This window comes from Nicotiana tabacum, chromosome 6, assembly GCF_000715075.1.
Source record: "Nicotiana tabacum cultivar K326 chromosome 6, ASM71507v2, whole genome shotgun sequence".
Taxonomy (NCBI): domain Eukaryota; kingdom Viridiplantae; phylum Streptophyta; class Magnoliopsida; order Solanales; family Solanaceae; genus Nicotiana; species Nicotiana tabacum.
In genome coordinates this window covers 147,808,787-147,880,875 of record NC_134085.1, presented here as the reverse complement: position 1 = coordinate 147,880,875, position 72,089 = coordinate 147,808,787, and the positions used below count along the sequence as shown (strand labels likewise).

At 39.5% G+C, this 72,089-nt stretch overlaps 2 protein-coding genes and 1 pseudogene across 2 annotated transcripts; 1 reads left to right on the top strand and 2 right to left on the bottom strand.

Annotated features, from left to right (window-relative positions):
* Positions 1-33,701: 33,701 nt before the first annotated feature.
* On the bottom strand, positions 33,702-38,629 carry LOC107768289 (uncharacterized). Its single transcript, XM_075256030.1, has 8 exons — positions 38,545-38,629; positions 36,492-36,572; positions 36,205-36,390; positions 35,690-35,894; positions 35,025-35,553; positions 34,284-34,700; positions 34,137-34,142; positions 33,702-34,043 (listed from the first exon to the last, which is right to left on the bottom strand). The coding sequence occupies exons 1-8, from the start codon at positions 38,627-38,629 to the stop codon at positions 33,702-33,704; spliced, it is 1,851 nt and encodes a 616-aa protein (XP_075112131.1).
* Positions 38,630-39,503: 874 nt separating this feature from the next.
* LOC107768288 (uncharacterized) lies at positions 39,504-40,076 on the top strand. Its single transcript, XM_016587400.2, has one exon. It carries the CDS (start codon positions 39,504-39,506, stop codon positions 40,074-40,076), a length of 573 nt encoding a protein of 190 aa, XP_016442886.2.
* Positions 40,077-60,350: 20,274 nt separating this feature from the next.
* On the bottom strand, positions 60,351-60,552 carry LOC142182437 (small nucleolar RNA U3; annotated as a pseudogene).
* Between the last annotated feature and the right edge of the window lie 11,537 nt (positions 60,553-72,089).

Here is a 72,089-nt window from a genome sequence, read left to right as displayed (position 1 = left end):
CTACATCTTTGGTGATCATTTCACACTTACTCATCCGGCTCCACGAGATCAATAAATATTATTTTCCTCATTCATCCCTTATGTCTCTCATTATAGAGTTTATTATATTTGGCTGAGATTTACCCATTCATCTTCTTTAATTGATTTAATCAAAAAGGTTTCAATATCTTTTGGGTCAAACAATTTGGCGCCGTTTGTGGGGATTTATTTAGCTAAGATTATAGTTTCATCTAGACTCTTGAAAGGGATAATCACTTCTTCCGAGCTTGGTACAAACCGACAATGGCAGGAAAAGGAGATGCAAGGCAAAAAGTCATAGTAGACGTCACAGCCAACCTTGTAGACACCATTAACGAAGATAGCATAGAGGATCACGAAAATGAAACACCAAACATCACATCCGGGGGAGACAGTTCACCTCCCCCACACGGAAGCGTGACTGCTTCACGCGAAAGGGAAGCCTCCACATCTGCAACAGGAGAGGCACCACCGATAGTAAGAAGACTACTGGAAGAATGGCTAACAAGTGCTCTGAACACCATCCTTGATAAACCCGCCCAAAGGGATGATAGGAATGTGGCACATACAGATGTCACGATAAACGAGGGTGAGCAAGATGCCCACCGTACAGGTAACACTTATGTTGCTAATAACGCAGGCAATGATACGTTTGCAGCCGTTTTCAAGAAAATGGAGGAGATGGAAAATGAGAATAAGGCACTCCACGACCAAATGAAGGAACACCAAGAGAGAGTTGACAAAATACCACGCGCTCCAAAGTTGTTGCCAAAATGCGATGTTGGTCGATTCATCGAGCAACTATACAATGAAGAAGCGACCCCTTACACCATTCCAAAGACCTTCAAAATGCCGCCCTACTTGAAGATATATGATGGTACTACCGATCCAGAAGACCACATCATCCACTACGTTACAGTCGTAAAAGGCAACGATCTCTCAAAAGAGCAGGTACCATCGGTACTGTTGAAAAAGTTCGACGAAACCTTAACAAGGGGAGCCTTGACATGGTACTCTCAACTACCAGCACACTCAATAGCAACATTCGAGGAAATGGCAGACAAATTCGTCACCGCCCATGCAGGAGCCATAAAGGCAGAGGCTAGGGTAAATGATATATTTGCCATAAGACAGATGCACAGCGAGGGACTCAAGGACTTCCTAGCTGGGTTCAACAGGGTAAGAATGAGCTTGCCGAATGTGTCAGAAGGAATGGCAGTAGCGGCCTTCCAGAACTGATTAAACAGAAACGGGTCAAGAGCGACCAGAAAATTGCTAAGCAGGCTCATGAAATACCCTCCAACTACTTGGGAAAAAATCTATAATGCCTACTACGCTGAGGTACGAGCCGACGAGGACGATCTAAATGGACCAACCCAACGGTTGACGTCACTCCAAACCGAAGCAAGAAAAGATCGTTGCAATGACGATCGAAGAGATTAGTTGGAGTCCAGCTCCGGTCGGGAAAGGCATCAACCCTACGTCAAGACGTCTGCCCCGCCTCCACCACGGCGGACGGATGCTCCTCCTCGGTATATGACACCATGTCAACACGAGAAAGGTATGCCTCCACTCCTATACGCTCAAAATTTTTGTGTTTCTCCTTCAGAAATAGTGTACGCCCTATAGAAACTCGGTCCAAAGGTGCAATGGCCGCAAGGGATGAGGTCAAACCCTAGCACTTGGAAGCCAAGCGCTTTCTGCGAATTTCACCAAGAAAGGGTTCACAAAACCGAAGATTGCATAGGACTACGACAGGAAGTAGTACGAAGGCTAAACCAGGGTCACCTGAAGGAGCAGCTGAGTGATCAAGGACAGACTAACTTCGCCCGCGAAAGCGAACAACCCCAAGGACCTCCAAAATCGCCTTCTCCCGCCCGCACCTTACAGATGATCATCGGCGGGGGCGACGACACAACGATCAATCGTGTCAAGTTCACCACCACACATAAACTCAAATGATCAATCACTCACGAACAGTATGATGACCTCGAAGACAGTATTATCTTCGATAATTCGGATGCCGACGGTTTGTCTTTCCCTCACTTCTTGTTATCACTTTACGTATTGCAGATACTGATGTAAAAATAATAATGGTAGATGACGGGCGCAGATGCGTGTATTATCCATCCTCGAGTCCTCGTGTAGATGAGACTCGAAGATAAAATAATACCGCTGTATAATGCTAATAAGTTTTAATAATGCAGTTGAACGAACTTCTAGAGAGATAGTGCTAACTGTCCTAGACGGAGGAGTCACCCTGGAAATGACATTTCACGTCATGAACAAGGAAATACCTTACAACGCCATCATAGGGCGCTCGTAGATACACGCCATGCGAGCAGTCAATTCCAGTCTCTATCAAGTGATCAAGTTTCCTACCCCATGGGGAATATTCAGCATTTGAGGGGAGCAACGCACCGCACAAGAATGTTATCGCATCACCCAATAACAATCAGCGATGTCGGGAGCCAAACTTAACGTGCGGACAGACGTTATCAAGAACCCCGACATCGTGGAAGCATCCGAATCAACGTTAGAATATCTTGATCCCATCCTGCTAGACGGCAACGACATCACAAAAAAGGCTTATATCGGGCACAACCTCTCGGAACCAGGTAAATTTTATAAGTTCTTGACTGACCATGCCGATCGGTTTGCCTTCTCCCATGTAGATATGCCAGGCATCCCAAAAGATATCTCCACCCACAAGTTAAACATTGACCCCCTATATCTACCGGTGCGGCAAATAAGAAGGAAGTTCAACCCCGCAATCAACGACGCCGTCAGCGAAGAGGTCGATAAGCTACTCGCAAATGGCTCCGAATTTTTTTTTCCATTGCTACACATCGACCAGCTCATCGATGCAACAGCAGGACACGAGTGTAAGCACGTGATTTTTGCCCAATATGAGAATTACTCCCAAAAAATTCAAAAATAAAATGATTTTTCTTTGATGTGCAATTTTGTGATATTTTGTGATATTTTGAATAATTATTTGTATTTGTCTGTGCATGTTTATTTGCTAAATTAATAAAAAAATACAAAAATATGTCACATTTTGCATGTAGGATTTAATTCTACAATTGTTAGTGATTAAATTTGTTTTACAAAAATTAAAAATTACAAAAATAGGCATCGTTTGCATTTTTAGCATTTAATGTCCAAATATACAATTTTATGCTTAATTAATACTTAATTGTGCGTTAATTGTTATTGAGAGTTAATTTGCGCTTTTATAACTTAATTTAGTTCTTAATAATAGTTTAAGTATTTTTATAATTTAGTTTTAGAGAAATAAAAGAAGAAAAGAGAGCGAAAATATAAAGAAAGTCGGAATTGGGTCTCTTCTTCGATTTCAAGCCATAGGCCCAAAAAATGGCCCAATCTTCCCTACGACCCAGTCCATTTCGAACTGGGTCGACCCAGTCCATAACCCAACATCCTATTATCTTACAAACAACACAAAACAAAAAAAAGAGAAGAAAACCCTAAAAAGACCTAACCAATCCGCCACCCCCCCTTTCCTATCTTTCTCTCTTTTCATCATCTTCCCCAAGCTAAAAAAACACAACCATGGCTGCCCCCCCTTACACCCCAACCATGGCTTCCCCTCCATCTTCACGTCTTCATCTTTTCCGTCGACGTCGTCCATGGTTTCTCCGTTGCTTCATCTTCTTCGTCAAACCTCCGTTGTGCGCACTGCTGCCCGTTTCTGCTCCCCGCTGCTTCTGCCGGTGCGTCGTCTTCCCGTCATCCTCCTCGACGGACTGCCGCTGCCATGGTCGACCAGCTGCTGCTGCTTCTGTCTCAACCAAACAACCAAACGAACACAGCCATGGACGAGCTTCGACGTCGACCATGTCGTCGTCCATGGCTGTCCGCGCTGTGCTGCTGCCTGTCGCCGCCGCTGCTGCTGCCTGTCGCCGCCGTTGCTGCTGTCTTGACGTCGTGCTGCTGCTGCTCGTCGCAGCAGGTGTTGGACGGACTGCTGCTGCTGCTCGTCGCGGCAGTAGCTACGGGCTGCTTCATCTTCTCTTCGTCTTCGTCGTCATTTGTTCGAGCTTTGGTCGAGGCTCGGACAGATTTGTTTACAATCAAAGTTCTTCGTTGATTCATCTCCGGTTAGTTGTTTTTGAGTTTTATTTTGTCCATATTTCGTTTTTATATTTCTAAAAGTTAAAATCGTTAAATATTTGATTCTTGTTTTGTTTGTTGTTTATCGTTGAAATCATTTTTTCTAGTTTGTTCATGTTCATGTGCTTTGTTAAAATTAATTTTCAGATTTCAAAATAGAAGTTTAATTAGTTGTTTTCATATTCATTTCATGTTTGTATTATTGTTTAAGTGAATATTTGTTAGTTTGTTGTTTGTTAGATTCAAATTGAAATTTAATTAACTCTTTCTTCAATTTGTTTCATGTGTTTATGTATTGTTAGAAATTGTTAGTATTGTTAAGTTCAAGTTTAAGTTCATAATTGTTTCTTCGTCGATCTTGTTATTTGTTTAAAGAATTTAGTTGTGTTAAAGGAATATATTGATTTAATCGTTTAATCCGTCATGTTTGTTGTGTTAAAATAGATTCATTCATGTTCATGTTTGGATGATCTTGAATCCGAATTTTGTATAGTTTGATTTCTTGTTTACCATTTATGATTATTTCTTGAATTGTTCTCATAATCTTGTTTAAAGTTTAATATAAGAATTGTTTGTTGTAATGTTGTTAGAGTTGATTTTAAGTTCAATATTATTGAATTTAGGAATCTAAATATACTTGTTTGATTGTTGTTGTTGTTTAAATCCGAAAAATAGGTTTGTTGTTGCCAAAAATATTGTTCAATCAAATTTTAGTTGTTCTTGGTTGTTCAATTTGTGTTCATGTGATTTGTTGTTGAAATGTTGTTAAAATCATGTTCATGTGATATTGTTCTTATGATGTTCATCCGTGTTCATATTGTTGTTTGAACATTGTTAGAAATTGATCATATTGTCTATATTTTGGTTAAGTTTGATTAATTGATGTGTTATAGCTGATGGGTAGTTTGGTAAATTTGTAATACGTTCAGGGGTAGTTTGGTAATTTCAGTAAGGTCGGAAGGGGTAGTTTAGGAATTGTACATTTTGTAATTGTTTATTTGAAGCATGGGGGACAAAATGAAATGGGGTGGGTTGTGATATGATTATTTAATATAAAGGGGGGACAAGATTTAATTTAAAGGGGAATCTTGCATTATTTTAAATGAAGCATAGGGGACAAAATGAAATGGGGTGGTGTGATATGTTTATTTAATGTAATGGGGATGAGTGGAAAGATAATGGGTTGGGTAGAGAAAAAGTATGGATTTTAATTAATTGAAAGGTTTATGGGATGGGTTATAAAAGAGAAGTCTTGAAATCAGATAGAGGGGAGACAAACAGAAAAAAAAAAGAGATTAGAGAAAAAAAAGAGCTGAACATTTATTCCGAAAAAAAAACATTGAAACTCTCAAGAAAAGAAAAAAAAACCTACAAAGAAAATAAAAAAAAAAAGTTGAAAATTAGAAGAGAAAGTAGTACACACCTGATAAATATTCTGGTATACAGCTGTAGAAATTAAGGGTTAAAGATTAACTAGCCTTTCAAAAATCTGAAAATTTCCCTTGGTTTCTGTCCGTTATTTTCGGCATTCCTGGATTTTATTTTGAATTTTTCAAATCTGTCACTGGGATTTTCGTTGACTGGTTATTGCTGGTTATTGTCGCTGTTGCTGTGTTACGTATTACGTTGCTGACTTTCTTCTTCTTGTATTGACAATATCAGGTACACAACTGTAATTTTGGCATTTTGTAAGCTGAAATGAAGAATGGAGTGTTAAATTTTTAAGTTAGTTTAATTTTTTTTTGTATTGTATTTAGGTCATTCATGTATTATTATTCTGTAAATCACTGTCATTTGGCATAATTAGGCATATTATAGCGACATATTAAATAATGCCTTAACCAGATTATTGGGAAATATATTTAAGCCCGGTTATTAATTAAAACTGTTTAATAACAAAAAATAGAAGAAATAACGTAAAAAATGGCGTTATTGAATCAGTTTGGCAAAAATTAACTAAATCCCTTATTCATAAGGTTTTTCGTCAACGATAAATTAATCGGAATCATGTAGTAAATTTCAGTTAAAACATGAATTAGTTTGCGAACAAGTATTAGGACATGATGTGAATTAAAACAAAGTTAGTTAAGGTTAAATTGTTTAATTTTTTAGAAATATGGTTTAGTAATCAAGTTTTTTTTTTCTTTCAATTTTTTCAGTATTTGTAAATAATTAGCTTCAATAAGCTTAAGTCTTACTAACAATTTGAATTTTAATCCAACTATGGGATAATTAGTTTTTTTTTTATTTTTTTTATTTTATTTTTTGACTATTCCATGTTGTATTTATGATTATAATTTTTATTACTTTCTGTTAATATTTGTTTTTCTCTTCTATTTAATATGTTATTTTCAAGAATGTAGATATTGATTTTATATTTATAGATAAACTTAGTAATAATAAAAAGGTAGTCATTAAAGGATATTCTTAAAATAAGGAAGGATTTCGCTAAAAATAAATAGATGTAAATAATACAAATTTACAGGATTATCCAATCTCATTTATTTATTTAATTATTTTTTAAAAAAAATTACTTAGAATTTGGGATGGATTGTTTAGTGAATTTCACTTCCTTCCTCAAAGATAATGACGCGCTAGACTCTTTAGGCGCGATTTAATTAATTTTACCTTCTTAAACTCGGATGCGCATTTCATGCGACCCAAATCTAAATCCTAAAACATTGAATAAAAATGTGTTCCGGATTGCGGGTGCATTTCATGTGACGTAATCCAAAGACATGTTTTAAACGATGTTCACAATTTTTTTTAAAAATAATAATAATAATAATAAAGTGGTAAAAAGTTAAAATTGGCACATCGGTTCATAATTGTATTAAAATCAGATAAATAAGCCAAATATGACAATTGAGCGACCGTGCTAAAACCACGGAACTCGGGAATGCCTAACACCTTCTCCCGGGTTAACAGAATTCCTTATCCGGATTTCTGGTACGCAGACTGTAATATGGAGTCATTCTTTTCCTCGATCCAGGATTAAAATTGGTGACTTAGGACACCCTAAATCTCCCAAGTGGCGACTCTGAAATAAATAAATAAATCCCGTTTCGATTGTCCTTTAATTGGAAAAAAACTCCTACGCCCTTCGCGGGATCGGAAAAAGGAGGTGTGACAGCTCTGGCGACTCTGCTGGGGATAAATAGGACCCAGAATCTCTGGTTCAGGGTTCAGAATTCGAGCTTGGAATAATTGTTGTATTTGGCTTCGTTTGATTTTGTTACATGATCTGTGCTTAATGTGCTAATTAACTGCTTTTACCGCTTTGATCGTATGTGAACTGTATATAAGCTGTGCGGAAACCCATCTCCTCTCTGAGTCTTCTAAATCATGAAGAAGGGTGCACTTCGTGTGACTTCTTTTCTGTATAGTGTCTAAATTCCCAATTTAGAACGAGGTTGGATAAGTTGCAAAGCCGGTGAAACTTCTGTATTCCCGGTACGCTGCCTCCCCCTCGGCTCGAGTTGTCCGCTCGGGTAAGCCAGGTCTAGAACAAACACCCAAATTCCGAACCTAGAATAACTCAGTTTCATGCCGGATCCCTAATAGGAACGCTTATTTGCATCATGTGCATTTTGACTTAGGGGACTCAACACAGGGGTTGAGTCCGTCTAGGGCTAGCAACCTGAAATAAAGACCATCTTGATGCATCTTATTTGTTTTATGTGCATTTATTTGCTCGGTCTTGCATGTTGACCGGCTTCTGAGTCTCGGGAGTGTAAAATAATAATAATAATAATAATAATTTAAAATAAAATAAAATAAAAATAGCAAGTGGAGAGTTAGATGATTAATTTAGAAAAATCAGTGTCCAAGTACTGTCGAAATGCTGCCGAAATTTTGAAAAAAAAAACATATATATTTTTACTTTTAGAATTGTTTGTTTGCCTAGAAAGCAGAAAGTGTGTAGGAATAAGTCTTTTATTTTAATTTGCAAAAAAAAAAAAAATATTTCCTTTTAATCTCAAAATCCCAATTATTTGTTTAAAAGATATTCAAAATAAAATTCAAAAATATTTTTTCTGTAGTATTTCTTTCATAAATTCAGAATATTAGTTCAAAAATATTTCCTTTCTCCTTAAAAGTTTTTTCGAAAAAAAAAATTAAAATCCAAAAAATATTTCTTTAGAATATAGATAGTTTTTAAGTCAAATAAAAGTTTTTCCTTCTTTAATCACTATAATAAATGTGCAGGATGAGCACAAGTCAAAATGAACCATTCTCAGTGTGTAGCGAGGTCCCTTTGCAACTCCACATGTGGTGGAATGATATGGGAAAGGATAGTATAAAGATAGTGGAAAGAGTTTTGGGAGGTTTTGTCGATCTGTTGAATATCAAGCCAAGGACAGATATCATCGAGGCTCTAATACCATTCTGCGACCCAACACGCAACGTGTTTCGTTTTGCTGACTTTGAACTTTCACCTACACTAGAGGAAGTCGTCGGATATGCGGGGTTGAATGGGAAACTAAGAGGGCAGTATTTACTTTCATCAAGACCAGTATCTCCGCACGCGTTCTTGGATTTGCTAAGCATTAGTCGGAAGGTGCAGAATGATGATTTGTCGAAGGGATGTTGTACTCTCCAATTCTTGTATCAACGGTACGGAATTCCTCAGGGTTTGGAAGAACCAAACCTCGGATTAATTCACACTGGGAACAGAATCAAGTGGGAAGCAAGACGTACTTTGGCATTTGTCACAGCATTTCTGGGAGTTGTGGTCTGTCCCCGCAAAGATAAAAAAATAGAGATAGGCCTTGTAGGGATGGCCGATGTTGCAATCAAAAGAACCGACAGTACTGTGGTTCCTTTGATTTTGTCCGAAATCTACCGAGCTTTAACTATATGCCGAGAAGGAGGCAAGTTCTTTCAGGGATGCAATCTGTTACTCCAGCTGTGGATGCAAGAACACCTCCATCACCGAGTGGGATACATGAACCACGGGTTGACTGAGAGAAACTGCATTAGCGGCTTTGAGAAACGAATGACAGGCGTCATATTTCCCGAAGGCGTCGAAGCATGGCTTGCACAATTGAGGTCAACAACAGCTGACCAAGTTGAATGGGCATTTGGGTGGTTGAATGATACTGAGGTAATATACATGGCGGCCGAGGAATGTCATGTTCTTTTGATGGGACTTCATAGCATCCATCCATATGCTCCTCATCGGGTATTGCGCCAATTAGGAAGATTTCAGGTAATTCCCACGGATGAGGATCTAAGCAAGCACGCCATTGAGTTGAGTCCAAGAGTCGTGTTCCCTGAAGGAAAAATTAGAAAGCTGTGGCACGAATGTAGATTCCTTGAACCCAAGACTATGGTTCGAGAGCTGGCTAAGGGTGAGGTAGACCCAAAATACGATGTTTGGTTCGGGAAATGGTTTCAGATTCGTCAGAGGCCTGCCAAAAGAGCTCACATACAACAATTTACGGATGATTCGCAGGAACAGTGGGGCTGGTTAGTAAGAGAGGAAGGCTACCGGGTTGAAATCGGGAAGCTGAAGCGACAAATTAAAAGGCTTATGTTTGAAAACAATGTTCAAGTAGCCTCAGAGCAGGGTGAGAAGAACAAATTAGCCAAAGAAAACCAGGCACTGAAAGCCCGAATTCGCCAAGTCGGTAAGAGTAATAGCGACCGACAGAAACGTCGTTCTGATGAAAGGTTGATAGCGGAATTGAGAAATCAAGTCAGCCAAAGCCGAGAAGACTTGGAGAGATCCCAGGCTTGTATAACAAGAATGCGGGTCAGGTGGGCCACATTTACAACATCACGGAGAGAGCATCTATGGCAAGTAAAAAGGGACTACGAAATGAGTGTTGCGACATTGAGAGAGATAAACTCCATTCTCAATAATCGGGTCCTCAAACAAGCCCGGGATGCTAGAATAGATAGAGAACGCTGCTATGAGTCGATAGCCCGGATGGAAGAACAAATGGAGAGGTTCCAAGAGCAGCTCATTGACAATACTCGAATATTGGGACTAAAGAATCAACGGATAGAACAGCTGTGCATAGAGAGGGATAGAATCAGGGGTAGGATCAATGATATAGGGCGCTATATCACCACGAAGTGCCTAACATGTGAAGAGATGCCTCGTGATATCCTTTTTGCCTCAGTCATGGGTTATGTCCATCAGATCATGGAGGAACTAAAAAGCTTGCAAAGAAGCCTGGCCCCCAAGCCCGCGGAAAGGCCGAATGATGCCTCGCGGGCACCAAAATTCAAAGCTTTAATGTATCCCTAGTTCAATCTTGCACTTGTTTGTTTTTCGAGTCTGTTGTCTACCCATATGTTTTTTTTTCAAACATTCTCAAAAAAAAAAAAAAATATATATATATATATATGAAGTCTGTATTTTTTTTGTGATGGCTTTTAATAGCATTATTTTGAGTAAAAAAAAATAATAATAAAAAAACTTTGGTCTTATGGCACGAACTACGCTTGGTCTGATTCGTGCGGGGTCACAATACGTAGGCAATCTCTATAGGATTCGACCGTAAAAAAAAAAAAAGAAGAATATATGTTTGTCAGAGCAAAAATAAGCCGGGATGATGCATGCGATCAGAGCAAAAGCATGTTAGAAATGATTAACTGCCTAGGAGCATTGCATCCCCCTAACGTGCAATTACAATATCTGTTAAGACTCTAACACTGACAAGTTTGTTGTTTTTCCAATCAATATCAGTTAGTTGTTAGAGCGTACTGGCACCGTACCATTATCAAACAAGATCAAAAGGTCCTATACTAGAAAGCATGACTGGGTCAGACAACAGCGTTGAGTCAGAAAAAACGGCCAATCAGATGCTGAAGGAAGCCCTAGAGAAAATGGAAAAAATGAGGCTAGAAATGAATGAAATGCAGATAGCCTTAGCTAGAGCCCAGAAGGGGCAAGAACTACCCGTTACTCCTACCCTCCAACCAGTACACACACCGGAATACCCCTCTCCCGGTCCTTCAACAAGTTTCCCAAGCCATCACTATTATCATGGAAGAGAGGCTTATGATTCCCAAGCTCTACCACCCACTCAAAACCCTCCTTCACCAAATGTTCCCGTCTTTGTGGCACCTCCCCCAGCTCCACTACATAGATCATCCAGTGAGCCGCTATTCCAAGCTCACGACACCCAATATTACCCTCCCGAACCCACTTTCAAAGCTCCTGAGCCATATACCTCCTCTCCCCATTTTGAAATCCCGGGAGAAGTTGATAAACCGGTTAAGAATGCAGAATAAGAGGAGGTGATTCGTAAAGTCAAAAGCCTGGAGCAATCCTTCAGGAACATGCATGGTTTAGGAAACCAAGTTAGTGTCGCATACAAAGATTTGTGCCCTTTTCCTGATATACAGTTGCCTGCGGGGTTTAAAATGCCGAAGTTTGACTTATATGAGGGGCACGGTGACCCAGTAGCCCATCTGCGTGGTTTCTGTAGCAAGATGAGAGGGGCTGGGGGAAAAGATGAGTTGTTGATAGCATATTTCGGGCAAAGCCTGAGCGGGTCAGCGCTAGAATGGTACACGAGGCAAGACCCCGGCCGATGGTATACATGGGATGATTTGGCCCAGGCATTCATCGGCCATTTTCAATATAACCTCGAAATAGTCCCTGATCGTCTGTCATTGTTGAAACTAGAAAAGAAGCCTGGGGAGAGTTTTAGAGAGTTTGGTTTCCGCTGGAGGGAACAAGCTGCAAGGGTTGATCCTCCTATGCGGGAGAGTGAGATGGTAGATTACTTCTTGTAAACATTGGAACTTACCTATTTTGGTCATCTAGTGACATCTGTCGGGAAGTCGTTTAATGAAGTGGTAAAGATGGGAGCCATGATTGAAGAAGGATTGAAATCTAACAAGATCTTGAGCTACTCGGCGTTGAAAGCAACCACCCAGGCCATCCAAAGCGGTACTGGTGGTGTGCTGGGGAAGAAGAAGAAAGAAGAAGTTGCGGCAGTTGAAGCTAATGTTTGGTCCAAGCACAATAACCGTCCACTCTACTACAACCAACCCAGACCCCATCACCCAAACTATCAATATACCCCATATGGTCCACCGCAACACTATTATCCACCACCAGAACCACAATTTTCTATTCACCACGCCCAGACCTACACTCAACCCCCAGTGCACTCGCAATGGCGTACACCAAGTCCCCAAAATACACAGCCACACCCACAAAACACCTATCCACCTCCCAGGGCTAACAGACCAGGAACCAACTTCCGCCCAAACCAAGCTTTTAGAAATGAGAAGGCCCCAAACAAAAAAACATTTACTCCGCTGGGAGAATCTTACACTTCTCTTTTCCACAGATTGAAACAGTTGGGGATGCTGACCCCAGTTGAATCCAAAGCACCAAATCCTCTTCCCAGAAACCTGGACCACTCTGTTAGCTGCGAGTATTGCTCAGGGATGCCGGGGCACGATACTGAAAAATGTTGGAAGTTGAAAAACGCAATCCAAGAGCTCATTGATAATCGTCGTATTGAGGTACAGGCTCCAGAGGCCCCGAACATCAATCAAAATCCGTTACCAGCGCATTATGAGGCCAACATGATCGAACTGATACATAAGGGGGCAGAGCCTAAGAAACCTTCGCAGGTGGTTATGGTGATTCGTTCTACGGAAACCAAAGAAAAGACAGTGAGTGCAAGGCCAGTGGTTCAGTTAAAAGCAGTAGAAGACAAGCCAGTGCTAGTAATGGGAAAAGGACCGTTTGTGGCCGAGAAAAAGCAGGAGCCAGTCAAGATAGTGGTACCAAGGTCAGTATCCACGCCCGTGGTGGTTGTGAAGGGAGTCTATGTAGAGCCGGTTGTCATAAAACCGGTAGTCCAGTTACCCATGGTTGATAGCAAAGCCGTACCCTGGAAATATGACAAAGTAGTGGTGACATACAAAGGAAAGGAAATTGAGGAAGAAAGTTGTGAAGCACATGGACTGACCTGGTCAGGACGTTGTTTCGCCCCTGAAGAGTTGAGAAAAGCTAAGGGCACAAAAGACAATCCAGTGCCAGTTAAAAAAGCTGTAACGGAAGAGGAAGCAGAAGAGTTTCTGAAAAAGATAAAAGGACAAGATTATTCCATTGTTGAGCAACTGAGAAAAACACCGGCCCAAATCTCGTTGTTGTCATTATTAATTCACTCTGATGAGCATTGCCGAGCTTTAATGAAGATATTGAATGAGGCTCATGTGCCTGACAAAATCTCAGTAAACCATTTAGAGACAATTGCCAACAAGATCTTTGAAGTGAACAAGATAGCATTTTCTGATGATGAATTGCCTATGGAAGGCACAGAACACAACAAGGCTCTCTATTTGACGGTCAAATGTGAAGGTTCAATGGTTACTCGGGCACTAATCGATAACGGGTCGAGCGCTAATATTTGCACGTTATCCACATTGAACAAGTTAAAGATTGATGAGGATAGAATCCGCAAAAATAGCATTTGTGTTCGAGGGTTCGATGGAGGGGGAACAAACACAGTAGGGGATATTGTACTCGAATTGACTATTGGCCCAGTCGAGTTCACGATGGAATTTCAGGTGTTGGATGCTGTAGTATCCTATAATCTTTTGTTGGGTCGACCGTGGATTCATGCGGCAAAAGCCGTGCCCTCCACACTGCACCAAATGATCAAATTCGAGTGGGACAGACAAGAAATTGTGTTACATGGGGAAGATCCCACATGCGACGTGAATGATGCCATTATACCCTTTATAGAGACCAAAGATGATAAGGGCCATGGGTGTATCAGATCCTCGACACGGTTCCGGTGAGCAGGTTGCCTGAGGGTAAAAGCATGCCATGTCCTAGGGTGTCAGCTACGACCGTCATGGTAGTGTCAGAAATGTTGAATAACGGGTTCGTGCCCGGGAAGGGTTTGGGGGTTGAACTGCAGGGCATTACTCAACCTGTGTCTTTGCCCAAAAATCTGGACACCTTCGGGTTAGGGTTCAAACCAACAGCAGCAGATGTCAGAAAGGCCCGTAAATTGAAGAAGAAAGCTTGGGTGCTCCCTAAACCAATTCCTCGATTGTCCAGGTCCTTCGTCAAACCGAGTATTAAGAAACAATCATTGGCAAAGATGTCAGGTTCGTTAATTGAGGCGGATGGGAATTTGGATAAGGTGTTTGAGGAAGTATTTGCTGAAGTAAACATGGTTGAGGCCGGGGAAGGGTCAAGCAGAGCAGACATACAGTACATCGGACCACATGCTAACATCAACAATTGGGAAGCTACTCCTCTTCCAGTTCGGAGGGAGTCGTGGTAGTGGGTTTTGTTTTCCTTTTGTCACCTGGATTATTCCAGGGTTTGTAATCCAGTTGTTATGTTCCGTCCGTTTGGATGAGTTAAAACCTTGTTGTCTTTACGTTTAATGAAATGCAATTTTCTTCGTCCCTAATTCTCTTTCCATTTTCTTTTCTTTTCTTTGTACAGTTCTTTTTATGCTGATATCAATGACATGACATGCATGAGGAATCTTCGGCCCAATTTTAAAAGCCAATCTAGTTCAGAAGTAATAATACAAGAGATCGAGTGTGATGATGGGATGGGTTGTAATAATGATGAAGCTTATGAGGAAATTAGTAAAGAATTAAGTCACTTTGAAGAAAAACCCAAACCTAACCTAAATGACACAGAAGCAGTTAATCTAGGGGACCAAGACAATGTACGGGAAACTAAAATAAGTGTTCATTTGGAGCCACAACTCAAGGAGGAGATAATTAAAGTATTGCATGAGTACAAAGACGTTTTTGCATGGTCATATGATGATATGCCGGGTCTAAGCACCGATTTGGTGGTTCATAAATTGCCCACTGATCCAGCACTCCTCCCTGTCAAGCAGAAGTTGAGAAAGTTCAAAACAGACATAAGTGTGAAGATCAAAGAAGAGATCACCAAGCAATTTGAGGCAAGGGTCATTCAGGTTACACGGTACCCCACTTGGTTAGCCAATGTCGTGCTTGTGCCAAAGAAAGATGGCAAGACCAGGGTGTGCGTCGATTATCGAGACCTTAACAAAGCAAGCCCAAAAGATAATTTCCCACTGCCCAACATCCATATACTGATCGACAATTGTGCCAAACATGATATTGACTCTTTTGTGGATTGTTATGCGGGTTATCATCAGATTCTAATGGATAAGGAAGATGCAGAAAAGACGGCATTCATCATGCCGTGGGGAACGTATTGTTATCGGGTCATGCCGTTTGGTTTGAAAAATGTTGGGGCAACTTATATGAGGGCCATGACAACTATCTTCCATGATATGATACATAAAGAAATTGAGGTATACGTGGATGATGTGATCGTTAAGTCTAGACAGCAATCTGACCATGTCAGAGATTTGAGAAAATTCTTTCAAAGGCTTCTCAGGTACAATCTTAAGCTCAATCCTGCGAAATGTGCTTTCGGGGTGCCATCTAGGAAGTTGTTGGGATTCATAGTTAGCCGGAGAGGTATTGAATTAGACCCGTCAAAGATCAAAGCTATTCAGGAATTGCCACCTCCAAGAAACAAAACCGAGGTGATGAGTTTGTTGGGAAGACTGAACTATATCAGCAGGTTCATTGCTCAGCTCACGGCAACATGTGAACCAATTTTCAAATTGTTAAAGAAAGATGCCGCGGTCAAATGGACTGATGAATGCCAGGAGGCTTTTGATAAGATAAAGGGGTATTTGTCAAACCCACCCGTGTTGGTCCCACCAGAACCAGAGAGGCCTTTGATTCTGTATCTGACAGTTATGGACAGTTCATTCGGCTGTGTACTGGGGCAGCATGATGTTACGGGCAGAAAGGAGCAGGCTATCTACTATCTCAGTAAGAAGTTCACATCTTACGAGGTCAAGTATACTCATCTGGAAAGAACATGTTGTGCCCTAACTTGGGTGGCACAGAAATTGAAACATTACTTGTCATCTTACACCACTTACCTTATATCTCGCTTGGACCCGTTGAAGTATATTTTCCAGAAACCCATGCCCACAGGAAGGCTTGCAAAGTGGCAGATCTTACTTACAGAGTTCGACATTGTCTATGTGACACGGACTGCCATGAAAGCACAGGCATTAGCCGATCACTTGGCTGAGAACCCCATTGATGAAGATTATGAGCCTTTGAAAACTTATTTCCCTGATGAAGAGGTAATGCACATTGAAGAATTAGAACAATCTGAGAAGTCGGGATGGAAACTTTTCTTTGATGGGGCTGCAAATATGAAGGGTGTGGGAATAGGAGCAGTACTTATTTCGGAAACAGGTCAGCATTACCCCGTTACAGCTCGGCTTCGTTTCTACTGTACAAACAACATGGCAGAATATGAGGCGTGTATATTGGGATTGAGATTAGCTGTGGATATGGGTGTACGGGAAGTCTTGGTCATGGGTGACTCGGACGTACTGGTACACCAGATTCAAGGGGAATGGGAAACACGGGACTTGAAGCTTATACCGTATCGACAATGTCTGCATGAGCTTTGCCAGCGTTTTAAGGCCATAGAATTCAGACACATTCCAAGGATTCATAATGAGGTTGCTGATGTTTTGGCTACTTTGGCGTCAATGTTGCACCATCCAGATAAGGCCTATGTTGATCCATTGCAGATTCAAGTCCGTGATCAGCATGCTTACTGCAATGTGATAGAAGAGGAAATCGATGGAGAGCCATGGTTCCATGATATCAAAGAGTACATCAAAGCGGGAGTGTATCCAACGCAGGCCACCGGTGATCAGAAAAGAACAATTCGACGGTTGGCAAGTGGGTTTTTCCTTAGTGGAGGAGTACTGTACAAAAGAACGCCAGAGCTCGGTTTGTTGAGATGTATAGATGCACGGCAGGCCACAACTATCATGACTGAGGTGCATTCCGGAGTTTGCGGACCGCATATGAGTGGGTATGTTCTAGCAAAGAAGATTCTCCGAGCAGGTTATTATTGGCTCACGATGGAGCGAGATTGTATCAGTTTTGTGCGTAAGTGTCATCAATGCCAAATACATGGAGATTTGATTCATGCTCCACCATCAGAATTACATGCGATGTCTGCGCCATGGCCTTTTGTCGCATGGGGCATGGATGTTATTGGGCCAATTGATCCAGCAGCATCAAATGGGCACAGATTTATCTTGGTAGCTATAGATTATTTTACCAAATGGGTGGAAGCGAAGACATTCAAGTCTGTGACCAAGAAGGCTGTAGTTGACTTCGTGCATGCAAATATCATATGTCGGTTTGGGATCCCAAAGGTAATCATCACAGATAATGGGGCTAATCTTAATAGTCATTTGATGAAGGAGACATGTGAGAAGTTTAAGATTGCTCACAGGCACTCTACTCCGTACCGTCCCAAGGCAAATGGTGTGGTTGAAGCGGCCAATAAGAACATAAAGAAAATACTCCGGAAGATGGTTGAAGGATCTAGACAATGGCACGAGAAATTGCCTTTTGCATTGTTAGGATATCGCACCACCATGCGTACCTCGGTAGGGGCGACTCCTTACTCATTGGTATATGGTACCGAGGCAGTAATACCCGCAGAAGTGGAAATCCCATCTCTGCGAATCATTGCAGAGGCTGAGATCGATGATGATGAATGGGTGAAAAGCCGTCTTGAGCAGTTGAGTTTGATCGATGAGAAAAGATTGGCATCAGTGTGTCATGGCCAACTGTACCAACGAAGAATGGCAAGAGCATACAACAAAAAGGTACGTCCAAGGAAATTTGAAGTCGGGCAATTAGTACTGAGGCGAATCTTGCCTCATTGGGCTGAGGCAAAAGAAAAATTTGCCCCAAACTGGCAGGGACCATTTGTGGTAACCAGAGTGTTGTCTAATGGAGCATTGTATTTGACAGATGTGGAAGGAAAATGTGTAGAAATGACCATCAATTCCGATGCGGTCAAGAGATATTATGTATGATTTCTTTATGTTCTAAATGTATCTGTTCATATTTGGCATATCTTAAAGATTGAAATGATGAAGGCATTTTGTTCTGCTATCCAAACACTCATATCCCTTATTATCCCCTTCGAGCCTTACTTATTTTTCATACACATCTTTCGGAATCAGCAGCATTATCAGAGAACACAAGTGCCGAACAAAAAAAAAAGAAGAAAAAGAAAAGAAAGAAAAGTGAAAAAAAAGGAAAGAAGAGAAACATAACAACGTAGTCTCGCCAAGTGAACTACGTTTGACTTGATCCCGAAAGGGTACGTAGGCAGCCTTAATCCGAGGTTTAGTCATACCAAATAGAAATCCAAAAATCCCCAAGCAAGAAACTGGGGCAGAAGTGGTGATTGTTATGAAAGTTGGATTCCGAAAGTTGTAATTTGAACCCATTTGAATTGTTTTGAGCCTTTTATACTTTTCTTTCTAACTCAATCCAAAAGCCTACATTACGGTCCAAAGAAAGACCTTATGATCAGTTTTGAGAAATGCCAAGATGAACAGGTAGGAATAACCCACGACAGGGGCAACACTCTGGTTCTAGCAAGAAGAACAAAAATAAATGAGAGAGTCTTATGGGTGAAAACCCTCACGGGCACCGTAAGGCGACGGGAGCTGAGAGAAAAATAAATGAGAGAATCGTGTTGGTGAAAACCTTTACGGGCACCTCAAGGCGAAGGTGAGATGAGAAATGGAAAACTGAGAAAAGGTCTGTTGATAGAAACCGTTTCGCGGTACCGCAGGGAAACAAGGTTAAGGTCTGGATAAATCAAACAAGTGATGGAAGTTCTGGGCAATGAGGTACGACAATTGAGAGTTGTTTGGTTGGATAGATTGGGCTGATTAATCCAAAATGCATGTCTTGACCATTGGTACTAGTTGTCTCATTCAGATAAGTTTCTTTTCCTTCTCTTTTCAAACAGTCATCTGGTTTTTGGATTCTTCTTATCCTTAACTCAAAAATCATGGCATTTCATTTTCTTTTGAGGGTTTTATCTAGCTGAGATGTTTCAGTGCCAGTTTTGTTCAATGCAAGCAGAAGGACTTCAAAGTTCACTACCAGCTTCTAGAATTGTAAAGCACAACGTGGTCAGAGCATGTCAAAAACAACTTGATGTCAAGTGGAATACAGGGAATTAACAGAAGTTTCATCGGTGAAATGATTGGGAAATGTCGTGGGAAAGGCGAAGGCTCAAACAAAAAGGTCAGAAAAGTGAAATAACAGTAGAGGTGTAAAACATTTAGGTTGCCAGAGGTTGGGAAATTTAAAAGTTGGTCAGAAAGTCAAGCGGTTTAGGGTCAGTGCGTGGAAATTAGTCAACACAAAGCAAGGCAGTGGAAGGATTTTTCGGCAAGAATGCCATCAACTAACCACCGTTTTAAACTGACAAAATTTTCTTTGATTGAGCAGGGGAAGAAAAGTTAGTTGTTGAAGAGGAATTCTCTAGGAGGGAAAAACAAGCACTAATCAGGATAAATGCAAGTTGTCAGGAGTCCACCTGGAGAACAGAGACGTATTTTTCAAGTTTGACATCAGGAGTCCGCCTGAAGAACGGAGACATACAGCTTAAATTTTAAAAGTCAGGAGTCCGCCTGGAGAACAGAGACATACTTTTCAAGCATTGAAGTTGGGAGCCCGCCCAGATAACAGAGGCATACATTCAGTCTTTACATTTCAAGCATTGAAGTTGGGAGCCCGCCCAGATAACAGAGGCATACATTTTAGTCTTTTCATTTCAAGCATTGAAGTTGGGAGCCTGCCCAGATAACATAGGCATACATTTCAGTCTTTTCATTTCAAGCATTGAAGTTGGGAGCCTGCCCAGATAACAGAGGCATACATTCAGTCTTTACATTTCAAGAGTTGAAGTTGGGAGCCCGCCCAGATAACAGAGGCATACATTTCAGTCTTTATATTTCAAGCATTGAAGTTGGGAGCCCACCCAGATAACAGAGGAATACATTTCAGTCTTTTCATTTCAAGCATTGAAGTTGGGAGCCCGCCCAGATAACAGAGGCATACATTTCAGTCTTTTCATTTCAAGCATTGAAGTTGGGAGCCTGCCTAGATAACAGAGGCATACATTTCAGTCTTTTCATTTCAAGCATTGAAGTTGGGAGCCTGCCCAGATAACAGAGGCATACATTTCAGTCTTTATATTTCAAGCATTGAAGTTGGGAGCCCGCCCAGATAACAGAGGCATACATTTCAGTTTTTAATTTTCAAGTGTTGAAGTTGGGAGCCCGCCCATATAACAGAGGAATACATTTCAGTTTTTAATTTTCAAGTGTTGAAGTTGGGAGCCCGCCCATAGAACAGAGGCATACATTTCAAGATCAAGTCAGAGGACAATAAAACAGAAAGTTACAACAAGAATCCCCAGCAGGAAACAATAAAATCTCAGCACCGAGAAACAGAAGGTCACAAGAGGCCCCAGCACAAATTCAGGCGCATAACTCAAAAGGAAGAAAAGACGCGTTTTGAAAGAAGCAGCTGGTGAACATTAAATCATGCCCAGCATAACAAGTCTGATGAAGAGAGTCGTACCCACCAGAGGAACCGCCAAAAAACTTAATGAAGAAAGCCATGTCCCCAGCGGACCGAACAAAATGATGAAAACTGGTATTCAAAAAAAAAAGCCAAGGGCCAGAAGTCTTGGTAAAAAGGCACTAGAGGAAACACAAACCGACAAAAAGCAAGGCAACCGGAGCAAGGGGGAAAACAGATAAGATTCTGTAATTTCTAGCTTAGTCTAGCTTCTTATTTTTTTAAGCATGGTGTAATAAGGAGGTCAGCAAACAGTAAAAGTAGCATGCAACAGCAGTAACATTGCAGTCCCATGGTAGTCCCAGCTACCAAGACTTCCTCGAACTACATTGACCTGATTCCTGTTTAGCCCAGGATATGTAGGAAACCTTTGAAGCAAAGGTTCGGTCAAATCTTTTTCAAAAAATGCTTCACACGGAGTACTTGGATGGGCAAAAATCGCTCGCTTTATCTTTGCACGAAAACCCTTCGTGTCTTCGGGCAAAGAGGGGCAGCTGTAAGCACGTGATTTTTGCCCAATATGAGAATTACTCCCAAAAAATTCAAAAATAAAATGATTTTTCTTTGATGTGCAATTTTGTGATATTTTGAATAATTATTTGTATTTGTCTGTGCATGTTTATTTGCTAAATTAATAAAAAATACAAAAATATGTCGCATTTTGCATGTAGGATTTAATTCTACAATTGTTAGTGATTAAATTTGTTTTACAAAAATTAAAAATTACAAAAATAGGCATCGTTTGCATTTTTAGCATTTAATGTCCAAATATATAATTTTATGCTTAATTAATACTTAATTGTGCGTTAATTGTTATTGAGAGTTAATTTGCGCTTTTATAACTTAATTTAGTTCTTAATAATAGTTTAAGTATTTTTATAATTTAGTTTTAGAGAAATAAAAGAAGAAAAGAGAGCGAAAATATAAAGAAAGTCGGAATTGGGCCTCTTCTTCGATTTCAAGCCATAGGCCCAAAAAATGGCCCAATCTTCCCTACGACCCAGTCCATTTCGAACTAGGTCGACCCAGTCCATAACCCAACATCCTATTATCTTACAAACAACACAAAACAAAAAAAAAGAGAAAAAAACCCTAAAAAGACCTAACCAATCCGCCCCCCCCCCCCCTTTCTTCTCTTTCTCTCTTTTCATCATCTTCCCCAAGCTAAAAAAAACACAACCATGGCTGCCCCCCTTACACCCCAACCATGGCTTCCCCTCCATCTTCACGTCTTCATTTTTTCCGTCGACGTCGTCCATGGTTTCTCCGTTGCTTCATCTTCTTCGTCAAACCTCCGTTGTGCGCACTGCTGCCCGTTTCTGCTCCCCGCTGCTTCTGCCGGTGCGTCGTCTTCCCGTCATCCTCCTCGACGGACTGCCGCTTCCATGGTCGACCAGCTGCTGCTGCTTCTGTCTCAACCAAACAACCAAACGAACACAGCCATGGACGAGCTTCGACGTCGACCATGTCGTCGTCCATGGCTGTCCGCGCTGTGCTGCTGCTTGTCGCTGCCGCTGCTGCTGCCTGTCGCCGCCGTTGCTGCTGTCTTGACGTCGTGCTGCTGCTGCTCGTCGCAGCAGGTGTTGGACGGACTGCTGTTGCTGCTCGTCGCGGCAGTAGCTACGGGCTGCTTCATCTTCTCTTCGTCTTCGTCGTCATTTGTTCGAGCTTTGGTCGAGGCTCGAACAGATTTGTTTACAATCAAAGTTCTTCGTTGATTCATCTCCGGTTAGTTGTTTTTGAGTTTTATTTTGTCCATATTTCGTTTTTATATTTCTAAAAGTTAAAATTGTTAAATATTTGATTCTTGTTTTGTTTGTTGTTTATCGTTGAAATCATTTTTTCTAGTTTGTTCATGTTCATGTGCTTTGTTAAAATTAATTTTCAGATTTCAAAATAGAAGTTTAATTAGTTGTTTTCATATTCATTTCATGTTTGTATTATTGTTTAAGTGAATATTTGTTAGTTTGTTGTTTGTTAGATTCAAATTGAAATTTAATTAACTATTTCTTCAATTTGTTTCATGTGTTTATGTATTGTTAGAAATTGTTAGTATTGTTAAGTTCAAGTTTAAGTTCATAATTGTTTCTTCGTCGATCTTGTTATTTGTTTAAAGAATTTAGTTGTGTTAAAGGAATATATTGATTTAATCGTTTAATCCGTCATGTTTGTTGTGTTAAAATAGATTCATTCATGTTCATGTTTGGATGATCTTGAATCCGAATTTTGTATAGTTTGATTTCTTGTTTACCATTTATGATTATTTCTTGAATTGTTCTCATAATCTTGTTTAAAGTTTAATATAAGAATTGTTTGTTGTAATGTTGTTAGAGTTGATTTTAAGTTCAATATTATTGAATTTAGGAATCTAAATATACTTGTTTGATTGTTGTTGTTGTTTAAATCCGAAAAATAGGTTTGTTGTTGCCAAAAATATTGTTCAATCAAATTTTAGTTGTTCTTGGTTGTTCAATTTGTGTTCATGTGATTTGTTGTTGAAATGTTGTTAAAATCATGTTCATGTGATATTGTTCTTATGATGTTCATCCGTGTTCATATTGTTGTTTGAACATTGTTAGAAATTGATCATATTGTCTATATTTTGGTTAAGTTTGATTAATTGATGTGTTATAGCTGATGGGTAGTTTGGTAAATTTGTAATACGTTCAGGGGTAGTTTGGTAATTTCAGTAAGGTCGGAAGGGGTAGTTTTGTATTGTATATTTTGTAATTGTTTATTTGCTGTAAATCACTGTCATTTGGCATAATTAGGCATTTTATAGCGACATATTAAATAATGCCTTAACCAGATTATTGGGAAATATATTTAAGCCCGGTTATTAATTAAAACTGTTTAATAACAAAAAATAGAAGAAATAACGTAAAAAATGGCGTTATTGAATCAGTTTGGCAAAAATTAACTAAATTCCTTATTCATAAGGTTTTTCATCAACGATAAGTTAATCGGAATCATGTAGTCAATTTCAGTTAAAACATGAATTAGTTTGCGAACAAGTATTAGGACATGATGTGAATTAAAACAAAGTTAGTTAAGGTTAAATTGTTTAATTTTTTAGAAATATGGTTTAGTAATCAAGTTTTTTTTTCTTTCAATTTTCAGTATTTGTAAATAATTAGCTTCAATAAGCTTAAGTCTTACTAACAATTTGAATTTTAATCCAACTATGGGATAATTAGTTTTTTTTTTGTTTTTTTTATTTTATTTTTTGACTATTCCATGTTGTATTTATGATTATAATTTTTATTACTTTCTGTTAATATTTGTTTTTCTCTTCTATTTAATATGTTATTTTCAAGAATGTAGATATTGATTTTATATTTATAGATAAACTTAGTAATAATAAAAAGGTAGTCATTAAAGGATATTCTTAAAATATGGAAGGATTTCGCTAAAAATAAATAGATGTAAATAATACAAATTTACAGGATTATCCAATCTCATTTATTTATTTAATTATTTTTAAAAAAAAATTACTTAGAATTTGGGATGGATTGTTTAGTGAATTTCACTTCCTTCCTCAAAGATAATGACGCGCTAGACTCTTTAGGCGCGATTTAATTAATTTTATCTTCTTAAACTCGGATGCGCATTTCATGCTACCCAAATCTAAATCCTAAAACATTGAATAAAAATGTGTTCCAGATTGCGGGTGCATTTCATGTGACGTAATCCAAAGACATGTTTTAAACGATGTTCACAATTTTTTTTTTTTTAAAATAATAATAATAATAATAAAGTGGTAAAAAGTTAAAATTGGCACATCGGTTCATAATTGTATTAAAATCAGATAAATAAGCCAAATATGACAATTGAGCGACCATACTAAAACCACGGAACTCGGGAATGCCTAACACCTTCTCCCGGGTTAACAGAATTCCTTATCCGGATTTCTGGTACGCAGACTGTAATATGGAGTCATTCTTTTCCTCGATCCGGGATTAAAATTGGTGACTTGGGACACCATAAATCTCCCAAGTGGCGACTCTGAAATAAATAAATAAATCCCGTTTCGATTGTCCTTTAATTGGAAAAAAACTCCTACGCCCTTCGCGGGATCGGAAAAAGGAGGTGTGACAACGAGTTGCTAAGCTTATTGGATTCCTATTCGGGTTACAATCATATCCTCATGGAAGAAGAAGACTAGAAGAAAACCACTTTTATCACTCACCAGGGAACATACTGCTATAAAGTGTTGTTGTTCGGACTAAAGAATACGGGGGCGACATATCAGAGATTGGTCACCAAAATGTTCAAAAACCAACTTGGTGAAACAATGGAAGTCTATATCGATGATATGCTGGTTAATCGAAGAGGAAAGAAGATCATATCGGTCATCTGAAGTAAGCCTTCAACATATTGAGACAGCACGGTATGAAACTAAACCCCGAAAAATGCGCCTTCGGTGTAAGCTCGAGAAAGTTCCTCGATTTCCTAGTGTCACAAAGAGGCATCGAGGTCAACCCAAAATAGAAATCGAAGAAATACCCGAAACACTGACCAGCAAAAAGTAGGTACAAAAATTGACGGGACGGATAGCAGCCCTATCGAGGTTCATCTCACGGTCATCGGATAGGTGCCATAAATTATTTAATGTATTAAGGAAGGACAACGGGCTCCAGTGGAATGCAGAATGCGTCGACGCCATGAGGAAACTATAAGCGTACTTGTCTTCGCCACCCTTACTCGCCAAAGCAGACCCAAGCGAGTGCCTCCTAGTCTATCTAGCCATATCCGAAGTCGCGGTAAGTGCAGATCTAGTCCGGGAACGCCAAGGTACGTAATCTCCAATTTACTATATCAGTAAAACCTTAATTGATGCTAAAACAAGGTACCCCCACCTTGAAAAACTGGCTCTGGCACTATTCGTAGCTTCGCGAAAGCTTAGACCATATTTTCAGTGCCACCCCATAAAGGTGGTGACACCCTTTCCTCTCAGGAGTATCCTCCACAAACCCGAATTATCTGGTAGGCTGGCTAAATGGGCCATAGAATTGAGCGAGCACGATATAACATACCAACCACGAACCGCAATAAAGTCGCAAGCGCTTGCCGACTTCGTCGTCGACTTCAGTGCAGAGATACTGCCCGAAGTCGAGTAAGAAGCGCTTCGCACTTCATCTGAGCGATCTGGCCTCTACATCGATGGCGTGTCCAATGCATCGGGATTGGGACTGGGACTCGTACTCGAAGTCCCAACAGGAGAAGTAATTCGTCAATTTGTACGATGTCCTAAAATGACTAACAATGAGGCCAAGTATGAGGTCGTAATTGCAGGATTAAAATTGGCCCTCAAGTATGGTGCTCGGCGGGTCATCTTCCGCTGCAACTCTCAACTCGTTGTGAACCAAGTTACTGGACTTTCCAAATTAAGGAAGAAAGGTTGCAAAAATACCAAACTGAAATCCATAAACTACTGCCAGAATTCGACGAATGTCGATTCGACCAAATACCCCGAGCACAAAACATCGAAGCAGATGGTCTTGCCAAGGTGGCAGTAGCAATTAAAAACATCACCAAGGAGAATGTGGTCACCCTTCTCCACTCATCAATAGACCAAGTCAAGGTACATTCTATAAATTTAGCTTGGGACTGGCGTAATCGCATCATATCATATGTACAGGAAGGAACACTCCCACAAGATAAAAAAGAAGCCAAAAAGCCCTGAATACAAGCGGCTAGATACAGTCTCATAAACCACGACCTTTACAAAAGGACGTTCGGCGGACCGTTAGCCAAATTCCTTTGACCCAATCAAACAAGGCGTGTGCTCGAAGAGGTACACAAAGGCCACTGCAACGCTCATACCGGCAACCGATCCCTCGTTAGGTGTCTTATTCGTAAAGGATACTACTGGCCCACTATGAAAAAAGAGGCGGCGGAGTACGTCAAGAAATACGAGCAATGCCATAAATACGCCCCTATGATACACCAGGCATAGGAACTCCTGCACTCTGTCACCTCTCCATGGCCATATATAAAATGGGGCATGGATATAGTTGGGCCCCTCCCAGCAAGGCGAGGTCAGATACGCTTCCTTTTGGATTTAACTGACTATTTTTTCAAATGGGTGGAAGCAGGTGCATTCGCTCAAATACGTGAAAAAGAAGTTATCACGTTCATCTGGAAAAACATCATATGCTGCTTCGGCATCCCCAAAGAAATTAGTTGCGACAACAGACCCCAGTTTGTCGGGAAAAAGACGACTAAGTTCTTCGAAAAATGGCATATCAAGCGGATACTCTCCACGCCATATCATCCTGCCGCCAACGTTCAAGCGGAATCCTCCAATAAAACAATATTAAACATATTAAAGAAAAACCTTGAAGATGCTAAAGGGTTATGGCCGGAAAAACTACCAGAGGTGCTATGGGCCTACCGCGCAACACCGAAGACCAGCATAGGTGAGACACCGTATTCACTGGTCTACGGCACCGATGCAGTCATAGCCGTTGAGGTCGGGGAACCTAGCCTGAGATACTCCAATGAGAGTGGATCAAGCAAAGACGAAAGCATGTTACAAGACCTGGATGAGGTCGAAGAACGAAGGGATATGGCGCACATAAGAATGGTGGCCCAAAAACAACAAGCGGAAAGGTACTATAATAAGAAGGCCAAAGTACAACCACTCAGAGTCGGGGACTATGTACTAAGGGCCAAAACGCAAGCAGCGAAGGACCCAAATGAAGGGAAACTAGGAACAAATTTGGACGGGCCGTACAAAATCATAGCAGCAGCAAGTAAAGGAGCATTCCAACAAGAAACAATAGAAGGAAAGCTATTACAAAATTACTGGAATGTCGCCCACCTCAAGTACTTCCACTTCTGGAAAAAAATGCCTCCCAAGTCATACTCTTTTTCCCTCTCCCGGGTTTTGTCCCAATCAGGTTTTCTCGAGGAGGTTTTTAATGAGGTGACGAGGGGGACGTCTCGAGGTTCGAAGTATTATTCATTGCCTCACCTATCGATTACATCTCCAGGACGAGTAATGAAGGGACTAGGTATAATCTCCAGTCGACATGTATATCCGACATATGAATAAAATCACTCCATTATGTATACAAAATCAATACGCATCTCCAATGTATGAATGAAACTGGCATCCGCGATACTCCAACAAATAAAATAGAACGCCACCCTCACGACGGGATATTATTTCGGTGCTGAATCAAAAGTAACATCCCAATGGCTAAGGCCATCGAAAAAAAATGAGTGCGACATCACTCGAACCATGACGGGATATTACTTCGGCGCGAGCTCAAAAGTAACATCCCAATGGCTAAGGCCATCGATAAAAAATGAGTGCAACATCACTCAAACCACAACGAGATATTACTTCGGTGCCAGCTTGAAAGTAACATCCCAATGGTTAAGGCCATCGACCAAAAACGAGTTCGATATCTCTCAAATCATGACAGGATATTACTTCGGCGCCAGCTCGAAAGTAACATCCCAATGGCTAAGGCCATCGACAAAAAACGAGTTTGATATCACTCGAACCACGATGGGATATTATTTCGGCGCCAGTTTGAAAGTAACATCCCAATGGCTAAGTCCATCAACAAAAAATGAGGTTGATATCACTCGAACCACGACGGGATATTACTTTGGTGCAAGCTCGAAAGTAACATCCCAATGGCTAAGGCCATCGATAAATTTCGACATCACTCGAATTACGACGAGATATTACTTTGGCGCCAACTCGAAAGTAATATCACTATGGCTAAGGCCGTTGCTAATGAAAGTAGTTCAACTAAACTCAATACAATAAGTTTAACGTTTCAACAAAGCGTCGGAGCGACGTAACTACGGCAGAAGTCATCGTCAAAAAAATAACCAAAGAAAGAAAATGACTCAGAGATGTACGACCAAAACGACCTTCATTTACAGCAAATATGTTACAAATATTTGACTTTACAAAGGGCTCAAAGATGCCCTTACAAAAATCACGAAGCAAAAAGTAAGTATAGAACAAATACTACACATCATTTCCAGTGGCATACACGCCTTCATACCAAGAGTCGGAGGCGAGTCTGTTCGCATCATCAGAATTGATATCATCTCCGTCAGGCATAAGAGGATCATACCTGCATGCCTCACGAGCTGCACGAACCTTGGTGCGTACATCCCGAAGCTCCGTTTCAGATGCCCTCCCATCAACATAAAGAGCATTGTACACATCGAGCTGAGCCTCGGCGTGAACCCACAACTCATATAGACATCGAGGCACGACGGGATCAACTGGAGCATAAGATGTAGAAGGCTGCGACTATCGTCGTACGTCTTCCTCTTTCAAAGAATCCACTTGCTTGTTCAATGCGTACATTTCTGCCTCCAACCCATAAATACGCCCCTCAAGTTCCGGTGCCTTAAGCACAAACGTCTCCATCTCCTTAGCCCCATCTAACCTACAAACACGGAGGGCATCTTCTAAAACTGCCGCCTCAGAGATGGCAGTCGCCATCTCCCTCTCAACATGGACCAATCTATCAACATTCACACTCAACTCACCCTTAAGTTCATCGACTTCAATCGTTTTCATATCTATTTTGACAGTTAAATTGGCTACCTTTGCTTGAAGGTCGGTATTTTCGGCCACTACTCCCCTACTAAGCTCGAGCTCATCTTCCTTGGCTCTGAGGGATGCCTCAAGCTCACTGCTACGGGCAACAGCCTTCATCAGGTCCTCATCTTGCTTCTTCAACACCTCGACCTTGCACGCCAGTTGATCCTCCCTCTGCCTGATCCCTTCACGGAGCAATTGGAAGTCGCGATCCTGATTGTAGATGTCGGCCATCGCCCGATGCTTGGTATGATATTCTTGGTACTTGGAAGACGTCTTCCCATAGATGTTCGTCCTCCTCCTTTCCTGACGCTCATGCTCAATCTCCATGATGAGGGTCTAGCACGAGAAGTAAAGTTAGAACAAATGATCCAATAATAGTAACGCCGATCCAACGACGAAACAAAAAGAAGACATTTACCAGTAGAGCCAGGCCAAAAACACTCCAAGACAACTCTGTATAAATCATCGCTTTAAGTGCCTCGCTCTCACGGGCAGCACACAAAGGGGCAAAAGTGGATGCCACCTGATCACAGTCCGATAGCAAGTCGTAGTCCCCAGGAATGACTATGTGTCGATCAGAACCCTCCATTTGGACCTCTACAACATTTATACATATTATGTCTAAGTTAAATTAATTTCCTTTTTTCACTCAGTTCACCAACATAATTAAAGCACCACAAGAGCATTCTAGAATGTCTTTGCTTGATAAAGTTGAATACATACTTGAAGAAGTTGAAACCAAGTCTGAGGCTCCGAAAGATGATGCATCTCCATCAGGACACACGAAGTCAATTGGAATATAGGGCAAGATAGATATTCTGAAAGAAATTAAAATTTTAAGAAAAGATGTTGACAAGGTAACATATATGCATAATCTTGGATGGTTTCTTTAATTTCTGCTAAGCCAATGTTTTCGTTAACTCTTTATATTTTAATATGTAGGTTTCTTTAGATTTTGGATCTTTCAAGACAGATGTTTTTGAAGAACTAGGTAGCTTTCGACTGCTACTCAATGATTCAATCAAGGTTGTTTTATAGGCGATAAACAGTCAAAAGGATAACATTGATGCCAGGGTAATATTTGAAATATATTCATTTAACAGAATAATTTATATCACCTCTAAATTTATATTATCATCCATAAAGTATATATCTTAACAAATTTAAAGCCTGTAGTTTGTTGGGAGTTCTACCAAAATTGCTGAGCAATCAAACAAAAAGAACAATCAACATTTTCCGTGCAGTAGTGATAAACCAGCGCATGCCAGTAGAGTAAAAAAGCATGTACAGCATATCTACATTTTATACAATATATCTACATTATATCTACAATACATCTAGACATATCTGCATTATGCCTACAGTACATCTACACAGATTTACATATATATGTAGATGTCTACAATATACCTACATATTGCCTACAATTGTATCAACTAATGTGCATTATGATTCAAATGGGTTTCTTAGATACAGGACAAGTGAATGACATGGAAATTAATGAGAATGTTCATGTACGTGATGATTTATATTCTCATTCTGAAGGAGCAATTGATGAAGAGAATGCAGGTATGAGTTAGTACATGTTATCATCACATGAACATTCTAAACTTAGCTGTTATCATATCCATGACATCATTTCAACAAAATTACTACATTTAAACTACAATTTGTATACTGAAATGTTAGTGTTTAGTACAAATTTCTACAAAATGATTAATTTAAAAATACTTATTGTAACAGTGAAGGAACCTATGCCTATTGAATCTCCAATACATGAAGATACAATAAGCATTCAAGGAGAACAGAAGAATGAGAAAAAGGGAAAAAAATTCGATCTCTCATTGAAGAAGAGAATGTTATAAAAGAAGGAGATGATTGTTGTGAAGAAGGAGGTGAACCAGCCGAGTATATTAATATAGGTGATTCGGACGACTCCAAATATGATAAAAGGGAAGTAACACTTGATGATTTTGAGTTTTTAGAGAACTTCTCCCAGATTGTTAAGTTCGGCGAGTTTAACCAAGATGAAACAACCCCTGTGCATCAAGGAAGAACAAGCCAGCCTAGAAAGCATGCCCGATCACCCTTTCTACCTTTTTACAGTTCTGGTGGCAGCACTTCTGTTGGACCTCCAATTTTTCAAATCAAGCATCCGTTTACTAGGGTTATTAGCGACGATGTTAATCCTGACTTGTTAGAAGAATTCAATAAGTGGTTGTACCTTGGTACCAATACAGCTTTAAAGAGGTTAGTTTATACAATTTGTTCATATTTCTGGGTGTATTCATCTTTTGGATATCCACCTCAATCTACATATTTATTGTAATTTCTATGTGTTTAAATAGGAGGAAGGCGCCTTATTCAATAAAATATTACCAGCTTAAGCCGTGGTATGATCTTGGAGTGGACAAAGTTGATAAAAAGAAGTGGTTTTACACTTTAGCACATCCTGGACAAGTCCTCAACCAAACGGTAAACACATACCCTGGCAGAATGAAATGATTAGCTGGGGTGTTATATTATTGGAGGATATTGTAGTTTTTTTGTTTAAAAATTGTAGTTAATTTGTTTGAAGCATTAAGAAATAATGAACTCTATTTTTTTATTGCAGCACATTGATGTTATTTTATACTATTTGTGGAAGAGGGGAAAGTATGGTCCTGTGAACAAAACACGTTTTACAACTACTGACTGTATTTTCAAGACTAGAATTGAACAAATTTATGAAAAATACATTAATGCTCCTGATGATAAGAAGCTAGTTGTTGTCAAATCCCAGGACGTCGTAGTAGAATACATATTGGGGTACATGCTACTTGCAAATGTTGCATGGGATCAAGTTAAATTTGTGATTATGCCTATAAATATTGTGGAAAAATTTCATTGGGTGTTGGCTATTTTTGACATTACCGAAAGGGTTCTATATGTTTATGATTCTATGGTCTCTTCATACAATCACAACATTGTTGAATCTGTTGTCAACAAATTTGCAACAATGATCCCCCTATACTTGTCATCCACCGGCTTCTATGGCAAGCGTCCAGACATCAACTATAAGAACACAAAGTCATACATCGAAAAAGGTGTTACTGACCCTCTTGACATTCAGTGGTTAGTCGGTGAGATACCCCAGCAAAAAGAGGGTTCAGTGTATGAAAAAGTTGCTTTTTCCTTCTATTTATTTAACAGATTTTATTCAATTGCTGAACGCTAAATCTTTTTTCCCCTAATTTCTATTTTGTAGTGACTGTGGTGTATACGTTGATGTATTTGCTGAATATATCAGCATTGAAGAGCTATTCATTTCAAAGGAAGACCTTTATGATATTGATCAACATTGTAGACGCTATGGAGCTCTACTTTGGAATTTTGGTAGGAAAAAGTGAGACATTGGTGTAATTAGTGAGAGTGATGTGACTGGCAGATTAGCAAGAAGAAAAGGTCCACCAGCTCCAAATGAGAGAACACAACTCCAGAAGAAGAAGAAGAAGAAGAAGAAGAAGAAGAAGAAGAAGAAGAAGAAGACTTAGTTTCCCTATTTTGTAGTAAAATTGTAGTTAAAATGTGTAGGTGTAGTGGGTTTGTAGTAAAGTTGTAGACAATATGTTACCTTAGAAAAAGTAAGTTGAAACATATTTGTAGCAGATTTGTACTACAATTGTTTTACCTTTAGTTTTGTTATTTTTGTCCATGAAATTGCTACTTTAAATCGAAAATACTATGAAGATCCTTTTTTGGTTCAAAATTATTAGTATTTTATTGCACTACTTTTATTTTTTGTTGTTACCGTTTGTTTTATTATTTATTTTTACCAGTTGTGAACGAGATAACACAAGTCTGGAAGAAGATGAATTAGTTGCCATTTTCTGTGGGGAAAATGTAGTTAAATTGTTTAGTTACACTTGATTTTGTAGAAAGTTTATAAATAAATTGTTACTTATGAGCAAGTTTGTTGAAGTTTAATTGTAGCAGATTTGTGCTACAGTTATTTTACCCTATGTTTTGTTATTTTATCCAGGATACTAGTGCTAACATTAGGAAACATTCTGTTAATTTTATCTTAATTCGTTGAAAGTTATTAGTACTTGATCTCATTAATGTTAGCATAAAACTCCTTTAGAACTTAATTATTATGTAGTTATTCTGTCAAATGCCAGATTATGTAGTTATTTTGTAGATAATTTGTAATTGTCATTGTTCACTAATGATTCGTGATATAGATAATTACGTAATTGTGTACTATAGATATAAATCATTCATAATCCAATCAAGTTATGAAAGTCAAAACTCAATACACTCAGTAATCAAACAAAATAAATTCAAACCAACTAGATTAAGAGTTGAAAACTTTTCTTTGTAGGAAACGGTCTTTACTCAATTTACCAACACAATTACACCTCAACTATAATTCTCCTGAACACCTCAACACTTTTATCAGAAAATCTGTTGACTATATCAAATTTTATTTCTTCTTGGGAGCATTCTTGCAAGATCTTTTGTTATGCCCTTTTATTCCACAGTTGCCACATGAAACCTTGTACTTCTTTGCCTTTACTTCATCATGTGTTTTGTATCTTTGTTTTTGAGGTCTCCCTGGCTGTCTTTTCTCGGTAGGTGGATTTACAACTTCTTCAGCTATATGTTGTGGCACATTCCATTTGCTTTCATCAAGCAACGGGTCTACTGGTATTTCATAAATATGCAAGAGGTTCTCCCTCGTGTAATAAGGAGAAAAATATTTTTCATAAGACTCATCCCTGTGCCTTAAAGCAGCCAAAGCATGTGGACAAGGAAGTTCATCAAGCTGGAATTGTCCACAACTACATCTCTTGTTTTCAAGACAAACAATATAGCGTCTCACACCATCTAGCACTGTATGGATGTAATCTATTCAAACCCTCACCTACAATTATATTACAAACACACAACAAATTATCAGCAACATATACAAAATAACTATAATTATTCAATAATTTATCTACAATATCTGTTAATATTTTAGTTTGATGCAATAATTGATCAGATGTTATTGGATATAACTTACTTTAAGATTCTGCGACAATGTTCTGTTGTCCTCCAACTCTTTGTTGAGTTTAAACCCAAGGTATGTGAATGTACCCTTTGCTTTCAATAACTTTTCATTAGTCAAGTGTTCAAGAAGAGTCATCATGTACTCTAATAGTTCTACTATCGGCAGTTCTCTTGCATCTTTTGTTACCGCATTCAATGACTCTGCAATGTTTGATGTCATAGTCCAAGTTCTGCTCACCGTAGCATGTACTCGAGACCATCTATGATAGCCAATATCGTATAAGTATACTTTAACACGTGTGTCGATCTCTTCAATCTTTGACATTCTTTCATATTCATCAAGCGTGTATGATCGTGCTGTGTCAAAGTACAATTCGCTTAACTTTAGATGGCCTTTCTTGAACTTTGACCTTATATTTGTCCAAATATGCTACATGCAAGAATAATATGACATGCCGGTATAAACAATAGATGTTGCCTTCAAGATACTCTCATTCCGATTAGAAACAACACACATATTTGGTCTTTCACCATATGCATGTTTGAATTGCTCAAAAAATCACTTCCATGATGCCTCATTTTCTGAATCAACAACAACATATGCCAGTGGTAATATGCTATGTATCATATGTGGCAAAAATGAATTCAATTTCCATCATAAAATTGTAGATAAAGAAAAATACATACAAACAACAAATTTTCTACAAAATATCTACAATAAATCTAGAATATCTGTTGCATCCATTGTTCTAACTGTTAGCATTATTTCCCTGTATGCTAACTTCAAGAAGGTCCTATCAACTACTACAACTGGCCTACAATATTTCCAACCATTGATTGACGTACTAATCGCAACAAATGCATACAAGAAACAGTTATCGTCGGTCTTCTTCAATTTAACTACCGACCCCGGGTAAGTCTTCTCCAGAATATACAAATAACTAGGCAATCGACTATAGGAGTCAGCAAGATGACCTCTCAAAAATTCCAAAGCCTTATCCTTTGCTCTCCAAGCTTGCATGTATGTTAAGGTCACGCTGTGTACAAATAACATATCACTTTGTATGTCTTTTGGTGTGTAAACTGTCTTAGGATCAGCATATTTTGGTATAACTATGCTACCCACTACCATGAAAGTAGGTTTGTGTTGTATGTAGGTATTGTCCATCAAAGAGCATTTGTGCAAGCTGTTGAATTTTCGAACCTTGAACATTGCTGAATCATTTATGCTGGTTGACTTGAAGTGCCATGTACAATCTTCCCCAACGCATATCAGGCAGTAGCTACAGAATAAAAATAATTTAAACAATGGTATGAAAAATATAGATACACAAAAAATAGGTTGTTTAATAGTGAAAATATTATATTTAACAATTTATATACAAAAGACATGATCTTTGACCATTGAACTGTTCTTACTTTCTATCACTAGACCTTTTCACCCTAAATTGGAACTTGTTCATAACATAATAGTGCTTTATTGCACTAGCAATTATTTTCTTGTCTTTGTATACTTGGCCTACTTCAATAACAGTTGGTGTATTTTCTGTTATGATTATACTTTCATATTCCACTATCTTAGCAGATGTTGGCATATCAATCAACTTCAGTGTTCCAGATGAACCTGCAATCAATTAAAGCTAAATAGTGTTATGATAGATGTTGTAGATATTTTGTAGAATAATTGTAGAACAATAAAATCCAGGACATACATATTCATAACAATTGATATACACATGTTATGTAGTTTTTATTTAGAAATATTGTAGAAAAATTGTAAAACAAATGAAATTCAATAGTTATTTTGATCTACACATGTTATGTAGTTTTTTTGTAGAAATACTGTAGAAACATTGTAGCATGCATGAGATAAAAACAAATTTCATCACTGGTATAACAGATCAAACCTGCAATTTCGTTCGAAATAGACATACTGCATTCCAAATCAAAATCTTGCACTGTTATACATAGTGGATACATTCCTAAGTTCCTCTTTTCCTTTTTCGTCTCCATGTATACTAGAACTACCATATTGTTCCTAATTTCCATTGGCGGACAATTTTCATTGACAATGTACTTGATTTCGATTATTTTTTCTGATGTATCAATCATTTGATACTCTGTGATTGTAGAAATCAATTGGCTATATAAGTTGCATCTTCGCTGATTACAATCTCGGCGATTTCAAAATCCATGTATCTCCCAAAGCTATCCCAATTACCATTTAGCTTAAGCGTAATAGCTATTTTCGACATTATTGCGTGTGATTCAGTACAATTGTAGATAATTGATTCGATTTTGCCTGTGAAACCAGAATATACAGTGAAAAACAGAGTATTCGGAAAACAGAGTATCAAAATTATGAGAGAAACAGAATAATTTCAGGCCTAATTAATGGCGAGTAATACGTTTCAAAAAATCTAGGTAGAATCCCTTACTATCCCAAATTATTGCTCCTAAAAAGGAATGTTACAGCAGAAAGGATTCCTTTTTAAATAATTTGTACAGATTATGTAGGAAAACTGTGTCCAGGTCGGGTAATTTTAAAAACAGGGACATTTTTTGTAATAAAGTTTCATATAGTGTATAGGAATAAAATTTTCCCTAAAATAGGATAGGATAATTGTAATAAAATTTACTTACGTTAAATTATATTAATTAATTATTTAAGTGCTACATTAAAAGAAAATATTTTTAATTAAGTTTAGTTAATTATCCAAGGCAGTTGCCTCACTTGTTCCGTAATGATGCTTCGCTATCAGGAAGTGCTAATAAAAGTGCAATTTGTGCTGTTATTTTCTGTTCATCTGTAGGTTTGGCATGCAAACATATTTTCTGTATCGTTATCAGGGTGTAGTATGCCTGTATGAGTCAAAAATTATCTCTAATATAATCAAATCATGTTAACATTAAGAGGCATTCCTAGACTGCCATGTTTCACCAATACGACTTCAATAAAGAGTTAAAGACCTACCCAAGGTCGAAGTGGTTCCAGAAACGATGAAGGTTGCGGTCGAAGAGTTATTAAGGATCAAGGTCAAAAAATTGTCGTAGATCAACATCGAGGTCGAACATCCTAGACAGAGATATAACGACTAGTTTTAAAATAAGGGCACCAAAGAGAATATTCTAGTGGATATTCTTTGCACTTGTACTATTAGGGTTTCTAGGAATATGTTCCTTATAAATAGAAGAGACACAATGATAGGGACATCAGATATTCACTTGTAAGAAAACATGTTGACTTTATAGAAAATCTAACCATATTAAAGCATACAAAAATAACCTTTTTACTAAGATTCTTGTCTAGTTTTTCCACTTGATCCAAGAACAACCTGAGTGTTCTAAGGCTCATCAATTTTCTTTATTGTTAGGGAGAATATCCACGGATCCCACCCCTTTTCAGGTGACTCATACGTTTTTATTTACACAGGTGTCACTCATTGCTATTTATTACTACTTAATGCTATCTTCCATCTTTATTGGATTATTGAAAACTGTTATTATTGCTCACATTCATTACCATTCAGTCAAATATACATATTATCTGCCATAAACAGATAACCTTATCTTTTGGATATTATTATTAGCTAAAATTGACTCTTCTTTATTTAAATATAATTGGTTGCACCAATATTTGTATTTTTGGTCAAGCAGTTTGGTGCCATTTGTGGGGACTTTTTAACTAATGTTTTAGTTTCCTTTAGATATACAACTCACGTGAGTCACTAACCTAACAAACCCGATATTTTTCTTTTTCTCTGCGCATAAACCTACATGGCAGGTAACCAAGGAGATAGAACTAAAGTAACAGGTGACTTCCCTGGAAACCTCATGAATACTATCAACGAGAGCTGCGAAATGCTAGGTGATGACGTGATACCCACTGTCTCTCCCAGGTGCAAGGGGTCTCCTCCCCTCATTGCAGCATAACAAAACCACATGGAAAAAGGTCTCCACGTCCACAGGAGAAGGAATGCCACCAGCCATGAAATAGCTCCTCGAAGTGTGGTTGACCGATACGCTAGTAAGCGTACTCAACAAACCTACTCCATGCATGACTACAGAGACCGCAATAGCACATGCAGTGTAAAGGGCATATGAACAGAGCGACCAATCAGACTCACCAACACCAGGTATAACTCACAATGTTACTAACAATGCATGTGACAACATCCTCACCGTTGTTCTAAAGAGGATAGAAGAAATGGAGAACGAAAATAAAGCGCTCAGAGATCAAATGAAAGAACACCTAGAACGAGTTGACAAGATACCGGGCGCCCCCAAGTTACTGCCAAAGAGGGACGCTGGAAGATTCATATAGTAGTCGTACAATGAAGAAGCAACCCCACATGCCATACCAAAGACCTTCAAAATGCCACTGTATCTCAGGATATACGACTGAACAACTGATCCTGAAGATCACGTAAGAAATTTGGCGAGGCCCCTTAGTGGATGGGCATTAACATGGTATTCACAGCTTCAGACTCGCTCCATAGAAACATTCGAAGAAATGGCCAATAAGTTCGTGACTGCGCATGCCAGTGCCAAGAAAGCTGAAACAAGAGTAAACGACATCTTCACCATCAAGCAATCCCTGGGAGAGGGACTGGGGGACTTCTTCGCTCGATTCAAAAAGGTGAGAATGACCTTACCAAATGTGTCTGAAAGGATAGAAGTCGCAGCCTTTAAGAATGGGTTGAGTAGAGAAGGTTTTAGGAGCGACAAGAAAGTTGCTCTGCCGATTGAAGAGATACCCTCCAACCACTTGGGACGAAATCCATAATGCCTATTGTGCTGATGTCCGAGAAGATGATAATGACCTCAACGAACCAACTCGACGGCTCATCTCATTACAAACCTATCCCAAGAAAGAACGAAGAGATAATATAAGGAGGGATCACCCAGTCTCAATGCCGAATAGGGAACGACATCAGCCATACGTCAGTGCCCCTATCCCGCCTTCTTTCCGCTATGATGAAGGTCCATCCAAGCCAAGAACGGGGACTCACCGGAACAAGAGAGGTATTCCCCCTTATTATATGCTCACAATTTTTTTGTGTCACATACAGAAATAGTCTATGTCCTGGAGTAACTCGGAACGAAGGTGAAGCGGCCGCCAAAGATGAGGTCCGATCCGAGCACTAGAAAATCTGACGCCCTCTGCGAATTCCACTAGGAGCCCGGACACAAGACAGAAGACTGCATCACCCTCAGGCAAGAGGTTGTGAACATGTTGCAGCAAGGACACCTCAAAGAGATGCTGAGCAACAAGGGGAAAAACAACTTCTCTAGAGGACGTGAACGCCAAGTTTCGCCAAAGCCACCATCACCAGCTCGTACTATCAACATGATCATTGGCGGCAGCGATGACGCCTCCATCAATAGTGTTAAATTCACTACCACTCACAAGCTCAAAATATCTATCACCCATGAAGGGTATGACAGATTCGAAGAAATTATCATCTTCGACGAGTCAGATGTCGACAGTTTGACTTTCTCTCACAATGATGCTCTTGTCATTACTTTGCGCATATTAGATACTGATGTCAAACGTATCATGGTGGATGATAGGAGTGGAGGGTGCATTATCCATCCCCGAGTCCTCACCCGGATAAGAGTTGAGGACAAGATAATGCCATGCTGCATCACACTAATTGGTTTTAATAATGCAGTTGAATGGACATCGGGAGAAATTATACTCTCCATATTGGTCGGAGGTATAATACTGGAGACGGCATTTTACATCATGGACCAGGCCACCACATACAATGCCATAGTAGACGACCATAGATACATCCCATGAGAGCTATCCCCTCCATCTTATATCAAGTAATCAAATTCCCAATACCTTGGGGGATATTCAGCATACGGGGAGAACAACGCACATCCCGAGAATGCTACCACATTGCCTTAGACAACACGACAATCCAACAGAAGAAAGACAAGGAAAAATAGGCATAGCAATCAAAAGGGCTGAGGTCGACACAAAAAGAGACCAGGACCGTCATCATGGATCCCGAAACGGTTGAAGCCGCAGACTCGATTATAGAGGACCTCAACCCTGTTCAATTAGATCCCAGCGACTACAGCAAAAAGGCCTACATCAGCCAGGTAAATTTAGTCAATTCTTAATAACTAATACATCTTTGTTTGCATTCAGTGTGCAGATATGTCGGGCATCCCAAGGAGATCTCCACACACAAATTAAACGTACATCCATTCTACCCCCGGTAAGGCAGGTCAGACGAAAATGCAATCCCGCCATCAACGATGTCGTCCAAGAGGAGGTGGATAAATTATTAGAAAATGGCTCCATCATGAGTCGAAATACCCCAAGTGGATCGCCAGCGTAGTGAAGGTCAAAAAGAAAAATGGGATATGGAGGATGTATATAAACTTTACAGACTTAAACAAAACATGCCCGAAGGATTCGTTCCCATTACCATATATCGATCAACTCTTCAATGCGATATTTAGGCACGAGCTGTTAAGTTTTTTGGATGCGTACTCGGGCTATAACCAGATACTTCTGGAAGAAGAGGACCAGGAGAAAACTACGTTCATCACCCACCGAGGAACATATTGTTATAGGGTCATGCTATTTGGGCTAAAAAATGCAGGAGCTACCTATCAAAGATTGGTCACGAAAATGCTCAAAGATCAGCTCGGCAAAACCATGGAGGTATACATCGACGACATGCTAGTCAAATCTGTAAAGGCAGAAGACCATATCAACCATTTGAAGGAAGCTTTTGACATACTGAGACGGTATGGAATGAAACTAAACCTAGAGAAATGCGTGTTTGGCATAGCCTCGGGAAAATTCTTGGGCTTCTTAGTGTCACAACCAGGGATCGAAGTCAACCCAAACCAAATCAAAGCTATAGAAGAAATATCGGAGCTCCTGACTACCAAGAAGCAAGTCCAGAGGTTGACTGGTCGAATCACCGCTCTATCGAGATTATATCGCGGTCATCTGATAGATGTCATAGATTTTTCAGGCATACTCAAAAAGGATAATGGCCTCGAGTAGATGCACGACTGCGTACAAGCTCTACGAGAGCTGAAGGCGTATCTGTCATCACCACATCTGCGCTCAAAGCCCGAACCCGGAGAACATCTCCTCGTCTACCTAGCTGTCTCCGAAGCGGCAGTAAGTGCAGTCATGATCCGAGAAAGTAAGGGTATGCAATATCTTATTTATTATATTAGCAAAACACTCGTTGACTCAGAGACGAGGTACCCACACCTCGAGAACTGGCCCTGGAACTCGTCATAGCTTCACAAAAGCTTAGACCATATTTCCAGTACCACCTTATCTCAGTCGTTACCACCTTTCCTCTAAGAGGCATTTTGCATAAACCTAAATTATCGGGGAGGCTATCCAAGTGGGCCATCGAGCTAAGTGAGTATCATATATCAGCCGCGAACAGCGATAAAATCGCAAGTGCTTGCCGACTTCGTTGCAGACTTCAGCTCAAAGATAACGCCTAAGGTCGAGAACGAAGCTGTCCAAGCTTCTCTCCAAACACAAGACCTATGGGTCCTGTACAATGATGGCGTATCCAACGCTTCCGGATTCAGATTGGGACTCGTACTCGAGGTCCCTACCGACTAAGTAATTTGCCAATCCATAATATGCCCAAATATGACTAACAACGAGGCCGAGTGTGAGGCTGTAATTACAGGATTGAGACTAGCACTCAAGTATGGGGCGACGCGATTAAAACTCCATTGTGATTCCTAGCTCATAGTCAACCAAGCACAGGGACTTTCCAAATCAAATAACAAAGGTTGCAAAAATATCAGACTGAGATTGGTAAGTTGTTGCCCAAGTTTGACGAATGCCAGCTCGACTAGATCCTGCGTGCATAGAATGTTGAAGCGGACAGCTTTGCCAAATTGGACGCAGCCACCAAAAGCCTCACGACCAGGGATAAAAGTGTAGTCTACTTCCTTAACTCGTCGCTAGACCAAATTGAGGTAAGATCTGTAAATTTAACCTGGGGATTGGCGCAATCGTATTATCACCTACTTGTAGAATGGCACACTCCTAAACGATAAGAAGGAAGCCAAAAACCTAAAAATGCAGGCAGCCAAATACAACCTCCTCCACAGCGATCCATACAAGAGAACATATGGCGGCCCTCTAGCAAAATGTTTAGGCCTAAACCAAACCCAACGCGTCCTTCAAAGAAGTCCATGAAGGCCATCACTCGTTAGGTGTCTTATAAGGGCAGGATACTACTGGCCCACTATGAAAAAAGATGCCCGGAGTTATGAAGAAATGCGAGCAATGCCAAAAATATGCCCCAATAATTCACTAAGCAGGCGAACATTTCCACCAGGGCGAGGTAACGTATGGTTTCTTTTACTATTAACTGACTATTTCTCTAAATGGGTGGAAGTAGGAGCGTTCGCCCAAATACGCGAACAAGAGGTAATCAGCTTCATATGAACAAACATCATCTGCCGATTCGGCCTACCCAAAGAGATCAGCTGTGATAACAGACCCCGGTTCACGGGAAAGAAAACCGTCGATTTCTTTGAGAAATGGCATATTAGGAGAATACTTTCAACCCCGTATAACCCAGCGGGTAACGGATAGGCAGAATCCTCCAACAAGTCTATATGAAACATCAAGAAAAAGTTCGAAGACGCTAAGGGACTGTGGCCGGAAGTACTCCCAAAAGTACTATGGGCGTATAGAATTACCCCAAAGGCAAGCATAGTGGAGACGCCCTACTTTCCGTTTTACGGGACAAAGCAGTCATACTAGCCGAAGTCGGAGAACCCAGCCTAAGGTACTCTCACGAAAGCGGTAATAGTAATGACGAGAGTAGAAGGCAAGAACTCGATGAGATCGACAAATAAAGAGATATGGAATACATAATAATGGTCTCCCAAGAGAAGCAAGTGGAACGTTACTACAATAAGAAAGCAAAGGTCATGTCCACTCAAAGTAGGGGACTACGTGCTCAAAGCCAAAACTGAAGCAAGCAGAGATCCAGCATATTAGGTACACAAAATACAGTAATATCAACAATAGATATGTCACGCCCCAACCTCGGGAGGTGCGATCGACGCTCAATCGAGTGAACCCAATTGAGCAAGCCTTTTTTAATACTTTCTACCCAACTCAATATGATTAAGAGAACCATGCTTTCGTTTATTTAGACAATAGGAAAGATCGTACATTCAACATTGTTAGTTCATTTTATATCACAAACCTTAAACCATGGTTAAGTTTCCAAGATTTCATACAGTTCCAGTTTAGAGAAAACAAGAGTTTGGAATTACAACATAGTCTAGGGACCCATCCAATGCTCGTACATAACCCATACAATCGTCTACGGAGCCTCTTAGGATACAAAAGATAGTTATGATAACGCCGACAACAAGGCCCCGACCATACCTCAAAAGTGGTAATTTATAACAAAAGATGTGCAGCATAAGCCCTCGAAGAAAAGGGTCTCACCAAGATTTTCTGAGATGAGGATACTCCGCTACCTACGATCAGCACCGTCCGCTATAGAACCACCTACATTCATTTCAAAAATGTAGCGCCCCCGGCAAAGGGATGTTAGTACCATAGAATAGTACTAGTATGTATAACTAAACACCATCTTATTAGAAAGAACTATCATACAAGAACAAGGAAATCACAAGAGACAATCAAAAGCTTTAACCGAACACCACATCATCAAATAAAAGAATCATATAACTTTTACATTATTTCCATAGCTTTAGTTTGGGGCATTTCATAATGTTCATCATTATTCAAAATACCACCGCTTTCTTGAGCGGAGTCTGATCACAACCCGGTCGGCTAGGTTGCCTCATTTGAGACTTACAAGATGAACCAAGAATTAGAGACATGATTAAGATTCTAGCTCATTTGAGCATATTATCAAGAATTAAGTGTGCATTGTGTGTTTAGGACCCTTTTGTGAGAGATTTTTATCATCTTACACCCCAATTTCTATCTTTTAACTCACAATCTCCCTATACCTCATTATCATTTATGCATGCAAGATAATCAATCCCTATACCCATGACCTTGTTAATCACTTATTTTAATAGAAATTTCAAAATCATAGATTAGGGCACAAGTTCTTACCTCTTAGGATGAAGGCCTAGCAAATTTTACTTGAAAGTCTTCAAAGAATTGGGCAAGGATTGTAGTTACTTGGTGAGAGTTAGTTTCCCCCTCTAAAACTCCCTCTCTCACTCTATTTGTAGTAGAATAGCATAAAAGAGGTCTAATGGGGAGTTTTTAATGGGATGGGGTCGGGTTTTAAAAGTTAGAAAATAGGAGCCCCGACACAATCTGCGATCGCATAATTGACTTGTGGCCTACAAAAGGAATCGCAAAAATGGCCCCCAAAACCTGAACAAACTGCCCGGGTATGCGACAAGAATGTGGTCCGCATACCTGTTCTGCGGTCGCATAATGCACCGCAAAACTGCACCTCGCAAAATTTTCAAGGAGATTATGTGATGACTATGCGGCCCGCATATTGATTATGCAATCGCATAATTGGCCACATGGTTAACTTCAAAACTAACCAGCATACTGACTGACTCTGCGGCGATTATGCGGTCCGCATAGCTATTATGCGACCGCATAATGGACCGTAAAAATGTGCTTTTCTAGAAAAACATTATTCCTTAACTTGGCACTACGAGATTTCGGGTTTTTGAGTAAAAATTTCACGGGGCCTTATATCCTCCCCCCACTTAAGATCATTCGTCCTCGAATGAGGATCAAGGTTCACTCATTAAGAATCCTTATGTAACTTCAACTTCTTCACATCATGAAACATATCAACAACCCCAAATTTGGCTAACTCCCTAAATTTCCAAAAATTTTGCCAGAATTTTCTTTGTAACTAGGCCTATCCACTTGTCAGAGTGACCCAGAATACATAACCTAACAGCATATGCACAATCCATAGACATGACATAACTTGTAACGACACCAACTATGGCGGCATAGGCAATATATAACCAAAATAGAACAGTATTACATAGACCAAATCAAAGGATACAGAGTTTATAGGGACTAAATTCATAAAAGCTATTATATGGCTATTCAAACAAATGTGGGTACTTCTTTTTCATTTCTTCCTCGGCTTCCCAAGTGGCTTCTTCAACCTGCTGGTTTTGCCATAACACTTTCACAGAGGCAATTACTTTGTTTCTCAACTTCCGGACTTGCCTGTCAAGAATAGCAACTGGAACTTCTTCATATGACAGTTCTTCATTAACCTCAATAGTTTCAACCAGCACAATAGTGGACGGACCCCCTACTACCTTCTTCAATATAAACACATGGAAGACTAGGTGTACCAATGACATCTCGGGTGGCAGTTCGAGCTTGTATGCTACTTGACCGATCCTCTAAATGATTTTGTACGGTCCGACATACCTTGGACTTAATATTCCTTTCTTTCCAAACTACATGGTACCCTTCATGGGGGAAACCTACAAAAATACCCCAATCATCTTGTTTGAACTCCAAATCTCTGCGACAAACATCTGAATAAGACTTTTGGTTTCAACCTCTCCTTAATAATCTTGACTTTCTCCATAGCCTGATGCACGAGGTCCGGCCTTATCAACTCATCTTCTCCAACCTCGAACCACCTAATGGGAGACCTATATCTCCTATCATACAACGCCTCAAATGGTGCCATCTGGATACTAGCATGGAAGCTGTGGTTATAAGCAAATTCTATGAGTGGCAAATGGTCATCCCAGCTACCTTTGAAATCAAGAACACAAGTACGCAACATGTCCTCCAACATCTGAATAGTCTGCTCCGCTTGCCCATCGGTCTGAGGATGAAAAGTCGTACTAAGATTTACCTGCGTACCTAAAACTTGCTGAAATTTCTTCCAAAAGTTGGCCGTGAACTGAGCACCTCGATCAGAAATTATTGAAATTGGAGTGGAACCTGACTATTTCTTTGATATACAACTGAGCATACTGTTCCGCTGTATCAATAGACTTGACTGGCAAGAAGTTCGCTGATTTCGTGAGTCGATCCACGATTACCCCAATTGAGTTGAACTTGCGCGGAGTGCACGGTATCCCTTCCAAAAAATCCATGTTGATCATTTCCCATTTCCATATTGGAATTTCTATGCTTTAAGCCAATCCACCAGGCATTTGGTGCCCGGCCTTCACTTGCTGACAGTTCGGACACTTTGCCACAAAGCCTGCCACATCCTTTTTCATGTTTCTCCACCAATAAACTTCCTTGAGATCATGATATATTTTCGTAGAACTTGGGTGCACGGAATACCTGGAAGTGTGAGCTTCTGCCATGATCCTTTCCCAAAGACCGTCAATATCTGGAACACATAGGCGGCCTTGGTATCGTAGGGTACCATCATCCATGCCAAAGGAAAAAGCTGTGGTCTTGCGTTTATGAATCCTCTCTTTCAGTTGTGTTAACAATGGATCATTGTATTGCTTTTCTTTGACCTCCGCTACAAGTAACGATTCAGCTCTATTCTGCACAATCACTCCTCCTTCATTAGAGTCCGCAAGGTGAACTCCCAAACTAGCTAACTGGTGAACCTCCCGGGCCAACGACCTTTGATATGCCTCCAAATGAGCCAAACTTCCCATAGATTTTCGGCTAAGAGCATCTGCCACGACATTAGCCTTTCCTGGGTAATAGAGAATGTCGATATCATAGTCCTTGAGTAACTCTAGCCATCTTCTCTATCTCAGATTCAACTCCTTTTGCTTGAAAATATATTGAAGGCTCTTGTGGTCCATAAATACATCCACATGAACCCCATACAAATAATGTCGCCAAATATTTAGTGCAAACACCACTGCCGTAAGCTCTAAGTCATGGGTTGGATAGTTCTTTTCATGATCTTGAGTTGTTTGGAAGCGTAGGCTATAACCTTGTCGGGTTGCATCAGCACACACCCAAGCCCGATCCTTGAAGCATCGCAATACACTACAAATCCCTCTGTACCCTCTAGCAGGGTTAATACCGATGTTGTAGTCAATCTTGATTTCAATTCCTGGAAGCTCCTTTCACAAGCATCGGACCACTGGAACTTAACTGCTTTCTGCGTCACTTTAGTCAATGGAGAGGCAAGAGTAGAAAATCCCTCCACAAATCTTCTGTAGTACCCGGCCAAACCCAAGAAACTGCGAATCTTTGCTGGAGTGGTAGGTCTAGGCCAATTCTCACCAATGTAATCTTTTGAGGATCAACCATAATTCCTTCCCTGGAGACGACATGACCCAAGAACGTGATAGACTCAAGCCAAAATTCACATTTCGAAAATTTTGCATATAGTTGGTGTTGTTGAAGAGTCTGCAGAACTGCCCTGAGGTGGCCAACATGGTCCTCCCGACTTCGGGAATACACAAGAATATTGTCAATGAACATTATCACAAAGGAGTCTAGAAAAGGCTTGAAGACTCAATTCATAAGATCCATGAAAGCTGCCGGGGCATTTGTTAGCTCGAAAGATATCACCAAAAATTCAAAGTGCCCATACCGGGTCCTGAAAGCTATTTTTGGAATATCCTGCTCCCTTATCTTCAATTGATGATACCCAGACCGCAAGTCAATTTTTGAGAAACACGTATCACCTTGCAATTGATCAAACAAGTCATCTATCCTTGGTAGAGGGTATTTATTTTTTATTGTGACTTTGTTGAGTTGCCGGTAGTCAATACACATCTGTAGCGACCCATCTTCCTTCCTTACGAACAAAACCGATGCGCCCCATGGTGACACACTTGGTCGTATGAAGCCCTTCTCTAGCAAATCTTTCAATTGTTCCTTTAGCTCTTTCAATACTGTCGGTGCCATTCTATAAGGTGGAATTGATATAGGTTGCATGCCTGGAATCACGTCGATCCCAAAATCAATCTCCCTGTCTGGTAGGATCCCAGGGAGCTCATCTGGAAATACATTCGGAAATTTATTCACAACTGGTATGGACTCAAGGCTAGGTGCCTCAGCATCGGTGTCCGTAACCCGAACTAAATGATAGATACACCCCTTCTTGATCATCTTTGCGGCCTTAAGGTAAGAAATAAACTGACCTTTAGGCACTACATTATCTCCCTGCCATTCAACGATGGGCCCATTAGGAAACTCAAGCCTCATAGTGCTAGTCTGACAATCAAGTTTGGCAAAACATGAATAGAGCCAATCCATTCCCATCATTACATCAAAATCGACCATCCCCAATTCAATAAGATCGGCCATGGTTTCCCTACCATGTACCGTAACAACACAACCTCTATAAACTCGAGCAGACGTAATAGACTCACCAACCGGAGTAGATACCGAGAATGGTTCATGAAGCTGTTTTGGTTCTATCCCAAATTCCATAGCAAAAAAAAGAGTAACATAGGACAAGGTGGAATCACGATTAATAAGTGCATACACATCATGATATTGGACAGTCAGAATACTTGTAACAACATCTGGAGAAGTCTCTGCGGTCTGGCGACCACTCATAGCATAGAACCGGCTGGGTCCTCCCGACCTCTATGCACCACCCCTAGCTGCACCACGCCCCAGGGGTGCTGGGGTATCTCGAGCTGGAGAGGGGGCTGAAGATGTAGCAGCTATTGGGCTGGTTGGCTGTGTTTTGCCCTTACCCGCTCCTTGGCGGGATACACGACAATGGCTCTGAATATGGCCCCTCATCCCACATCCATAGCATACGGTTAACTCCAAGTAGCAAATCCCTGAGTGCATCTTTCCGCACCTGGGGCACGGGGACCTCTGCTTCTGCTAGGACCTCTCTCCTGACCGACCCCGCTGATAGGATCCCTTGTTGCCCTGACCGGGCCTGAAACGACTCCACTGCTGCTGTTGGCTGGGCCCTGATGGCGGTGCAATGGCTGAAGACTGTGCAATAGACTGGGACGGCCCTAATGATCCTCCCCTGAAAGCTGATCTTCCCCCACTTAGTGACTCTTCCATGTTACCCGTTGACCGGGCCTTGCTGTTACCCTCTCTCTCCATTCTGCTCTTTAGTTTACGGTTCTCTGTGGCCTGAGCAAATGCCACCATCTTCCCATAATTCATGTCAGAATTCAAGGCAGTTGTAGAAGCCTCATTGATAGTCAAAGGATTAAGGCCCTGAACAAACCGGCGCACCCTGGCCTCCATCGTGGGTAACATGTGAATAGCATACTTGGACAGACGGGCAAACTCCATGTGGTACTCCCACACACTTCTGCTACCTTGCTTCATAGTCTCAAACTCTGTTGCACGGGATACCCTTGTCTCAGTAGGCAGGAAGTGATCTATAAAAGCATCAGCAAACTCGTTCCACCTCGCTGAAGGGCTCCCCTCCTCACGGGAATCTTCCTACAACTCAAACCACGAATAAGCCACCACTTTCAAACGATAGGCAGCCAACTCTACTCCCTCTATTTCAGTTGCACGCATAACCCTGCGGGTCTTGTGCATCTCATCAATAAAATCCTGGGGGTCCTCTTCTGGATTTGCACCCGTAAACACTAGAGGATCTAGCTGAAGAAATCTGTTCACCCTGGAACTGGTGGAATCCCCTTGCTGGCCAGACGAACTAGATGCAACATTTGACCTCTAGGCATGAGAGGCCACTAGCTGAGTCAACATCTGAATAGCTCCCCTAAGATCCCTATCAGAATTACCAGAACTAGAAGCTGGGGCTGGAGGCGGAATAAGAGTATCAATGGGAGGGATAGTGGTACCCTCCGTAGGTGTAGGAACTGGGGTAGTCTGCTCTGGAATAGAAGAATCAGGCAGGGTGATAGCAGGGCGACTACCCTCACCCGTAGTATCAAGTAGGGAATCATCAGCCACTCCTGAGGTGGCATTGGCTTCTTGGCCAATTCTGGATTTCTTCTTTGGTGCCATGTACTGAAAGTTGAAAGAATGCACTATTTAGAGGGGAAATATCTTCATAACAAGTTTTGCCGCACGATCCAGAATATCAAAGAAGGGTATTATTCCTAAATTCCCAAGTAGCCTCCAACTTATAGATGTGGTCGACTACACACTGATAAGAAGGACTCTACTAGGCACGGCTCTCAGACATCCTAGGACACTTTAAAACCTGAGGCTCTGATACCAAGCTTGTCACACCCCAACCTCAGGAGGCGCGACCGGCACTCAATCGAGTGAACCCAACTGAGCAAGCCTTTGTAAACACTTTCTATCCAACTCAATATGATTAAGGAAACCATGCTTTCGTTTATTTAGACAATAGAAAAGATCGTACATTCAACATTGTTAGTTCATTTTATATCACAAACCTTAAACCATGGTTAAGTTTCCAAGATTTCATACAGTTCCAGTTTAGAGAAAGCAAGAGTTTGGAATTACAACATAATCTAGGGACCCATCCAATGCCCGTACATAACCCACTCAAACGTCTACAGAACCTCTAAGGATACAAAAGATAGTTATGATAACGCCGGCAACAAGGCCCCGTCCATACCTCAAAAGTGGTAATTAATAGCAAAAGATGTGTAGCATAACCCCTGGAAGAAAAGGGGCTCACCAAGATTTTCTGAGAGGAGGATACTCCGCTACTTGCGATCGGCACTATCTGCTATAGAACCACCTATATTCATTTAAAAAATGTAGCGCCCCGGCAAAAGGGACGTTAGTACCATGGAATACTACTAGTATGTATAACTAAACACCATCTTATTAGAAAGAACTATCATACAAGAACAAGGAAATCACAAGAGACAATCAAAAGCTTTAACCGAACACCACATCATTAAATAAAAGAATCATATAACTTTCACATAATTTCCATAGCTTTAGTTTAGGGCATTTCATATTGTTCATCATCATTCACAATACCACCGCTTTCTTGAGCGAAGTCTGATCACAACCCGATTGGCTAGGTTGCCTCATTTGAGACATGTACCTCAATCACAATCTCATTCTCCCTTTCTGGAATTCAATATCAGCACAATACCATCACGTGTGCGGCATGGCGTCCGATCACGGCCCAATCGGCTAGGCCGCCTTACCAAGGCATTGTTCTTTTCTCATTAATCATCTCATTTCAATCTTTATTTCACACATATCAATTCATAGGCACTTAGGGCCACAATTATCACATCATTTCCACTTTCAAAGTTAACCTTGCAATTTAGGATCATAGGCACATACAAAAATAATTCAAGTTGTAAGCATAGGTAAGATTTCACATAGTTGGCATGACAATCTCAATTTTAATTTTGACGTGAAGTCTAGGCATTTCAACACATGGTTCATATTCTTCGAACGTCTTTAAATATCCAGAATAGTACATTGCACACATTAAGGCACACCCTTTATGTGTGTGTATATATATATATAATTTCAAAACCAATTCATGTGAAATAACAATCAATACATCAATCAAATTTTAGTCTTACCACATTTGCATAGACACCAACGGAGCTCAATTTCTAAGAAGATGAGATTTTAGCCATACATACCTCGATAGAGCTTTCCTTAAATTCTTACAAAATTTTGAAACTCTTAGCAACTTTGATCTATTTTATGAAAATTACAAGATGAACCAAGAATTAGAGACATGATTAAGATTCTAGCTCATTTGAGTATATTATCAAGCATTAAGTGTGCATTGTGTGTTTAGGACCCTTTTGTGAGAGATTTTTATCATCTTACACCCCAATTGCTATCTTTTAACTCACAATCTCCTCATACCCTATTATCATTTATACATGCAAGATAATCAATCCCTATACCCATGAACCCCCTTGTTAATCACTTATTTTAATAGAAATTTTGAAATCATAGATTAGGGAACAAGTTCTTACCTCTTAGGATGAAGGCCTAGCAAATTTTACTTGAAAGTCTTCAAAGATTTGGGCAAGGATTGTAGTGACTTGGTGAGAGGTAGTTTCTCCCTCTATAACTCCCTCTCTCACTCTATTTGCAGTAGAATAGCATAAAAGAGGTCTAATAGGGTGTTTTTAATGGGATGGGGTCATGTTTTAAAAGTTAGAAAATAGGAGCCCCAACACAATCTGCGATCACATATGCGAGCGCATAATTGACATGCGGCCCGCAAAAGGGACCGCAAAAATGGCCGCCAAAAACCTGAACAAACTGCTCGGGTATGCGACAGGAATGTGGTCCGCATACCTGTTCTGTGGTCTCATAATGCACCATTTAACTGCCCCTCGCAAAATTTCCAAGGAGATTATGCGATGACTATGCGGCCCGCATATTGATTATGCGATCGCATAATTGGCCGCATAGTTGACTTCAAAACTAACCAGCACACTGACTGACTCTACGGCGACTATGCGGTCCGCATAGCTATTATACGACCGCATAATAGACTGCAGAAATGCGCTTTTCTGGAAAAACAATATTCCTTAACTTGGCATTACGAGATTTTGGGTTTTGAGTAAACATTTCGTGGGGCCTTACAAAACAAGGGTTCATTCCAACTAGAGACGATGAAAGGAAAACAATTACCAAATAATTGGAACATCAGCCACCTCAAATACTTCAACTTCTAAAAAGAAGAAGTGCCCCCAAGTCGTACTCTTTTTCCCTCACTTGAGTTTTATCCCATTAGGGTTTTACAAAGGAGGTTTTTAACGAGAAGACGAAAGGGACACTTCGAGTCGAAGTATGCGAAGGAAGAACCTTTTTCTCTTTCATCGCCCGAATCCTCAATACTCCCCAAGTCGAACAATGAAGGGACTAGATAGACTAGGACTAGGACTGGAACGCCAGCCAAAGCCCAAAGTTTGTAACTTTCTCCAATCATGTAATCAGAATAATAATGTAAAAACAATAGAAACTTACGTTTATCAAAACCACCTTAACTAAAGGTTAAGTTCGACCCAGCTCGAACAACACCTATCGACCCTCGACTGCACCTCAACTAATGGTTAGGTTCGACATATATTGAACAACACCTATCGACCTCGACCACACCTCAAGAAAAGGTTAAGTTTGACCCAACTCGAACAAACACCTCGGCCCTCGGCCGCACCTTAACAAAGGTTAAGTTTGACCCAGCTCGAACAAACACCTATCGGCCCTCGGCCGAACCGTAACAAAAGGTTAAGTTCGACCCAGCTTGAACAAACACCTATTGGCCCTCGGTTGCACCTTACCAAAAGGTTATGTTCGACTCAGCTTAAACAACACCTATCGGCCCTCGGCCACACCTTAATAAAAGGCCAAGTTTGACCCAGCTCGAACAACGCCTATATTTAACAAAAAGTTAAAATTCGACCAAGTTCAAACTACCCCTACCGGCCCTTGGCCATAATTTAAAGATATCAAAATTCGACCAAGTTCAGATGACACCTATCGACCCTCGGCCACATTTCGTTAGAAGGTTAAACTTAACTTAACAAAAAGCTAAGTCCGACCAACTTCAAACCTAAGTGACTGACCCTCAGACATACTCAATCTATACAGACAAAGGGGTGATTCAGCCCATAGCTATTCATCCCAAATACTATGACCAATCAATGGACAACAACAAAAGTATGAAGGAGTAAAACACAAAAAGTACAGGAACAAATCACGGCAAATAAGAAAAGCACAAATGAAAGCAAAAACCAACTTAAATATTTATAGACAAAGGTTTCTTACAAAGGCTCTTGGAGACGCCAACAAAAATACACAAGTTTATAAAAACAAACTACTATTGTCCATCACCATCACGACCCATAGTGTCTTCACCAGTCCAATCTTCAATGCTATCACCACCCCGATCTCCAGTGCCCTCTCCATCTTCGCCTGGAGGGTAAATAGAATTGTACCAGGCCTCATCCTAAAGGTGACCTATAGCATTCTCCTCGTTCCTCATCTTCTTCACCTGGGTAAGACGTAGCTGGGTCGTATCCACAAGCAACCCGAGCCTCGCGAGCCTTGAACCGAGCATCCCCGAAGTTCGCGGTGGGAATGGGGCCCGCCATATGCAACTCACGAAGCTCATCCAGTCAAGCCTCGGCATGAATCCATTCTTCATACAGCTCATAGGGGACGTTGGGAAAGCCAGAAGCCGTAGATGAAGAAGCTCGTGCAAGAAGTTTGGCCTACTCGACCTCCAGATCAGCAACTCGATCATAAAGATCAGAGGTCTCTTTCTTGAACTCCCCAATCCTTTCATCGAGCCTTTCTTCTTTAGCACTCACTGTCGATAAGTCGTTTTCTCGCTCAGAATGAAGGCTTCGGTTCACCAATTCAAGGAACTCCACCCTCCTTCAAGTCTACGATCGAGTACACTCCGCCTTATCAAGCTCCTCCTGCTTCTCGATGACCTAACCGCTGAGAGCCTCCGCCTTGAACTAACACTCTTCAAGTTGGCCTCGCAACTGGACCACTTGGGCTTGGAGATTGCTGCATTGGGCCTCTACACCCCTAATAAGCTCAAGATCCTCCTCTTTTCTCCTTAACGTCCCTTCAAGGACGCTACATTTTTCCACAGCCTGCATCATCTCATCATCCCTCTTCTTTAAGTCCTCCCTCAGGACCCGCACATCGCTGCCTTTGCGAAGCCGACACCAGAGCTCCTGGTCCTTCCCAAGGCACGTTGTATACTTGTTTTTTAGCTTCACGTAAATTTTTACGTCTCTTCTCCCGTCGAGCACTCTCAATCTCCAGAATAACCGTCTACAAAACAAAGAAAATGAGTTAGAACTTACAAAGAAACTAAAGCATTAGGAAAGAATAGACGATAGTTGTAATTACCTGAAGAGCGAGACCATCAATATTATTTGACAGAGTGCCATTGTTTATCGTCTCGAGGGTCGTACCCTCAATCTCAGAACAAAGAGGACCGAGGGCAGGGATTACCTCTTCGGTATTTACAAGTAGATTATGATCCATTGGAATCGTAAGAGTTCTGGAGCCCTCTTCCAACCTCACCTCAAGTTGAGTAAGTCCCTAATCGATCATCCTCAACTTGTCCATATCCATATCGGAGTCAGATCCGACATCCTCTTCAGCAATGGCCTTCTCTCTGCCATCAGCAGAAGAGGGGCATCCACTGCAACACTAGAATACAAAGCCTCCTATTGCCTCGGAAGAGCGAGGCCGTTGTCAAGCATACCGCCTTCGACTGTCTCTTTCGCGGGACGCATCGATGCATGCATGTTCATCTCCTACAAATGCAGGACCACGGAGCCCACCCCAGTGCTCTCTCTAACATGCTCTCCTCTTACGAGGCATTAGACTACCATCCTTAGGAGAGACATCATCATCCTCCTCAATCAGTGAAAAGAGTTGAGGAGCGGAAGCAATGGACGGAACGGAGGCAAATTCTTAGACTGTGGTAGCCGAGGGAGGGGTTGGCATAGAAGCGACAGTAGCTGTTATAGGGGCAGAAGCCGAAGAGGCAGAAGCCTTCCTAAGAAAGGATGGCATCGGTGCCCGGCTCCTTCGAGAGGACCCCCTGCTTGGGAAAGAAATGAATATTGAAGTTAGAAAAAGAGTCAGCGTACAACAAAAAATAGAACGATCACGGTCAAATAGAAAAATTTACCTATCGAAGGAAAAGACAGTATGAACTTCTTGATGAAGCTCGGCTAGTCCTAGATCCCTACGACGTGAGGGAGGATTTGCTCGACCCAGTCAGAAATACACGTGACTAAAAAAGGGAGGATGATTGTTGGCTACAAAGAAAGGAAAAGTTCTTCAATTAAATTCGAGCAAGTAAAAGAGCGCAAACAAAAAACGAGCACTTACGTGTGTAATTCCAAACCAGGGAAAGCCATCAATGTTATCCACCATGTTCTCGATCCTGACGTAAAAAAATTGAGCCTGAACTGGCGACTGGCCTTATCTTCCGTCTTCACCACCAAACATTTGCCTCTACAATGGCGAAGACTCAACATCTCTCCCTTATAGAAGCCAGGGGCGAAGAGATGAACCAAATGCTGAAGCGTCAGCTCGACCTCGGCCAGCTTGGAAAATTTGGCCAGTATTCTAATAATTTTATAGACGTGCGACGCAAGCTGAGCAGGCAGACGACGTAGTGACAACAAAATCCCTCCACCAATGAAACGAGGGGGAACAAATAACCAATGAGGAAAGGATAAGCGTATAGAGTGCAGTATCTGGGGCGATGAACCTACACCATGTCCTCACTGGCTGGTATTAGTTCGATATGGTTTGGAAGGCCGAACTTGGCCTTGAGTTTTGCCAATTCTTTAGGCGTCATGGTCGATTAGAAAATCACAGACGCGGTGTTCGGTGATTTGGTAAGGTCGGACCTAATGTCAGGATTGGGAGATTATTTCCTCCACTAATGGGAATGTTTCATCATCAACAATGGCGGAAACACCCTCCCCATAAGAAGGAAACACAACTGCTAAATGAGCAATGCAGCTCCCTTCACTAACGTTTGATGGTAAGTTTGACATGATGCAAAGTAGTGAAGAAGAATAACAAACGGGAAAGAATGGGGATGGGTGAGGAAAGGAAGTTTAGAGAAGAAAATGGTAGGAAGAAGGATGATGCTCTAGAAAATTAGAAGAAACAAACTTCAAACTTAAGTCCAAAAACCTCTATTTATAGAGATCATGGAACTAAACCCCCAAAACGGCTCGTCATAATTGACACCGGAATCGAAACCGCAGATCCAATCAAGGGCCATGCACGAATCGAGGCAATGTATCGGGAAATGCATCATAATGACGCTTGATGTCATGACATCATTCTATTCCTTGGATAGGATAACTCCAACAAATCGCCCGAGATATTTGAAATATGCGGCCTATAGAGGGCCACGTGTCTTGTTCGACCGAACACGACTCTTGCAGCTTACTCGATAAGTTCGATCGAAAACGACATTATTCGCTTATTAAGCTCACCTGCGATGACGACCTCAATAAGCGGAGGGACTAACTGTACGGGCCAAAAATTATCTCTAATATGATCAAACCATGTTAACACTAAGGAGGCATTCCCAGACTGCCATGTGTCACCAATACGACTTCAATAAAGACCTGCCCAAGGTCGAAGTGCTTCTAGAAATGATGAAGATTGCGGTCGAAGAGTCGGCAAGGATCAAAGTCAAGAAATCGTCGTGGATCAAGGTCGAGGTCGAGCATCCTAGACAGAGTTATAACGGCTAGTTATAAGATAAGACACTAAAGACAATATTTTAGTGGATATTCTCTGCACCTATACTATTAGGGTTTCTCGACATATGTTCCCTATAAATAGAAAGAGACACAATGATAGGGGACATGAGATATTCACTTGTAAGAAAACACATTGACTTTATAGAGAGAATCTGACCATATTGCAAGCATACATAAACAACCCTTTTTACTAAGATTCTTGTCTAGCTTTTTCACTTGATCCAAGAACAACCTGAGTGTTCTAAGGCTCATCAATCATTCTTCATTTTCATGAAAAATATCCACGAATCCCATCCTTCTTCGGGTGACTCACACGTTTTTATTTACATAAGTGACATTCATTGCTATTTACTACTTAATGTTATCTTCCATCTTTTTGGATCATTGAATACCGTAATTAGTGCTCATATTCATTACCATTTGGTCAAATATACATATTATCTGTCATAAAACCGATAACCTTATCTTTTGAATATTATTATTAGCTAAAATTGACCCTTATTTATTTAAATCTAATTGGTTGAACCAAGATCTATATCTTGGGTCAAACAGTTTGGCACCATCTGTGGGAACTTTTTAGCTAATTTTTTAGTTTCCTTTAGATCTACAACTCACGTGAGTTACTAACCTAACAAACCGCAAGATTTTTCTCTTTCTCTACACGTACGGAAACTTACATGGCTGGTAACCAAGGAGATAGGACTAAAGTGACAGGTGACTTCTTTGCCAACCTCATGAATGTTATCAACGAGAGCTGCGAAACGCTAGGCGACGACGTGACACCCACTACCTCTCCCAGGCGCGAGAGGTCGCCTCTCCCCTTATCTATCATAAAGCTTAGAAGTTTCTGCCCACTTTTGTCAAATAAAGGGGCTTGGAAGTAATAACGTAACGGCTTACAGCTAGGGGTGTCAATGGATATTCGAAAACCGACTAAATCGATCGAACCGAATCGCACTGAACCGATTTTTAGGTTTCTTTTTAAGAAACCGTAGGTTTTTATATAAATCTATAACCGCACTGATAATTAGGGTAGGTTTTTTATTTTATAAAAATAAACCGAAAAAATACCGAACCGTACCGAATAAATTTTACATGCAGAAAATATATTTATTTAGTAAGTTTAAAATTAATAATGCATTAAATTTTCTTTGGGCCTTGGAATTATGAAAATTATTACAAACCAACAAGTAATTAAACTCAAAATACTAATTCCTAAAACACATTATGCTACTTCTACTTAAACTAAGTTATTTCAAGTATCTTTATTAGCAAGACACAAAATATTCTAGCAATTATGAGTAACAAACTACAATGTATTGAATATGTTTCCTTTCATATAATTTGGATTTATCTTTTTGAATATTTAATCTTCTATAGACTTTATTCTTGAGTCCCAGCTTGGTATATCTTTCAATTCGTGTGATTAATATTTTCTTTGCCTTTGTTTGATTTCTTTTACGCTGATGTAGAATAATTGATGGATAAATACTCTAGCCATCTCTTTTTTTTTTTAATTCATCACCCTTTAAACAGTAAAAATGTCTAGAGAGTTTTGCTAAATCCTATAAAAGAATATATATTATTGCATTTTACTTCTACTGGTGAATTTTACATGATATAAAAAAAATATCGAAAATTAACCGAACCGTACCGATACCGAAGAGAAACCGACATGATTGGGACGGTTTCGAAAAGTCTCATTTTGGTTATACACAATAGAATAACCAAAAAATTAGTATGGTACAAATTTTATAAAATAACCGGCCGAATTGAACCATTAACACCCCTACTTACAGCAACGTGATAGATATGGTTTTCTATTACTTTTGCATATTATCACTACTCGATTTACATAAGTTTGACGCTTTGACTGGATGCTAAATGCTTAGTTCAAAGAAACTGCGATGAAATACTACTTTATTCGAGAGTTCAAAGATAACAAGAATGCACAACGCAAATTTTATTTTTTGGATGAAGGTACAAGGCAAGTATAATTTATAGTCAGCCTTTCGGGTACAAAATACTGTTACGCGCCTAACTGTAACATCAAAACCAAGTCTTCCTCCGTATATTTGCTTTCTACAATTGCTTCTTGAAGACTGAAAAGTAGCCTAAAATTCGACCGGAACAGGAAGCAGATAGAGCAAAACTTCAACATCAACTTTAAAGGTTTTTGTAATATTAAAAAACAATTTAATCAAATCATGTCCAAACGTTAATTTTATTTTGTGTCTTATACAACTGAGACTAGTTGTATGAGGTATCTTTTTTGTCTCACAGTTTTGTAGATTCAGACTTTTTTGGACCCAAAAGTATAAGATTGGGGATAGAAAAAAAGAACAATAAAACTTCTCCATCTTATGCTTTACACTATAAATACTATATCACAGATGTTTGTTTTCTGTCAATAAACACTCTCTTTGCTTATTTCTTTGATTGGAACCAGTTCAGTATAGTAGGAAATAAACAATAAGGCCGCCGTTTCAGAGCTGGGATGAAACAATCAAACAATGTCTTCAAACACCATCAAAGTGATCAAAGGAGGGTTTGTCGGAAAAGGCACTGCCAATTTTGTTAAAGTGGTCTAGCTTTAAGTGTAGCATCCGTGAACAAAAGTCACAATCTTTACTGGGAAGGCAGGGCCTGCTAATTGATCAGGACAGAGCAATGGTTAAATGATCCTAGCTTTCAGACCTTCAGTTCTCACCCTCATATGCGCCCATCATTTGGTATACGTAGTGCAAGTGAATCTTAACATCTGGGAAGTTGGCCTTTGTTCAGCGGAATGCATGTGCTCGTATCTCTCTAATATGCTTTGGGTTAAACTTTGAGCTCGATGTCATCAACAAACAAAACGAGGAGATTGCCCCGTTTAGGTCTAATCTTGTTCCAAGGTAGCATTTAGGCGTCGAAGAAGGAAAGAAGAACCAAAAAGTTTTGGAGTCTGTCAGACAGCCATGAGACCATCCCAAGACTGGAACGATCCTCTAGTGCTTCAAGGCCACAAGTACCATGGAAGGCTGTTAATCACGCTCTGGTCCCATAGCCACGCCTCATCAACCAGACTAGGTTTTCTGTCTCCTTAGAACTCAAGGATACAGTGGTACGAGCCTATAGAACAGATCCTGTTCAAGTAAGGTCGTGCCCTTCAGCTGTAGTAAGCGGCTATTAAAGAGCCGATAGTTAAGTTAACGCGCCGATGTGGGACAGCTCCTACGCCAAGCATCAACCCCGACAAACTAGGGAGCAACAGTGAGATAAGTTAATGCTCCGATGTGGGACAGCTCTTATGCCCTGACAAACTACTGGGGTTTCCACTCACTGGCAACGTGACAAAATCGAATCATAAAATAATACAAGTAGAATTCTACTTTGTGATTTTGATTCGTGTGGAGAAAACAAAACTACTGACAATTAGCTTAAATTTGAATAAAAGACCATTACAATTAAAAAGAAATCTCGCCAGGATGACAATTCGCATTATCCCAACTTCCACACACCCAAGAGCATCTTAAATCAACAATCTTACCTGCTGATGATTTCTTTGAACTTTGCTAAGATTTCAACTCGTCACATAGCTAGAAAGCCTATTTTCCTTCTTCGACAGCCCACCGGAGTTCAGCTTTGTGGAGGATGGGGGGAGAAGATGTTTGGGAGGATTGACACCCGTCACTTTTACAAGACAATTAATTATCTTGAAATTTGAACCTTTCTACACTTGTCCGGGATGAGAAAAATAAACATAATTAAGGACTGAAGAAATTTTGAAGAAATTCTACACTTGTCAAATCAGTACCTGAAAATATTAAAATTCAGTATTAGAAAAGTCGAAGTAATATTCAATGTCCGGATATGTCCTAAGAATCTCAAAAAAAAACTCATTTCATTTTAATCAAAAAATAAAGTACTCTATGTTCCATTTTATATGGTATTTTTTTTTTAATTTGTTCTAAATAGATTGACCTTTTTATACTGCTCTGAAATCTTTAGTTCTAATATTTCTATCTTAATTTTGATGATACTTTCTTATAAGAATGAGATTACATGCTTATAGACCATAAGGTTCAAAAGAAATTTCTTATATATGGTACACATGTTTAATTAATGCGTCACAGGAATCTTTACATAAATAACTGTTATATTTTACTAGTTTAAATCGATTATATTTTAATTTAAGCGGTTGTATAAACGGCTATTTGGATTAATTTTTCTTTCTTAATTTTCTTTTTTAGTTTTTTTGTGTATCGGGTAATAACGAAAGTCATTTTAAAATAAAATATTTTTTACGATAAAATTATTTTCTGGTGTTTGGTTGCCTTGGAAAATATTTTTTATCGAAAAGAACAAAGTGATTACCACATCTATTGGCGGACGATATTTTTCTTACAATAATCTTAAATTTTGACTTCATATTACTTATTCTTACTAACACATAGCTAGTATTAAACTTATTGTATACGGTGAAATCGGGCTCATCTATTACATGATAAATCGGGACTGAAACGTGATGGATAAAAGAATAATTTCTCACAATACTCATTTAATTTCTTACCATTCTAATTCGATGGAACCCTGGGTCGATCTTCAATCCATCATGTTTCAGTCCCAATCTTTCATGCAATAGATGAGCCCGATTTCACCGTATACATTAAGTTTAAGCTTAGTGTAGTAAGAACAAGTAATATGAAGTTAAAATTTAAAATTGTTGTAAGAAAAATGACGTATGCCAATAAATGAGGTAATCACTTTATTCTTTTTGATAAAAAATATTTTTCCAGGCAACTAAACACCATAAAAATAACTTTATCGTAAAACATATTTTATTTTAAAATGACTTCCGTTATTACCCGATACACCAAAAAACTGAAAAAGAAAATAAGAAAAATGAAAAAAGAGATCTCACTCATTTTCGTTTGCCTGGTTCTATTTGGTAACCAGCTATAAGTCAAAGTGTCTAAGGTTTGTTCGCCTGAGGGACCCTTCGGTCGAGCCCAAAATGGCCTAACAACGTAAAAATTGCACGGGGCGCTCTATTGGCCGCCCTCATTTAACCTATATTTTTTTTTTAAGTTTTAACTTGTACCTGTTTTTTGAACAACTTCAGCCTCATTTTTCTTCCTTCTTCTCCTCCTTCGTTTTCTTCTTCTTCTTCTTCTTCTTCTTCTTCTTCTTCTTCTTCTTTCTTCTGCTGTTGTTGGTGCTGCTATGAAACTTCCGTTCATGGGATGATTGCAATAAGTATGTTTATCAGATTATTTAAAAATAAATTATAAATAATTAGTAAGTTAGTAGACAATAATTTGTGAATATTTTCACGTACAGGAAGTTTAAGGTCACACTTAGTGATTCTTTTCATGATAATTATGTTATTTTCACGTTTATTGCTTCCAAAATTTATGATTTAAATATTGTTGGCAATCTGATTATTTATCTAGTATGTTAGATTAGAAAGCTTTTTCAAAAACTTCAACTTATATAATGCTGAAGTTTTTACAAATGAACTAAATAACTTCAGCATCTTCTGCTGAAGTTTTTGAAAAAGCTTTATGACAAAACTAATGAATCCAGGACAAAAAAACTTCAGCTTATTTAGTGCTGAAATTTTTACAAATGAACTAAATAACTTCAGCATCTTCTGCTGAAGTTTTTGAAAAAGCTTATCCAGGACAAAAAAACTTCAGCTTATTTAGTGCTGAAGTTTTTATAAATGAACTAAATAACTTCAGCATATTCTGCTGAAGTTTTTGAGAAAGCTTAATGACAAAACTAATGAATCTAGGACAAAAAAACTTCAGATTATTTAGCGCAATTACAAATAAAAACTTCAGCAAATAGAGAACAAAATTTCAGCTACTATGCTTAAGTTCAATAATTACAAACAAAAATTTCAGCAAATAGAGAACAAAACTTCAGCTACTAATACTATGCTTAAGTTTAGCAATTACAAACAAAAACTTCAGCCACTTGGTTCAGCACACTTGCTACTTCAGGCATGTCAACTAGAATGCTGAAGTTTTGCGTGATTACCTTTGCTACTTCAGCCCTGTATGCTAAAGTTACGCGAAATAGTAGTACGTTTTTAACTTTTTTTGCAAAGCGTGCACAAGTTAAAACATGACCCAAAAAAGCGGGTATAGATGCAAATAGGGCTGCTCGGTGGGCCGGGTCTGAACCGGACCGGACCGGGCCCGCGGTCCTAACGGGCCTGGTGGGCCGGTCTTGGTGGGCCTCCTGAGCCCGTCACGGGCTGGTCTTCATGGTTGAGCCCACGAGCCCGGGACCGTTTAGCCCGGGACCGGCAGGCGGGCCTGGGCCGGTCCTGGCGGGCCTGGCGGGCCCAACGGCTATTTTTCAAAAAAAAAAATCTCCAATGGCCATATTTAAAATCTAGCCGTTTGGGCTGAAAATATGACCGTTTTTTAAGTTAAAAAAATGGTCATTTGGCCCCCAAACTTTATATAATTACACTTTTTCCCATTTCTCAACTATAAATACCCCCTCATTCTTTCATTTTTATTCATCAATTCATCAATATCTCTCAATATCTCTCAGTATCTCTCAATCTCTCTCAATCTCTCTACTACAATTACTTAATTTATTGTTGAAATTTCGTGAAAAATTGTGAAGTTGTTGAATTGAAGTTTTCAAGTGTTCAACGATTTTCAATTTTCAAGAAGTTGTTCGGCAATCCGGTAAACTCGTTTCAACTCTTACGTTTTTAGAATATATTTTTGTGTGGTTTAGTTTGCATAATTATAATTAATATGGCATTTACTTTGAAAAAAATGTTTGGTAAAGGAAAAGATAAAACCGGTGAAAGTAGTGGCAACCAACTACCCTTCCCCCGGATCCCCGACCTAGAAAAGATAAGCAAGTTGAAAGTAGTCGCCAACCTAGACGTCCTCCTCCTTCCGTAATTCTTGATAGTGATCATCCTTGTTTTCAATTTACCGATAGTGAATTTTATCATAATGTTGCACCAGGTGATAGATTAGATGATGAAATTATGAATGCTCTTTATCCTAATGAAACCATCTTAGAAAATAATGAGGAAAATGAGGATGATGATGAAACTCAAGCACCGGATTTAGATGATACACCTACTAGTCCTCTTAATAACCCAAGTGATGCACCGGTCGACCCACCTGTAGAAACTCCTACTTTTAATAGAGAACCTGCTAAACGCCTAAAACATCATTAGTTTGGAATTTTTTTACTCAAGTAAGAGAAAAAAATAAGGCTAAGTGTAAAACTTGTGGGAAATTAATGTCGCAGAAATATGTAGGAGACCGTAGCGGCACAGGTAGTTTGACTAGGCACATAAAAACACACCCTAGAGATAAGGCTAGATTTTTTCAAATGAAAGCGCAACTAGAGGGGACAAGTGTAGATTCTGCGGTTAACCCTAGTACAGGTTCAAATCTAGTTCAACCAGGAATTAACACTGTCACTGGAGGTATTTTATATTACGATCCAAATAGAGATCGTGAAGAATTAGCAAAGATGATTACTGTTATGAATTAGCAAACCGTAGAAGTAGACTCAGAGAGTATTTTAAAAAATGTGATGAATATGGCCTTAGAGAAAGAAAGGTTCCTAAACCTTGCCCGACTAGATGGAATTGTATGTACGAAAATTTAGTAGTAGCATATGAATATAGAAACCCAATTAATGCAACGTTTAATTCTCGGGTGGGTGGTGAAGATGATGATGAAATGCTTACCACTCAAGATTGGACTAATGTTAAAATTCTTTTAGATTTTTTAGAACATTTTCAAATTGCAACAAATGCATTTTCTGGGCAATATTATCCTACTATTTCAAACTGTTTAGTTTATATTGCAGCACTATCTGATTTGTTTGTTGAATTTAGTGAGGGTGGGGATATTTATGAACTTGCTATAAATGAAATGAAACAAAAGTTTAAAAAATATTTTTTTCCTATCCCTCCTATTTATGGTCTTGCTGCAATGCTAAATCCTACAATGAAATTGGGAGGTCCTCATTTTTGGTATTCAAATATTTATAAGGCTTTAGATCTTTCAAATGAGGAAATTGCGACACTTGCAGATGCAAAAGCTTCAATTAAGATTAACGCTCAAACAGTTTATAATGCTTATCAACTTGCCTTAGAGCATGCTAGGCCAACTATTCCAACCCCTACTTCGTCTAGCTCACAATCCTCTAAAAGAGTTGCGGGCTTAAAAGCTCTTAAATCTTGGACGGAGTTCAGGGGGTCTCAAGGTGAAAATTATGATGAAACTTCACATCTAAATGAGCTTCAAGTTTATTTATCTCAGGGACTTGAAAAGGAGAATCCAGACGGCTCTTTTGATCTTTTGGAATGGTGGAAGGCAAGGGAAAAACATTTTCCTGTTCTTGCAAGGATGACTCGGGATATTTTATCAATTCAAGCTTCAACTGTTGCATCAGAGAGCGCTTTCAGTCAAGCAAGACTGCAAATAGGTGATCATAGAGCGTCTATGAGGGATAGCTTGGAAAAATCAGTATTGTTTAGAGATTGGATCCGCTCGGAAAGAAGAAACTTTGGAATTGCAGAAGCACAACCGGCGATAGATGAAGCTTATGAAGAAATGATAGCGGAACTTGCGGAGGATTCGGCTTCGCCCGGAAGTGGTGATGAACAAGCTTCTTTTCCACCACCACCAACGCAACCTCCTCCGAACCTTGAAGGATTTATGAGATTTGTTAGAGATAATACATAGAATAATATGTAACTTGTATTTTGGCACATCTTCCTTAGTTTTTTTCCTTCTAATGGTGGTATTAGTACCTTGTTGTGCTCATTCCATTGGGAGAAGGATGACTAAGAAAGATATATCATTTTTTGGTAATAAAATTTATTGCTTCTACCCATGAGCTTCTTTTCGCAATATTTCTTTGTCTATACTTAGAATTATTTATAAGCTACAATATATACATAATATACAATATATATACTACAAGAAAATATATAAGAGAATATATATACATAAGATACAATATAATATACTACACGAAAATATATTATGCGAAAATATATACATAATATACAATATATATACTACAAGACAATATATTATGCGAATATATATACATAATATACAATATATATACTAAAAGAAAATATATTATGCGAATATATATACATAAGATACAATATATATACTACAAGAAAATATAAAAGAGAATATATATACATAAGATACAATATATATACTACAAGAAAATATATTATGCGAATATATATACATAAGATACAATATATATACTACAAGAGAATATATATACATAAGATACAATATATATATTATGCGAATATATATACATAAGATACAATATATATACTACAAGAAAATATATAAGAGAATATATATACATAAGATACAATATATATACTACAAGAAAATATATAAGAGAATATATATACATAAGATACAATATAATATACTACAAGAAAATATATTATGCTACAATATATACATAATATACAATATATATACTACAAGAAAATATATTATGCGAATATATATACATAAGATACAATATATATACTATAAGAAAATATATAAGAGAATATATATACATAAGATACAATATAATATACTAAAAGAAAATATATTATGCTACAATATATACATAATATACAATATATATACTACAAGAAAATATATTATGCGAACATATATACATAAGATACAATATATATACTACAAGAAAATATATTATGCGAATATATATACATAAGATACAATACATATACTAAAAGAAAATATATAAGAGAATATATATACATAAGATACAATATAATATACTACAAGAAAATATATTATGCATGACAATTTAGTGTTTTACTATTGTTTTGTTATTTTCTTTTTCGTCAAGCACTTTAATAATTAGATATACATATATACTACATATATATTTTTAATATAGCCATGATACTACAAGAAATTGTCTTTAAAAAAAAAGCCCGCTAGGCCCGCGAAGCCCACGAGCCCGGCACGTTAAGCACAGGACCATGTGGGCTTAGGCCCGTCACGGGCCGGTTCCACCCATTGAGCCCACAAAGACCGGGACCGCCAGAGCCCAGGACCACGAAGCCCGGGACCACGAAGCCCGGCCCGTTAGGCCCGGGCCAGAATACAGCATTAGTTTATACCATTTTTGCCTTCTCCATTTTTCTTGTAGTAACACAGACTGCAAATCAAAAAGAAAATTTACATAAATGACTGGTTGAATTTATTATTTATTTTTTCTAGCCGCATATATAGATTATCAATTAATTAATTTATATATTATGAAATATACAAATATTGTATATTTATTGGCTATTTTAAATTAAGTGTTTGGTGTGCGAATACATAGGTTAATTATTCAATCTAAATACTAGCGCCTTATATAAGGTCACAAGGCTCCAAGTGAGAACTTCGATCTTCCCATAGTAACTTGTAAAAGGTATTTAATCTTTCATTTTGGTAATTTACAGCTGCTTGTCCATTCTATTTCTGGTGTGTTATCCCATTTAGACAAGTAGACCAAAACTACAAGTTATAATATGCAAGACAAAGTGATTCTTGCGGATAGGATATGTCTCTATACGTTTCCTTATTTTATTTAAATAACTAGACTCGAGGTTGTTGGGATCTATAAATTGGTTAAAAATTATTAAAGTTTTGCATACCTTGTCATTAAAGCAATTGATGCTTGCCCCCCAAAAATATGGTATAATTCTTTATGTGATTCAAGATCTTTTCTTATCCTTTTATGTCTTCATGGTGGATTGGATCAGAGGGGGAGTCTGAATTTAAAGTTTATGGGTTTGAAATTCTAGTCCGTTTAAGTTATGTAATTCTAAATTAATAATTTATACATTCAATAGATTTCTTAAGATAAATATAGAGTTTGAATTAAAACTACTCAATTCACCGGAGCTGTAGTATGTGTTTTAACTCTGCCCCTGGATTGGATCACGCACCTCAATTTCATGCACGCTGTAAGTATCTGTGAGATCTTATGTCTAATTTATTTTCCCTCCTTTTTTACACTTTTGGACTTTGGTTTGTTCAAGTTTCGATGTAGAAGTATTGGTATAACAACAAAACAAATCGAGAACTTATTGACACTCGATATTTTTAGTAGTTGCAGAAGTCTTAATTTCCTTTATTTTAGTTATTTACATTTAGTGTCCACATACATGTACACTAAGATCGAATATCCAAGTTTGCACATAGGTTGAATCTATTTATTATGTATAATTAATTAATGGAACATCAACTTGCACAATTGTCTCTCCACTTGCCCCTGATACAATGTTATTCCGTAAGAAAAATCCTCAACCTGGTTAAAAGCAAACAATTTAGAAAGTGATTACTACGGATAGTTGTAAATAAATTATTGGAGTATACAAAAAGTGAACGACCTCTCTTGAGATTGTAAATGTAAGTAAAATTAATTAATTAAGAAAAAATGACATTGCATAGCCGCTCTTAAAATAATAGCGAAAATATATATTTTTTATATATATTTTTCTGTGGAGATATTTGGAGGCTAGAAATATTCTTGTTGCATACATTAGGGTTATTAAGGATGTGTATGATGGAGCTAAGAGTCAAATGAGGACCGTAGGAAGGGACTCGGAACACTTTCCGGTTATGATGGGGTTGCACTAGGTCAGCCCTCAGCCCCTTTTTATTTGCCTTGGTGATCGATTCAGTGATGCACTACATTCAAGGGGAGGTGTCGTGGTGCATGTTATTTGCAGATGACATTGTACTGACTGACGAGACGCGAGACGGTGTTAACGAGAGGTTAGAGGTCTCGAGGTAAACCTTGGAGTTTAAAGGTTTCAAGTTGAGTAGGACCAAGACAGAATACTTGGAGTGCAAGTTCAGTGGTGCGACTCAAGTAGTGGATGAAGATGTGAGGCTCGATTCTCAAGTCATCCCTAGGAGAGAGAGTTTTAAATACTTTGGGTCAGTTATACAAGGGATTGAAGAGATCGACGAGGATATCACACATCGTATTGGGACGGGGTGGATAAAATAGAGGCTCGCTTCCGTTGTTTTGCGTGATAAGAATGTGCCAACAAAACTTAAAGGTAAGTTCTATAGAGCGGTGTCACACCTCCTTTTTACGCACCCAAGGGGGCGCAGGGGAGTTTTTTCCAATTAAAGGACAATCGAAACGGGATTGGTTTATTTATTTCAGAGTCGCCACTTGGGAGATTTAGGGTGTCCCAAGTCACCAATTGTAATCCCGAATCGAGGAAAATAATGACTCTATATTACAGTCCGCGTACCAGAAATCCGGATAAGGAATTCTGTTAACCCGGGAGAAGGTGTTAGGCATTCCCGAGTTCCGTGGTTCTAGCACGGTCGCTCAATTATTATATTCGGCTTGATTATCTGATTTTATACAAGCGTGAACTTATGTGCAAAATTTAACTTTTAACCGCTTTTATCATTTACTGTTATTTTATCAAGAATTGCAATGTTGTGAAAATGTAGCTCGAACCGCGTTACAATCAATGTACCCGTGGTCGTCGACACACTTTGACTCCGTTGAGATTTGGATTTGGGTCGCATCAATGTGCACCCGAGTTTAAGGAAATTAAATTATTAAGACGCGCCTAAAGCAACTAGCGTATTGTTGTTTTGGGGAAGGCCAAAAAATTTGCTAAACGGCCTGTCCCGAATTCTAAGTGTTTTAATATATATACAGTTAGAGGGCCCCGCAGCTGTGTACATTTTTTGTTTGACGAGGCTCGTCTCGTTCTACTTTTAAAAGGAATTTGCGACGTCATGGACATGCCTCTCGAACCACGTCACAATCAATGTACCCGTGATTAGAAATACATTTCGAATCCGTCGAGATTTGGATTTGGGTCACATAAATGTGCACCCGAGTTTAAGGAGGTAAAATTATTAGATACGCGCTTAAAGAGACTATCGCGTTATTATTCTGGGAGGGCAGTGAGATTTGCTAAACGACCCATCCTGGAAACTGAATGCTTCGATAATATACATTTAACGAGGGCCCCGTAGCCTGTGCGTTTTTTTTTTTGTTTATTTTCGTCGAGGCTCATCTCGTTCTTATTTTTAAAGGGTATCCTATAGCGACTACGTTTCTTGTCGTGTTCGTCTCTACTAATTGAAAACAGGAGATAGTCCTAATTAATTACGTGCTTGCAAGTTATCTATAACAATATTCAGAAAAGCTTAAAAATCAGAAACGAGGCTGCGTGCACAGTCAGCCGAACAAATAATCACGGGCCCAAGTCCAGCCCATGCGTGATTGGCCAGACCTGGGCCACTGCTTGTTCGATGCGAGCCTGCTTGGTCTGTTTTGACCCGGGCTCGACCTTCGTGGGGTTGAGATTGTAAACCCTGTGTTCTTTATCTTAAAACATGGTTTTAACAGTTATATATGGCGATTTATTGGAAAAGAAAGAACTTAATTAACAGTGTACGATTTTCATGCTTGGCATACATTACAGGCTTATACTACACCATTGCACTAAATCTGAGATACAACCTATTGCCTTGGGCATACTCTTATCACCACCCTATATACACAATCTAACATTCAACTACCATTCATTGACAGTTATTAGGCCTGAAGGCTATCTCCAGCATCCAAAACAAGAATAAAATTTTTCTACATTACATGATATTTAAGGTAACAAACTATGTATAAAAAACACATTCTTCGGGTCTTTTCATTTATATTCATGCTCAAGTTTCCAACTACATCTGACAGTGTATTAGGTGTGTACCTGGTATAGAGAACAAAAAGAAGAAAGGAATGGTCAGTTGGGCAGTATGCAACAGACACAGCAGCAGCAGACACACAGCTACAACACAGCAACAACCAACAACCACAAGTGTTTTCTACAGTCCACAGACTAACAGCAACAATTCTCAGAACAAGGAGAACCAGCAAAGGGTCGAGCACCAAACCAGTAGTCCCAAAAAAGTAAATGAAACACCAGGAGTAAAAGAGTGTTCAATACAGCAACACCAGCAGTTCAACAATCACAAGCAACTCAGTCGGTGCAAACAACAGAACTTGGCCAAGACAGCTTGACCAATATGGATTCTTATATGGCTTTCAGACAGTGTTTGGTTACAGTGTTCACTGGAAACTACCTTATGTTTTTCAGTTTTCTTTAAACTCACTAGACCTCCCCTCAGACTAAAAATTCCAGCCCTTTTTCAGTTCTCAAATGGCCTATTTATAAGCCAAATGACCCAGTGCAGTTAAGCTGCCTCCCTCCTATTTGCAGACTGCCCACACTCTTTTAAGCCCATGCCTAAGCATCTTTTGGTGCCAGCCCCCTGTTCCCCACGCCTGGCTTTTCTTTAATCAAGAGTTATGGGTTCATTTTAAGTATTTATTTTAAACCCATACTCTTGTGTCTTGTTCCCCATTGGTATTAGTTTAATCCTAATTAGTATCTACTTGTCAACTTGTTTAAACTAAACCCTTTCTGTTCTTTTCAAACCCCAGACTACCCCTGTTAAACCCTGCTTATTACTGCCCTTCCCCTTGCAGCATCAGGGCATTCTGAACTCATGAAAGTTTAAATTCAAGACTGCCCTGGACTGAACCTTTTCAGTCATTTTTGTAATGCAAGCAACTCATTTCAGACAATGCTGGGCATTCAGTCAGTGACAAG

Coding starts and splice junctions, on each gene's coding strand:
- LOC107768288 (XM_016587400.2), top strand. CDS start 39,504: ATGTTGCAGCAAGGACACCTCAAAGAGATGCTGAGCAACAAGGGGAAA.
- LOC107768289 (XM_075256030.1), bottom strand. CDS start 38,629: ATGGCATGTGGGGTTGCTTCTTCATTGTACGACTACTATATGAATCTT. Junction 35,554..35,689: donor AAAAGGTCTAGTGATAGAAA/GTAAGAACAGTT, acceptor TTTATTCTGTAG/CTACTGCCTGATATGCGTTG. Junction 34,701..35,024: donor ACAGGGAAATAATGCTAACA/GTTAGAACAATG, acceptor TCTTGCATGTAG/CATATTTGGACAAATATAAG.